Genomic DNA, 72,089 nt, shown 5'->3' with positions numbered 1-72,089 from the left:
AGACACTTAAATGACTGAGACACCCAGGCACCCCCAAGGTTTCCTATATTTTAAGCCTCTCTATCAATCCCAAGTGTTTATGTGATGTTTATGCATTGGGTGATACGACTGGCAACATAAGTTATGATGAGAAAGCTACGTATGTGCAGCTCTGTGCTGCCACTTTGCTTGTATTGATTCTGTATCCCTGTTAAAAACAAGCAAACCACAACAAAAGTAGAATCTTAACCTGTATCTGTTGTATCTTCCTCAAATTCTATAGCCCGCCTAAAAGCATTTTAGGAAGACAGATAAGTAAAGAGGCTGTCACAAAATACCATGATGGAGATGATAGAAATATTTACAAAGCTTTTTTGAAATAGGAGAAAAAGGAGTAACTATGTGGGTACTCAGGAAGGCTCTTTGGGAAAAGTGACACTTGAAACAGGTCTTCAACCGTAAACAAGTATTTTCCAGAAAAGAATAAAAAGGAAGGGATTCCAGATGAAGGGAATAGCATATGCAAAACCAAGGAGGTATGTGTTAGCATGTTTTGCTGGGGAGCCCCATGAGCAATTCTGGAAGGAGAGCTTAGTGGGCCTGAAGGGTGGGGGTTATGGCAGGAGACAGCACTGAAAACATAGCTGTGAACCAGACTTTGAAGAGTCTTTAGTGCCAAGCTAAAATGTTTGCTCCATTCTGTAGGAAGTGGACACCCATTCTATGATTTCAAGCATGAGCCTGCCATGGTTAGAATGATTTGAAAAGGTAAATCCAGTTCCATGTAGAGGAAAGCCAGGAATAGAAAGAGACAAGAAGGGAGTGAAAAATGATCAAGTTCTCCTCTTGAGAGCAAAGTGCCATATTTATTGGGTGAAATGTTGATTTATCTCTTTGATTTCTGTAGCTCTCAACACCCCTCATGTTAGTTTATGGGTGACTGCTGCTTTCAAAATGAAAGGCTTTTAGCTAGCTTGTTATGTGCCTTAATGAAATAAAACCTAATCTATAAGAACAAACAATCTTTAAAATACTTGAAAATGCAAGCACTTTGATGAGCCTGATGGATAAATTCATAAGTAATATACAGGAAACAAAAATTATTAATATCCATAGAGGGATTTTATAAACATGCTCTTTCATCCTTTAAGGAATGATGTGTGCAGGGCCCCAGTTTTACAGCAAGGCCATTACCTATGCAGTATGATGGGTCAGGCTATTCCTAAATTAGTGGCTAAAGACAGGACAAAGAGTATCAGGAACAGAGTTCATATTTCTAAATAAAAGGATCCATTATAAAATAGCTAACCTTGATTCTGAAAAAGAAGGAAACTTTAAGAAATCCACATGCTATGAGGACATATGAACATATTTTTGTTGTGGATCAGGAAGAAAAAAATGATGAATATTACCCCTCTCTAAGGCTGATTACCTGTCTGATCCACGATCTCCTGTCTCTTTCGGCTTTATGAGTATGCGGCTTTATTAGCTTTGCTTTCTTTTCCCTTCTAGTGTTGTTTGTCTCCTGCAGTAGAATTTGTGCTGGCCCCAACCAAAGTGTCAGTAAAATCATCCAATGGCATATTGATAATTTTCAACTCTTCATAATTTTTTTAATGCTTATTTTATTTTTGAGAGTGAGAGATAGAAAGAGAGAGAGAGAGAGAGAGAGAGAGAGAGCTGGGAAGGGGCAGAGAGAGGTAGACACAGAATCTGAAGCAGGCTCCAGGCTCTGAGGTGTCAGCTCAGAGCCCAAGGCGGGGCATGAACCCGTGAACCATGAGATCATTACCTGATCCAAAGTGGGACGCTTAACCAACCAAGCCACCCAGGCACCCCGATAACTTTTACATATCACATTTCATGTATGGCTCGACATATTCCAGTTCCTTGGTGTTGACCCCTTTGGCTGTCTATTCCATCGGCTCTCTCCATCTTAAGCTCTTGACATCTCTGGATCTCTGGCTTGGGCTTCTAGATTGCCTCTTAGGTTGATTCTCACCCTCTCCAATGGCTATGCCTTGTCCTGAAGAAAAGTGATCTCTTCAAAATGCAAAGGTAACTTTTGAAATTATTGGATATCTCATCATTATTCATAGAATAAAGATAAAACCTCTTATTTTAGGTAGGCTTCCTTATCCTTCATCTGTATCTCTCAGGTCTCATTTCAGATCACTTTATCCCTTCCCTGTGATTCCAGTTCTAGAGATCTTCCTTTTTTTTTTTTTTTTTAACATGCTAACCTTCTGTCACAGGGCCTTTGTGCATCTTATTTTGTGTCTTAAATATTCTTTTCTTTCTTATTTGCCTAGATACGTCTTGCTCATCCTTGAGATGTCAGATTGGATGTTATCTTTTTTTCATTAGAAGCCCTGTATAATCTCCTGCAGTTGTTCGAATGTCCCCTGTCCATGTGTGCATCTTAGATACGAGTTGTAATTTCTTGAAATGTTATTATTTACGAAATGTCTGCCTTCCCCAATGGACTGTAAGTTTCACAGAGGTGGCAAGAGGAGTACCTATTTCTGTTCTCATTATTTACCCACCCAAGAGCTAGCACAGTGTCTGGCATAAATTAAACACTCATTAAATCATTTTTGAGGGTTTTGTTTTAATGAATACAATAATGAGTGCTGGGCTACTGGAGGTGAAGTCTTGACTTCATTCTGGCTTTACACCTTATCCGTTGTGTGACTTTGACTAAGTAAGTGGGTTTCTCTGATTTTCACTAGCCCTAAATGTAAAATGGGAATGCAATACCCTCTGTAGTGCAAAAAGACTGCTAGAGAATCAGAGGAAACAAACTAACTGTAGGAGAAAAAAATAGCAACCTAGCACCTGCATCACAGCAGTTACTCAAGATCACAGCTTGGGCTCCCCAGAAGCAGATGATGAGATGCGGCTTGGGGCGCAGGATGTCTCTTAACACATCATTACATGTAAAAAGAAGGCAAAGGACACAGGGTTGGGCAGAGGGACAGGTTGAGTTGTAAAGCAAGCCCAGGAGAAACGTCCACCAACCCAGTGCTCTCCTGCAACAAATTTCAATGGTTTGAATTTCATACCCTGGTCCATTCAATCCTTGCCTTGGACAAAAGTCTGCCCATTTACACATCTACACTCACACTCAGTGCTTTTCTTCATGGGGGAAGTTAGTCCATCCTTCAGTCACCTTTTTTTTTCCAGTTTATTTATTTATTTATTTTGAGAAAGAGGGAGAGAGAGGAGGAGAGAGAATCCCAAGCAGGTTGTGTGCCACTGGAGCCCCCAACATGGGGCTCAATCTCACAAACTGTGAGGGCATGACCTGAGCCCAAATCGAGAGTTGGACACTTAACCAACTGAGCCACCCAGGCATCCCCATCAATCACCCTTTTATGAAATGCCCAAATGGGCTCCCACAGTCCCTGCCTTTCATAAGGGTTCAAAACGAGCAGTCAAGAATATTGGTATTAAACCTTTCCTGATCAATGACACAAGCACACAGGAGACACGGAAGGAGATGAGGGATGCTGAGAAGAGGGAATTAGAGAGAAAAGTGTCAATTAATCGCAGGCTGGTGATCACACAGCATAGTGTGAAGTGAATGGGTCTGTTTTTGAAGAGACTGGGAAGTAAACTTGACTTTACCACTTCAAGTGATTATTTACATTTACCAAGTACTTTTTACTTGCCTGTGTTTCAGAAATTTGAATAATGTGTAAATGAACTTGTTTAAAATGAAGGGAAAAAAACATAACCCATGCTGATATACATTAATTTTGCTCTAAGATTATTTATGCAATAAACGTAAAACTAGTTAGAAAATCCATGGGTTTATCACTAATAAATAGCCATAAAACCACAAATTTATAATTAAATACAAAAAATATGAACATTAATAAAAATCACATTAAACAAGCATGGATTTTTCTTGACAGGTGATATTGTTTTGCTGAGATTAAGTCCCTGATTGTCATGTGATTGCCATGATGCAGGTTGTTTTGCAATTGAAATGTCAATTCTGTCATACACAATGGGGGAGTCAAACCTGTGATCATTTTTCTCTATTCAAATCAGTGTAAAACTGTTGTTCCTATTGTGTGGTGTAATGTGACTTGACCTTCATTTGGCATGCGTTTATCATTCATGTAGTAGAATTGCCACAATTCTTTCATTACTTCCCAGCAATTAAAATGGTGCTATTTGTGACTGACATTTTTTAAAGTCCTTAGTTTATTCATCCTCTCTTGAAAAATCTGTACAATCACCACAGATAAAGTCACTGCAGGATCTTTACTCCTTCTGTTATCCAATCTCTAGCTGAATTTTTGCTAGCACTAGTAATGGCTTTTGCAGTTCCCTTGACTTTCTTCATTCTGTTCTTATGTTCCTTTCACTGTTTTGTTGAATCCCTTCCTTCTTTCTTAAAAAAATTTCAGTGTTTATTTATTTTTGAGAGAGAGATAGAGTGCAAGTGGGGGAGAGGCAGAGAGGGAGACACAGAATCTGAAGCAGACTCCAGGCTCTGAGCTGCCAGCGCAGAGCCCGATGTGGGGTTAGAACCCATAAACCGTGAGATCATGACCTAAGCCAAAGTTAGATGATTAATCAACTGAGCCACCCAGGGGCCCCTCTTGAATCTTTTTTTCCTCATACATGCCATGTCTTGCAAGTCTCTGTTTGGCTTCATTTTTCTTTACATAATCCAAGGAATCATAAATCAGGCCAAAGTCAATTGTCTTGCCACCACCAAAATGGTTCTGAACCCAAATACAAAGATGATATTTGGTGCCGTCTGCTACATTTTGGCTAGTTTTTTCCAAATATCTGCTTAGGTCCTCTTGCCTTTCCAGGGTGAAGAACATCAGTGACCATTTGTTGCCACTGAAGTATTTGGTTGGTCGTGAACTTCCTGGTTGGGATAGTTACTGTGTCATTCATGATGGTGGCTGAGCTTCAAGAAACCAGTGAGGAAAAGCTGTAACTAACAATTTTTTAAATGGGAATACAACTGTGAGCCCTGAAATTTTTTGGAAATATTTTTTGTACACAAAGTGGTTATCCAGATTATCCCTCATACAGAAACATTAATATTTTCTGTTATTTTTTAAAATGAAAAATTTGGATTATTTTTGGAGGATTTAGATTTTGTGGTATCTATTGCTGAGAGTTTCCAATATCCATTCTCCTTCTCATCTTTAGTTACATAATCATATTTTCCTACTGGGAACATTGCTGCCACATAATAGGGAATATTCCCCAATGTTTCTTGAAGCTAGATGAGGACACGTGCCACCAAGAAAAGACATCACTGGAAGTTTTATGAGGTGCAGCCATCAAAGATATTACAAAAGATGATGTTTCCTTCTTTGCCTTTTGCTCCACCCTGACACCTTAAGTATGGATCTACTGGCTGGAGTGCTCAAATTATGTTGGGTTGTAAGGACAAGAGGACTAAATTAGGGATGTTGGAGTAGAAAGCCAAGATTCTCATGATGTCTTTTGACCATGCAGCCACCATACAAGTCTTGGCTTTGATTTACATGAAAGACAAATGCAATCTTATTTCTGAAGTTCTGTAAGATTAGTTATTCTGATACAAAACTATGATATAGACTTATTCAACTTTGACAATATTATCCATAAAATTTCTCAAAATGTGCATTCTCTTCGCTTATTCACATGAGATATAGACAAGAACCTATGCTACAGAGTCAGGATCAAAAACCAGTCTCCTACATCTATTAGCTGTGTGACTTGAGGAAGCTACTTAATCTCTGTAACCTTCTGACCTGTGTGATAGGGATAGAAACATGGTGGAGCTGGGAAGATTAAATAGCATCATGCACCTAACAGGGTTACCAAGTCAGATGGCATAAATTAAGTAATTCATGACTTGACATTGATGATGATGGTGATGATATCTGCATAAACACGGACAGTAACCTCTCCTCACACTTCCTCCTAACCTAAGGATGGGCAAAATGTGAAAGGAACAAAGTTGATGATCTTTCTGAAGATATCTAAAGAGATGCCTGAAAAACTCTACATGCAGCTCAAGAATAAGCTGTGTATCTTAAACTACAATCCTTCCAATTGTGTGAGAGAGGATGCGGTTCCCTCTCTCAGACTATGATTTTTCACGTATATTCCCCCTTGAGCGCACATGTGCTATGAAGCCATCCAACACATATGTTGCTGATAGCCTGGCATGTCCTTAACAAGCACGTGAGCCCCTCTCACTGTGCCTTGTGGAATTTAGCATATGGTCATCAGCATCTCTGGATTGTCCAGAGTGCAATTCAACATGAATCTCTGTTAAAATGCCACTGATGAAATGGTACATGGCCTAATATTGCATCCTAATGGAATTAAATTTTTTTTTAATTTTATGGACTTGCATCTGTCCATAGTCACCAGATGAGGTTTTTCTCAAAACAAAACAAACAAATAAAAAACCTGGAAAAAAACAAACAATCAAAAAAAATCTGTCATTCATTCCTGATGATATGGCAGGTTTAGGAAGACAATCAGACTTGCGACAGACCTCATTAGGCTTTCGGTACGCATCTGAAAGGGAAAACACATTGTAAACATTATTGAATTTCAGCATTTTGCTGGTCTTTTAGCAAATGTGTATTATAGCATAAGCTTACTCAAGGTGTTTACAGGTTAACATATAGAGATGAGGTGACTCCGCTTATTACCACAAAATATGCTTGTGACAAACTCATCGTTTTTGTGGTTGTAAAATTTTTTTGATTGGAGGTAAAGAGAGCTACCAGTTTTTACATGTGTTAATGTGCCAGATGCAGTGCTAAGTGATTTACAAATAAAACGTTGCTCCTTTTACTATTTAAAATAATTATGAGAAAGGCACTATTTTGCCAGCTTTGGAAGAAAGTTTCTTCAAGGCTTATTGCTATTAATTGACCATGGTCTCACATGCAGTAGATGATGCAGGTAGAATTCTAATATGTGTTTATTTGAATTCAAAGATTTTATTTCATGTGTACCATGCTGTGAGTAGCAACTGAGAGATAACAAGAGATTACACTGAAGTTTTGTATTTGTTACATCGAATGCAAAACTGTTATTAAAGTAATAGAGAGGTAGATGGGTCTAAGGCATTTCCACAGGTGATTCCCAAAACAGTCCTCCAGTGACATTATTGGTGAAGAAACTGAGATGACATTGGGTGGTACCTAGCACGCCTATTAGCAGATATGTCAGCCTTCTAAAAATTGTGGGACTAAGTATTCCCCGTGCTAGGAAATTTATCTTTTTGGATATTGTCAGACAGCCCATTGCCATCTCTTGTCTTCTTATGCCTCTGCCATCATCATGAAGAGCCTATGCCCCAGGTAGCCCACCGTCCCAGAGACACAAAGCCCAAACTAAGACACAAAGCCAAAAGTCAAACTTCATCTTGGGACTGACTCAGGCAAACTTAGTGTAGATATGCGGGCCCTCAGCTGGTCAGCTGGCCTCAACTAGGTTAGATTACAACAGAAAAGTGAAAAGTAAGAAAGGATTGTAATGAGTATGCTTACAGTTGGGTGTGTGTATGTGTGTGTGTGTGTATGTGTGTGTTTACATTTCTGGCATTGGGCTAGAATTCCCCACTTCAAAGAAATTTTAGTAATTTAGTGTTTAAAAGTTTGGAAGAAGATACGGTATTTAATATTGCTTCTTTCTAGAGGACATGCCTTTCTGGAGATAGAGATGGATTTAGTCTTATGAGAGAGAACAAATTGCATCTTGAAACCAAGGCATTGAGTTGTCAAGAGGAGTCTTGAGAAATCTTTCATTGTTTCATTTACTAAGGAGAAAGCCAAAGGCTACAGAGTTCAGGCCACAATGATCAACTTATTGAAAGTAATGTAATCACTTTTTTCTTAGAAAATATATTCAATCCCTTTGTGAACCAAGTAAACTCAAAAATTGTTTTGTTGTTATGTTGCCAAATTACCTGTTCTTTTGCTGCTTGTGTTTTTAAAATACATACTTATACACATAGCTGAAATAATCAATAATAATAATAAAAAAAGCCTTATCCTCTGTAGTAGTCAAAAAGACTTGATGAAACACAGCAGTATTTTAAAAGTCTCCTGCCAGCTTTTGTTGTTAAAAAGCTTTAAGAAAATGGTATTTAATTTTTGCCCTCTCAGGAAAGCAGTTACATGCTGAGTGCCTCTTTGGTCGGGTCACTGTTTCTTGTGCTGGCAAAGGTGTAGAGACTATTAGACTTTGTTTTGTAGTTTTGTGTGTGAAGTTATCAACAGTAGTAATCCAAGTTTTGGATTCTAGTACTTCAAAGGACCAGTTGATGTAGTACATGGGGAAAAGGAAATTGGGCACATATGTGTGCTTGGATCAGTGGAAATGAGTGTCCAGTCATTCTGCATCCCAAGCACAGAGAATGAGACCTCTGTAAATTTCTGGAGATGTGTCAATTGGTTAACTGGTTGGTTTTTATATTTGTTAAGTCATTCTTTCTCAAGCATGGCTTATGTATTACTGGAAGATCTTATTAAAAATGCCAATTTTGGGGTACCTGGGAGGTTCAGGTGGTTAAATGCCTGACTCTTGATTTTGGCTTAGGTCATGATCCCAGGGTCGTGGAATCAAGCCCCAAGTCAGACTCAGCACTGAGTGTGGCATCTGCTTGGGATTCTCTCTCTCCCTCTGCTTCTCTCCCCCACTCATACTCCCTCTGTATTTCTAAAATAGGAAGGGAAAAAAATTTAATATGTGAAAAAAATGCCAATCAATGGGTGTTGGGGGAGGGGCTGAGGTTCTGCATTTCTGACACTTTTTGAGATGATATCACTGTGGCCTGCCCATGGTCCAAACTTTGACAACAGGGCATTAGGCAACCCCTGCCAGTGAGAATTCAATAGTTAGTTTACATCTTAGAGTTTCTGCCTCTTGCTCCTGTTATTTGCTATCTTGTTTATCCAACAAATATTTGTTGGGCTGCTAATATAAACCAAGAACAGTCCAGCTGTCCAGAAGGGCAGTCGGGAAACACAATCTGTGTCCTCCCAACACTGAGAAACTTTGGAGGCCAGGAAGAAAGAAAATAAACAAGTATCATAGACAGAATAATGCCCCCCCTCTTTTCAGTTATGCCAACATTCCAACCCTGGAGACTGTGAACACATCAAGTTATATGGCAAAGGGGAATTAAGGTTAAAAATGGAAGTAAGTTGGTTGATCAACTGACCTAAGATTGGGAGACCATCTTGGATTATCACAAGGGTCCTTTAATGTGGAATAAGGAGGCAGAACTTCCAGAGTCAGAACTGTGTGATGTGTGAACATCTCAAGCAGACATTACTGGCTTTGAAAATGATAGCAGGCCATGAGCCAAGGAATACAGGCAGCCTTGAGAAGCTGGAAAAAGTAAGGAAACAGATTTTCCCTTAAAGACTCCAGAAGAAAATTCTAGCCCTGCCAACATCTTGATTTCAGCATAAACCCCATGTCAGATTTCTGACCTACAGAATTGTCAGATAATAAATTTGTGTTTTGAAGCCACTAAGTGTGGTAATTTGTTACAGCAACTGTAGAAAATCAAGACATCAAGCAAACAACCAATTAAATCATATGTTCTTTGATGATAACTGTTATAAGGAAAAAAAAATTTAAGTATCATAGAGGAGAGAGAAGTTTGTGGGTTACAATTTTATATAGGGCTTTCTAGAGAGTCATTGTAAGATATGCTTTGATGGTAAATAGAATGAGGGAAAATAATTAATCAGAGTAAAACAGAACAAAAACCCAGATTTGTGTAGAGGATGGCTATAATTTTATACAGGATTTTTGAGATCCCATCTTTAAGAGGATGACATTTCAGCCAAGACCTCAAGGGTTGGAGAGAGCCATGCAGATATGTGGGAGAAGAGCTATCCAAGCAGAGAGAAAAGTGAATCTCAAGTCCTTGAGGTGGAATCTGGCTTTACATGTTTGAAAGACTAACTAGCAGATTGACCACAGGCAGGGTGGAATTACTTAAGGGGCAATGATAGAAGATGAGGTTGAAGAAGCAGGGAAGGGCCAGAACATGTGGCCTGAGGTCATTTTAAGGCTGTGGGCTGTGGGCTGTGCAATGTGGGGAAACATTAGAGAGGTTTTTTAAAGGAGCAATATATGCTAAACTAAGGTTAACTAGGATTACTTTGAATAGTTTGTTGAAAATAAATAGCAAAGGTGTAAATTTAGACAAATCAGTGAAGAGGTCATTACACTAATCTAGGTGAGAGACATAGTGGTGAACTAAGTGGTGGGAGAGGACTCAGATTTACAACCTAACTCAAAGTTGAAGAATGAGTACTTGGGGTGGAGAGAGAGAGAGAGAGAGAGAGAGAGAGAGAGAGGAGGGGAGGAGAGGGGAAGGCAGGAGAGGAGAGGACGAGAGGAGAGGAGAGGAGAGGAGAGGAGAGGAGAGGAGAGAAGAGAAGAGGTAGTTTCCTGGAACTTTCTAAGATTGGCTCTAAGTCAATGATAGTTGCCATTGACAGAGCTGAAACATGACAGAGGACCAGGTTTGGGGACCGGGCCAATCATTAGTCACATTTCCACAAGCTATGTTTAAAATGGCTACGAGGCAGCTAAGTGAAGATGTTCAAGAGACAGTCTGATGTATCCTTCTGGACTTCAGGGCAGATTCTGGTGCTAGAGAAGGAAACTTGTCCATCATTAATACAGTTTTCTTGTGTTTTGTTTTATTTATAAATACAAGATTGGCGGGACCAACAGCTAGTTACAGGGAATTGAATACAGCCAGAGAGGGGAAGAGGAGGGGAAAGGGAGGAGAGAGTAGAAGGAAGAAGAGAGAAGAAAGGAGAGACAAGAAAGGGAGAGGAGAAGGAAGAGAAAGTGTCTGAGGACACAGGTAGTATAATGAAAAAAATGCTATTTTTGCTCATACTGTAACAATTTCTTCCACTGCACTTAGGACCACTAAAGTTTTCCAGTCTCCCTTGTAGTTAATATGGACCACTTGACTAAATATGGCTAATGAAATGTGACTGGAAGTGTTTTAGGCTACTTACCCTCTGAGCCATAAAACTCCAGTGTGAACTTCCAGACTTCTGTCCTTCTGGGTTGATCACATTCAGGTTCATTGGACCATGACGTGCACTGCTTTTATTTCATGAAACTTTTATGTTTTGACACACGTGTACTTTTAATCTTCACCTATTCCACCCATCCCCCTGCCCCCTCCTCTCTGGTAATCATCAGTTTCTTTTCTATAGTTAAGAGTCTATTTTTGGATTTGTGTCTTTTTTTTTTTTCCTTTGTTTGTTCCTTAAATTCTACACATGAGTGAAATCATATCGTAGTTGCCTTTCTCTGACTGATTTATTTCACTTAGCATTATGCCCTCTAGGTTCACCCTAGAGGTGAACATTGCAACATTGTTGTTGCAAATGGCAAAATTTCATTCTTTTTTTTTTTTTTTGTGGATGAGTAGTATTCCATTATGTATATATATTTCATTATATATATATATTTCATTATATATATATTCCATTATATATAACCATTTTATATATATATATCCATTATATATATATATATCCATTTTATATATATATATACATAAACCATTATATGTATATATATATAATATATATATATTATATATATATCCATTATATATATATAAAACCTCTTCTTTATCCATTCATCTATTGCTGGACACTTGGGTTGCTTCTATAATTAGGCTATTGTAAATAACACTACAATAAACATTGGTGTGTATGTTTCAAATTTGTGTTTTTGTATTCTTGGGGTAATACCCCAATTACTGGGGTAATTACTGGGTCACATGGTAATTCTATTTTTATTTTTCTGAGAAACCTCTATACTCTTTCCACTGTGGCTCAACCAGTTTGTATTTCCAACAAAGAGAGCACAAGGGTTCCTTTTCCTGCACATAGCTGTTGAAATTTCTCATTGTACAGTTTATTTCCTTGCAAGGCTATTGTTGATTTTGAATAGTAGTTATGACTCATGTGAACTTCATCATGTCTGAAAAGGCAGAAATGATTATTAAAAATCTCTGTTAAAGCATAATTTTCCTCTGTCTCAGAAATCTACATTCCTATAAGTGAAGTGCCTTTATCAGCTTCATAAACCTTATTTTATTCCTCTGAGGTTTTAACCTTTAAGTTTTGCCTAAAAGGACAGAAAAACAGAGAATCAAAAGAAGATAAGTGAGGGACCTTATTTTTCAAGAGAAAAGGTTTTGTTTGGAAGTTTTTCTCCTTCAGAAAGTAGCGTAACATCAGAAATTAGGGTAACAAAGATTTCGGAAGATGGTCCAGTGTATTTCAAGATCAATATCCTATTTTGAAGACAGGGGTTAGTGTGCCTTTATTTTCAATCCTTAAATAAGGCTATACAGATCATTCATGACAAACCACCCTGTCTTATTTTACATTTCAACACTTTTGTATTGTCTTCCATGATTCTGTCTTCCGATTTTCTTTGAGTTAGGACAGGCTTCCCATGGAACCGTCTTCAAGGCCAAAGATGACAGCTTACTGCATTTCTGTTTCTCTACTGCAATACTGATTGGGCGTCCAGTTCCTCTTAATTAATACACCCCTCTTTCTTCATGGGGTCTTGAAGTCCTCAAGCTTAACCCCAGTTTGCATAGTCAACGGCACACCCTCTGTCACTGGTCATAGACTTAATTTTTTTCTGATTCCATTAATACTCTGTACTTTACTTCCCTAATTACCTTCCCCCACCCCAAGCTTACCATAATTCCTTTTCTTCCTAGGTATGTGTGGCTTTTCATTGATCTTGGTTGGGTTTTGTTCTTTGCACCTGATGCTCTGCCCATGATTTGTTTCTCCTTGTAGTTAGTAGGACTCAGCCCAGTTCCTCCTTCACACCTATCTCACCATAACATCGCTAGGATTGGCATTGCAACTCAACATGCTTTCATGCCGGATGTAACTCCCAGGTACTAGTTGCTGGCAATTAAAAATAAAATACTTATTCATTAATCAATGCATATACTTAGCACTACTTTTTGTCAAGCACCCATACTTTAATAGCAGCAGGTTCCCTACTCATCTTTAATTGCAAATTCTCTTCTCAACTCTCAAAAACCTCATGTCAACTTCAGATCAACTCTAAAGTCCTAAAAACATGCCTTTTCCCTTATGTATTTTAGACATTAATACCTAAGGTGTCAGTGTGCATGAATGCCCCGAGGGCATTAGTGTTTTTCCTATTGGTCTAAACTTGACACTAAAACTTAGCGATGTCTTGTTTATGATCGTGCCTGGTTTTGACACAAGACTTATTATATGTTCAATACAGTTATGGATGTACAAATTATGGGGGCTTATGAAAAATCAATTTACACAAATTGACTGTACACAGTAGAAAACCCTCTTTTTCACTACATGAGTTATTCTGTAATGCATATGCATGTACAAAGACATCTAAAGTTTTTTTTTCCAACCCCACTTTTCAAGGCACTCAACCATTACACTCTGAGACAGCTAAGCTCCTGGCTTCTTGGGTCTACACAGGTATCGTATTTGTAACCATTAATATGCAGACAGGAGATGATTAAATGCAGGCGTGATAAAATGTGACACCCCATAATAAATGAGAATGAAAAAATGAATTTGTAACCATAAATCATGTATTAAAATTTATGTCACAGGCTTACATTGATGAAGACAATGTAGAAATAAGAAAATATGAGATAGACCTATTTAAAAAATTATAATGAAAGACATTTGAATTTTATGATTTTTTTCAGCTCTTTATCTTACGTAGAAAATTTGACTTCTTGCCCCTGACCATAGAATGCTTGAACTTTGCAGTTTAGAATAAGACATTGGACAGTTACCAGTTTCATTATAATGCAAATTTTTAACTTTAGCATTTTAAACACGACTGCTCTTATGCATCCAAGACAATGAGCTACTACCATCTTTGCAGAAAAGAAGGAATAAAAAGTATATTTTAAAAGACACAAAATTATTGAAGTTTAGTCTTACCACATACGTTAAAAAGAATTTGACTATACTATTGTATCCTGTTGTGTAAAGTTTTACAATAGTCATAAAACTTTAATCATAAAACTTTAACTTTCAACTTGAAGAGCAGAACCTCAGAGGGTCACCCGGTTGGCTCAGTCGGTTAAGTGTCTGGCTCTTGGTTTCGGTTCAGGTCATGATCTCACGGTTCTGTAAGTTAAAGCCTTGCATGGGGCTCTGCACTGACAGTGGGGAGCCTGTTTGGGATTCTCTCTCTCCCTCTCTGTCTCTCCATCTCTCCCGTACTCACACACTCTCTCAAGAAATAAATAAACTTAAAAAACAAATCCTTAGAAAAAAGAGCAGAATCTCAGAAATTAAATGGTATAATCTTTGATTAGAAAAACTAAATGCAAAACTGAAAATTCCTAGGAATTTAAAATATAGTCAGAAATCTCATTTAGAAAGGTACTACATCCAGGGCATCATTATAAAATAACAGGACTTATATTTCAGTAAACCAGCCATAATCTGAATTTCGGATGGATGTTGTCTCTTCAAATGTATCCCATTTGGTAGAATGTAAAATGATTTCAGTGCTATTGAAACAGTTTTGGAAGTCAGTACATGCAATACTTGGGCTGTGTTACATTTCAGGAAAAATGATTGCCTTGCAATTTTGGGAAAGTAAAGAAATTACTCCTACCATCCATTAATACCTTGCTACATTGTCATTTTTTTCTCTATATTTCCCACATTCACAGGCTGTCTTGTACAATGGAATTAATTTGTGGTCCTTCCAAGGAGTTTTCTTAATACAGGATGTTTTTCTGAAGTTGTATTTATTATCTCCTGTTATGAGTAGAACTGTGTCCCCTCTTAATTATGTTGGAGTCCTACCACCCAGTAGTACTTCAGGATGTGACCTTATTTGGAGATAAGGTATTTACAGAAGTAACCAAATTAAAATGAGGTCATTAAAATAGGCATATTCCAAGATGACTGATGTCCTTTTTAAGGGGAATTTTGGACACAAAGATACACATAGAAGGAAGATGAGGTGAAAACACAGAGAGAAGAAAGCAATCTTTGCCTCATATACAAGATATCTACACACCAAGCATAGAGGCCTGGAGTAGATTCCTCCATCACAGCTCTCAGAAGGAACCAACACTGCGGACATCTTGATTTTGCACCTCTAGCCTCCACAACTGAGACGATACATTTCTGTTATTTAAGCCATATGTGGTACTTTGCTATGACAGTGCTAGCAAACTAATACTCCCATTATAATGAAATTATAAACTCCGTTGTCCTTATTTTGCTTAAATAGTCACAAGGTTAAATGGTATCTTTGCTTAGTTGAGATCTCTCTGTGTTATGAAAGCTCCTTGAAAGGTCCCCAGATTTGCCCAGTCAGTCTAATGTCACTGTGCTAGGGAAATAGTAGTATTCAAGAAACATCCGTTAAACTCAAATGTCAACTAAGTGCCATGCCTTTAGAAAGTGAAATTAATTCTATGGAACACAGAGTATAAACTGCAAGTCCTCTTACAAACCCCCAAAGATTTAGGGGTTAGGGAAAAGGAGAATGGAACCAATTCTAATTCTCCTTCTATTCCTGAGCTCCTGCTTCTGCTAAGTGGATGCGTAGTTTGCCTTGTTGTCTCCACAGTTAGATCTTATCGTGCTTGACATTGCCAACAACATAACCCCTTTCCCTAGAGTATTCCCCATGATATCATTAGATAAGGCAATCTTCAAGTTTGAGGCAAAAGAAAAGAATTATAACACCCACCATAAAAAGTCAGGAGTCTCAAACTCAGGCATCCCATCTTTAATAGACTTCTGTTCATTTCAGCCAAGGGAATTTTCTTAATTTGCCCCTCCCATTTTAAAAAATAGAGGGGCGCCTGGGTGGCTCAGTCATTTAAGTGTCCGACTTCGGCTCAGGTCATGATCTCGCAGTCCCTTAGTTCGAGCCCCATGTTAGGCTCTGTGCTGACAGCTCAGAGCCTGGAGCCTGTTTCAGATTCTGTGTTTCCTTCTCTCTCTGAACCCCCACTCCCGTTCATGCTCTGTCTTTTTCTGTCTCAAAAATAAATAAACATTAAAAAAAATTTTTAATGGATTTGTTTCCCACCATCTTGTTTCTCTCTCAATTTTCCCTATAATTCTATGATCCCTCTGTATTTTTCCCTTTGGTCCTTCTTGCTGTGGACTGAATTTTGTTCCCCTCACAAATCAATACATTGAAGCCCTAACCCCAATGTGATGGTGTTTGGAGATGGGGCTTTAGTGAGATAATCAGTTTTGGCTGAGTTAATGGAGGTGGGGCCCTCATGATGGGGTTGCTGACCTTAGAAGGAGAGACACCAGACAGTTTGTTCTCTCTCTTTCTTCCTCCTTGCATGCACTCATCTAAGAAAAGCCCCACCCAGAGAGAGATGCCAGCTGTCCACAGCCAGGGAGAGAGCTCTTACCTATACCTAACCATATTGCTGCTGTGATCTGGGATGTTCACCCTCAAGAACTGTGAGCAAAAAAATGCCTATTATTTACATCACCCCGTCTATTGTATTTTGTTAGGGCAGCTCAAGCTGAGACAACTCTCTTCTGGGTTTCCTGGAAATTCCATTCCTTTTACTGCATTTTGCTAAGAAACTTAGTTCTGGACTTGTCATTATACCTGCCTGTGCAAATTCAAAGGCCCAATAAGGAGCTATACTAAACAATGGTCATCTATATATATATTTCTCAGCCAAATAGGGGAAAAAAAAGACTTCCAACTTTCTGTATCCATTTATTTTGTTTTTAAGTTTATTTACTTATTTTTGAGGTGGGGGAAGGGCAGAAAAAGAGGGGGATGGGGGAGAGAGAGAGAGAGAGAGAGAGAGAGAGAAAGAGAGAGAGAATCCCAAGCAGACTCCTCACCGTCAGCACAGAGCCTGATGTGGGGCTCATACTCACAAATTGTGAGATCATGACTTGAGCCAAAACCAAGCACAGATGCTTAACTGACTGATCCAACCAGGTGCTCCTCATTTCTTCTAATTCTCTGCAGGGAACATAACTTGGGACCATCATTTTTTTAATGTAAATTATGCCACTCTGCTTAGAAGTCATGAGTGACTAGAGTTAATTTGGTTTTTAAATAAAAACACTTCATATGTCTGTTTTACAGATACACAGTGCACTACCTGAATAAATGAATTAGCAAATAAATATAAATAATGATAAAAAATGTAGATAACTGATGCAGACAGACCTGAATTCAAATTTGAAACATGCTATTTATCCATTATGTAACTTGTGAGTAACTTTCATTAACCATTATTCTCGTTTATAAAATTAAGTTAAAAATGTTCCTCTAAAAGTGTTGCTGGGAGTTAAATAAGATGTCATGCTTACTGCTATTGTCTGACTAGTTATAGATGCTCAAAAACAAACACAAAAGAATTGTTACTTGTCATGGAAAGTCTAATTCTTACCTTCCTCATTTAGTTTTACTTTTAGTGCTTATGATTTAAAATAGCATAAATGTGTATATATATACAAATATATAATATAATATACATGTATGTGTATATGTACATATACACTTATATATGCATACAAGTATACATATATATCTATATATACACACTATTGTCTGTCGCTGTTTTTATTTATGTTGGACAATATTAAGAGAGATGAAAATTTTTATTCTATTTATTTTTTAATGTTTTTATGTATTTTTGAGAGAGAGAGAGAGAGAGACAGAGACAGAGACAGAGCATGAGTGGGGGAAGGGCAGAGAAAGAGGGAGACACAGAATCCAAAGCAGGCTCCAGGTTCTGAGCTGTCAGCACAGAGCCCAGTGGGGGCTCGAACCCACAAACCGTGAGATCAGGACCTGAGCTAAAGTTGGACACTTAACCAACTGAGCCACCCAGGTGCCCTGAGATGAAGAAAAATTTTTAAATAATTCAGAACCATGGGCTCATGCGTCAGACTTGTGTGACGGTGTAGGTGTGCACACATGCGTGGGGTGGGGGTGTAAAATAAAAAAAAAGAAAAAAAGAAAGAGATGGCGTCCTTGGTCTACTGTGTTTACATTTATACTTTCAAAAACATGATGCTAAAGGTGATATTAGTTGAGCAGAACACTGTTATTTCAGCTACTCTGAAAGCTAGTTGACAATAACTAGTCCCTTGAGGCAAGATTCTTCCCAGCAGCATTGTTCACTACAATATTTGTTCAAAACTGAGGAGTGATTTGTAAGATCTGTCCCTTCAGGAAAAAAGTGATATTGATGCCATGTAGCTATCAGAGAATCAAACGCAAACAAACAAAAAAACCCAAACCCTCAAACCAGCAAACTGATGAACATATCACCACTCTCCGTTTTTCCTTTGAGTGAAAGATTTATGTGGCAACATGTGAAGCAATCCCCAGTTGAAATATATAGGAAAAAAAAAAAAGTAGATTTTCATAGAAAGAGGTCTAGAGTCTTCATGTGCTTTAATTACCATTTCAGCATTTTGAATGTCAGACAACGAAGGAGTCCTGTCCAACATTGCTTTCTGGGCATCCACTATAAGCCGTTTTCCCTGCTACCCACAAGTAGAGCATTCCCATGAAACCTTTTGTGAGATAAAATAGTGTCGCGTGAAGAAGCAATTACCATTAATTTATATGGAAGATTTTTTTAGCATTCCCAGACCCCCCAAAATAACCCATCTTTGGCTTTACTGATAATATCTTGGGATGCATCTTCCTAAGGGATGCGCTAAAGCAATCGAGATAAAGCTCAGATGCTTACAGACATAGTTCCCAGGTAAGATGCTGAGTGTGATTCCTGGAGGAGCTTGGAGGTGCCCCTCTGGCTCCCAGAGGTGGGTTCTGCCTCTGGAATAGCTCGCTGCGGTACCAACACTGAACACTAGTTTTGCTTTTGCTTTTTTTTTTATAAGGGTGAAAATCCCCTTTGGAATTCTTTTGGTTAGCAAAAAGAGGTCTTTTGTAAAAGTGGAGGGGTGAAACTCCAACTTTTGAAAAGCTGGGAATACCTCTACTATACCTCTCATTGTTATTGTTATTGTTGTCATTGTTCCTACGTTAAAGAGGAGAAACCAAGGGTCAGATAGATAATTGAAATGATGTCCCCATGGTAAAACCTCTCATTAGGTAAAGGCCTGCAGCTTCCTGAGTGACTCTGAAGATCCCAGGGAAATAATTCCACACATGTCCTACCTACCTTTTCTTAACCGTCTAGTAGCACTGATACTCTTTTTCTTTGTTTTTTTTTTTTTCTACTTAAAGGAGTCAACTATTTAATTGCATAACTTAGGAAACGAAATTGATAGTAATAACCAAGGGTCAAGCTGTATGATTTGATTATGAGCAGTTTCAAAGTGGCATTAAATTTTTTAAAGTGATTTAAACAAAAAGTGATTTGTGTGTGTGATTTAACAAGAAGTCTGTTGGTAGATAATTGGTGACAGCAGTTGAGTTGTTTATTGATGTACAGGCTGGCAATTCTTATACTCTTGGACTTCCTTTGTGTTTGTACTTCACAGAGTCATAATATGACTGTTAGAGTTGATGTTCGATGCTAAAAACACTGAGGAGATGTGTTAGTGAAAGAAGATGGCCTTCCAGAAACCCTCATGGGCTTCTCTTTACATCTCATTGGCCAGGACTGTGTCCTGTGGCCTCTCTCATTTCTATGAGGGAACCTGGAAACTTAATCTCTCTTCTGGGGCTTCATATATCATTTTTTGAACTAAAGAGATTTCTCTTTTCAAGAAAGAAGGCAGTAGTGGTAGGTGATTAGGCACCTGACTATGTCTATTATGATAGTAGAATTTTGTGTAAGAACTTACATTTGGCATAAGTTTACAGCTCAAGTGGTCAAATTTGAAATAACGACCAAAAACATGATAGAACTTTCAGAAGGAATTCATTTGTGATAACTGAATTGTACAGAAAAAGCTGTAGTTTAAGACTCTTAAAAACTGAGAACAAACTGAGGGTTGATGGGGGGTGGAAGGGAGGGAAAAGTGGGTGATGGGCATTGAGGAGGGCACCTGTTGGGATGAGTACCGGGTATTGTATGGAAACCAATTTGACAATAAATTTCATATTTAAAAAAAAGCTGTACTTTAAAAGTTAAACTTACATGAATCTATACAAGTAATAGAGTTGTATAGAAAATGTGTGTGCATGTACACACACACGCACATACACACACACCCCTTATGTGCCATTACTCATCAATGTTTTCATGTGTATTCTGAGGCTTTCCTTAGACTCAGAGAGAAAGAGTATTGTGATTCATTACTGATGGCAATCATTGGTGAGGGAGTGATGAGGGATAGATGTTGGTATTATATATATGTAACTAGGGGGTTTTACCTCTTGTTCAACTGTGACTCTATTGGCAATGCACTGACACAATACTTAGAGCAATTTGACCTCCAAGGACCGCTATGAAAAATATGAGGCAATGCAATATAACATAATACAATACAATTATTTTGCTCTGGATTCATCTTCTTGATTTTGAAAATACTGAAAATTTTATCTTCAGACACATATTCAAAGAAAACTGCTTTATTCCTGACTGTGGACATGACAGAAAAGGGACTAGCAGCATTAGCAACTAAAATTTGCTATGTGTAGCCTCATAAATGGTTTGGGAAGACACACCCTGGCATTCTAAGAAGAGGAGAGAAAGAAGAAATTAGTGTAGTAACTTGAGTAATTGCAGTTCTCAAATGCTTCTCCTCCGAATTCCACCATCAAATTTGGACAGATGCTAACTAACCAAGTGCTTCTCTCTTTGCTGCAGTGATGCTGCAGCCCCAAAGTCCTGTTGCATAATATTGTTCTTTACCAGATATGTTAGCTGTGGTTGTCACTAGGTCTGTCCATTGCAGTCACACAGGCTTCCTCCAAGGCAGGGACACTGCAGAAACAGCCACAAAACTTGGGTTATGCTGCTGCTATTTTCAGTTTGAGGAAATTTTTATTTAGCATCCAAGAGGTCTTAGTCCATTCAGGCTGCTCTAGCAGAATATCAGAGTCTAGATGCCTTAAAAGCAACAGACATTTATTCTTACAGTTCTGGGGGTTGAGATGTCCAAGATCAAGTCTGTAGCAGAAATGGTGTTACCTGAGGGCCCACCTCCTGATTCATAGATGGCCATCTTCTTTCTGTGTCCTCACAGAACAGAGGGGCGAGGTTGCTCTCTGAGATCTCTTTTATATGGGCACGAGAACCCCATTCATAAAGCTTTGTGCTTGTGACAATCATCTCCTGAAGGTCCCACCTCCTAATGTAATCACACTGGGGATTAGGTTTCAACATATGAATTTTAGGGGGATGCATTCAGTCCGTAGCACAAGGTACGCCAAGCTCTGTGCTGCACACTTCCGAAGGTTTCACAGGATGATATACTCAAGTAGCAATTTCAGTCTGGAATTCTCTGAATCCAAAGCATGTTCTCTTTCTATTTGACGTGAGATTTCAAAACTACACTTTACATCACACACACACACACACACACACACACACACACACACACATTACTTAACTATTTATATCTAAGTCTTATCTTCATCTCAATTGTAAACTTTTTGATGTCACACAAGAGTTTTGTTCATGTTTTTATGTCTCAAAATGCCTAACAACATGCTCAATAAACGAGCAGTCTCAATAAATAATTCAGTTCTAGTGTGTTCCAATGTGCAGTGTAAAAAATCCACATTCTATCTGGTTACATAAGTATGTTCAATTTGTAAAAATTCATGATACTATGCAACTCATGGGCTGTGTATATAGAGTATGTTTATTAAATGTTGATCAGTAATTTTAAAGGTATTCACTTTCTGAAGTAATTTGCATATTAACAATAAGTGTATAACACAAAAAGACCAAATTCAGGTTAAGAAACAAACTTCATATCTACAATGACATGTGTGGAGAAAATGACATTAACTGTGGAGTTCTTAAAATAACAAGCTATGAAGCATAACCAAATCTGTAAAGTTAGGGGAAATTTACATTCTATAAAAACTGTTGGAGTTGTTTTTGCCATAAATATCTATGAATATCTTCAGTAAGACTGATATAAATGTGTCAATTTGTCTATTTTGGATTTATATGCCATATACTGCCTTGGAGAACTTGAAACAGTTTACAGTATTAACAATGCATCTCTGAGAATCTTCATTGTACTTAGCTTGCGCATTAAATCAGCATATTTCAATTTTTTTTACTATGACCCACAGTAAGAAAATATTCTGTATTTGAACCCAACACACACACATGCATGCGCACACGCACGCACACACATACACACCACTCTCAACGGAAACAAATGTTTTACAAAAATCATAACTATTATTATCTCATCTCTTCTATTTGTTTCATGTCTTTTCTCATTTCTCTTTAATTCTTTTCTCCATTTTGTAAGAATGCTGGTCCAACCCCTCAAAATTAATTTCATGGCTCACAGAATCAACAGTTGGCAAACATTATTCTCTAAATGGCCAGTGAGTAAATATTATAGGTTTTGCAAGCCATACTAATTTTTGTCATAACTACTCAACTTTGCTGGAACTATTGAACTCTACTATTGTAATGTGGAAGCAGTCATAAGCAATATGTGAATAGTTGAACATATTTGTGTTCCAATAAAACTTTATTTACAAAAGCAGACTGTTGCTTAGATCTGGCCAGCAAACATTTTTCCCACTGTGGGATGAGAGTGATTAAGGGATCATGGGGCTCAGTTTGAAAAATATTGCTCAAAAAGAAGCTATTCTCAAACATTTGGTCTCAGGACCTCTTTGTGCTCTTAAAATTATTGAAGTGAACAGATTTTTCTGTGGGTTATATCCATTACTATTTATCATATTAGAAATTAAAACTGAGAAATGTAAAAATATATGAATTCATTTAAAAATAATTAAATTTAGTGTTCATGTAGTGACAGATTTGTGAATAAATAATTGTTTCACAAAACGAGAAAATTGCAGATAAGAGCATTATGCTTTTATGTTTCAACAAAGCTCTTTAATGTCTATATTAAAAGAATAGAGCTGAATTCTTATTGCTATCTTTGTATTCAATATGGTGAAGCACAGAATATTATTTTGGTTAAATTATGTGAAGAGTTGCAAACCTCACACTGATAGGTACTGAAAAAGGGCAGAATATTTTAATAGACTTATCAGACAATTATTGATATTCTTTTATGATATTATACCAAAACTTGGTAAGTGGTAGTTTCTTAAATGTTAGTTGTAAGATTCTGAAAACTGTATCAATGAACATTCATTAAATTCATTACTGATCTCTCCTGAAAAGTCTCTAAATATTGGGAAACTGTCAAACTCTCGGTAGTAGATCCATATTTTCAAAAGTCTAATGTTTCCTTGAAACTTGTAGTTTTCTTTGGTAACACATAGAGTCAGTTAGTTTCCTTGAAGTGACAGGATGGCTTTATTCATGCTTGAGAAAAGATCTGGCAAATAACCAAGCCAGAAATACCATAGTTTATTTATGTGTATGAGAAATTTTAGCGTTGCCCCAAAAGAGGTTTGACCTACGTCCTTAAGTTCTTGGAGGTAATATCCAATCCCTTGGAATGTCATGTCTATAGGAGTGCCTTTGCTTATCTTTGGGCCTTAAAGACTGCCACATATTAGCAATGTGCTTTAGAGTTGGGGCTTTGGACTACAAAAACAATGTGGTTTAGGGGGATTTGAGTCATACCATGTAAGATTGACCTTCAGAGGGCTGGAGGTTGAGTTTATCCATGTGAACAGTCAACCATGTTTGTGTGACCAAGGCCAAATAAAGACTGGATGTTAAGGCTAGGGTGAGTTTCCCTGGTTGGAAATATTCCATTCATGTCACCACAAATTGATTTCAGAAAGGATTGCTGTTCCTGACTTTGCAGAGAGAAGCTTTGTATATGGAATTTTCCTGAACTCTGCTATAAAGCCTCTTCTCTTGGATGATTTTAATCTGTACACCTTAGCTCTTACAAACTTTAACCATGAGCATAACAGCTTTCAGTGAGTTATTTGAGTTTGTCTATAGCAAATTATTGTACCTAAGAGTGGTCTTGGGGACCTTTGAACGTGAAACTTGTCTCAGAAGCTGTGTGGTCTTGGGAACATTGTTCTTTCTAACGTGGCAATTTATTAGTCATTCTTTCAAGTGAAAACAATGTTCCATGACAAAAACTACTGCTAGCACAAGTCACAGGCAATTGCCCAAGAGTTTTTCTTTGGGGCAATCATCATACTTCAGGATGCAGTAGAAGTGCTTTATGTATCACACAATATATTTTAAAAGACCTATGTCCGGTGCTATTCTTAGGTGAAACTAGCTTTTTAAACACTGGGTGACTGGCAATAAAGGATACATTGGCTGCTGGTAAAGCTTGATATCACCGCCTTTGTTTGTGCTAGCGTTCTAGTAGTGCTACCCATTATTGCTTTTGTACCATCAATGCAAGTGTCAAGACAGTAAAAATAGAGACTAATGTCTTAATTTTATTAGGAATAGAAGTGTCAATTTGCAGACCCCTTTTAGTAAGGTCAGCACCCCCCAAAATCTGTGTACCTTACTTTGAAAACTATTTCTATAAAAACAATGCTACATATATCACAAATATATCTTAAGAATTCTCTTCTTACTAGCCAGGACTCCACTTAATTATAAATAAGAGAGAAGCCTAATTGGAAGCACTTCCATTAATTTCGTGTTTCTGAACTTCTGTCAGTCTGGGTCTTTCATTTTCTGAAATTTTCTTAACCTGCCTCAACACTTTGCACCTCTGCCTGCGATGTTCTTCTCTTACCTCCTACAACACTGTATATTCACTCGTGCATGTATGACCTCATGTGTATACACACCCAGTCATTCCCCAACACACTTCACATGACTCCTTTCCATTCATTCTTCACATCTCTTCATCCTTCAAGTCACTTTTTAAATACCTCCTCCTGAAGGAGGACTTCTATGATTATTCTACTCTCTTTGTCTTTGTTTCTTGCTCTGTTCCCCAGTTCTGAGCATGGTGCCTGGTTATAGGCTGCATAACATGTAAGGAGCTGAGAAAAACTAGTGATTGATATGAAGAACACAGTAAATTTGGTTGTCACCTATCATTTTGCAGCCAAGTGAAGTATTCTAAAATCCAGCATACCACACTCTGCTTGAAGCTGTATGTCTTCAGTTATTTATGTGTAGATAGATAGATAGATAGGTAGATACAGACAGACATAGAGACATACATACATACATACATATACCTACTCGTGGGCACAAAGTGAACATTTATTACAAAATCGCTAAATGTATTCATAAAGAAATCATGGTCATATATTAAAGCATATTCAACTTTATGCCTCAACAGAGTCATCAAGTATACATCTAGAAGATTCTCAGGTGTTTCTTGATCTTCTGCCTTATAGAATTACACTATTCTTAATACATTTTTCCCTTTAAAATAATTAAACAATTAGCTCCCACCTTCTTGGATGGGCTGCAGACTTCTTTGAACTTGAGAATTAATTCCTAGTTAGTTAGTCAAATTCTTGCCTTCAGTCTTTCTTTCTTGGAATGGGTCTGAAGGGGAGGAGGTATGAGAAAGCATGGACTATTGGAGTTGAAGGCACAAGTGGATAGAGTGGTCAAACATCAGACATCATCAAGTCTGTGAAAATGAAAGGCAAAATCAAAAGGGGGGATCACAGAACATATAAAGGTGGGGATACCGTTACAGATGATCTAATCCAAGTCCATAATTTTATAGCTGAGGATATTGAGCCTGAAGAGAAAGTAAGTCCACCTAGGAAGAGCTAAAGCCAATTTTCTTTCTTTTTTTTAATTTTTTTCTGTATTTTATTTTATTATCATATGTATTTTTTAATTTAAATCCAAGTTAGTTAACATATAGTGTAACAATGATTCCAGGAATAGAATTCAGTGATTCATCACTTACGTATAATACCCAGTGCTTATCCCAACAAGTGTCCTCCTTAATGCCCCTCACACATTTAACCCATTCTCCCACCCAACATCCCTCTAGCAATCCTCAGTTTGTTCTCTATATTTAAAGTTTCTTATGGTTGGTCTCCCTCTCTCTTTTGATCTTATTTTTCCTTCCCTTCCCCTACATTCATTCGTTGTTTCTTAAATTCCACATATGAGTGAAATTGTATGATACTTGTTTTTCTCTGACTTATTTTGCTTTCCATAATACACTCTACCTCCATCCACACCATGGCAAATGTCAAGATTTCATTCTTTTTGATTGCTGAGTAATATTCCATTGTATAAATATACCACATCTTCTTTATCCATTCATCAGTTGTTGGAAATTTGGGCTCTTTCCATACTTTGGCTATTGTCGATAGTGCTGCTATAAATATTGGGGTGCATGTGCTCCTTCAATTCAGTAATTTTGTATCCTTTGGATAAATACCTAGTAGTGCAATTGCTGGGCCATAGGGTAGTTCTAGTTTTAGCATTCTGAGGAAATGTCATACTGTTTTCCAGAGTGGCTGCACCAGTTTGCATTCCCACCAACAGTGCAAAATAGATCCTCTTTCTCCGCATCCTTGCCAACATCTGTTGTTGCCTGAGTTGTTAATGTTAGTAAAACCAATTTTCTTTTTTTCTTCAATGTTTTTATTATTTTTGAGAGAGAAAGAGAGAGAGAGAGAGAGAGAGAGAGAGAGAGAGGGGGAGAGAACAAGTGGGGGAGGGGCAGAGAGAGAGAGGGAGACAGAATCTGAAGCGGGCTCCAGGCCCTGAGCTGTCAGCACAGAGCCAGATGCATGGCTCAAACTCGTGAACCACAAGATCATGACCTGAGCTGATGCTCAACTGACTGAGCCCCCCTGGTGCTGCAGTAAAGCCAATTTTCTTGATGTCTTGTCAGAGCTAGTATTTAGTACTAATGGTCTGTGCTGCATTTGTTATACTAACTGCATTTCTACATTAATTTTGTACCTTTGTGTGATTTTTTTTTTCTGATGCTCTGAGTCCTGGATACCTTAGAGGAAGTTACAGTGCAGGAGGTAAAGACATGTGCTATCCATCCTCTAAACTTCCCCTTCAGCTGACTGTAGTGGAGAGAACCATCTCTCAGCATGCCTAGCATGAGATATAAGGTTACCATTGGCCCTTTATTTTTCCATGTGAGGAAGATACCAGGGAGTCAGGTTGGGATGAGACACAAGACACCAAATAATTAAAATGTGAAGGCTAGGTACTTCTGACTCTCGATTTACCCTTGGGATGTCTTGCCATTAAAAGAAAATAGAGATCACCTGTTACAAAGTAGCAGGAAAGAGGGACACCTGGGTGGCTCAATCCATTGAGCCTCTGACTCTGGCTCAGGTCATGATCTCACTGTTCATGAGTTCAAGCCCCTCACTGGGCTTGCTACCCACAGCACAGAGCCTGCTTTGGATCCTCCTTCCCCCCCCCCCACCTCTGCCCCTCCCCACTCACATTTCTCAAAAATAAATTAAAAGAAAACATTAAAAAACCCAAAATGGCAGGAAAGAGGGAACGGTGGGAGGAATTTCCAAGAATCTTGTATACAGTTAGAAAGCTTTTTTGTTGTCCAGTTTTTTTTATCTGCTGGCAGATAAGTAACCTAAAGCCCAATATTATACAGCCAAACGAACACCCAGATTTTTTTTATTCCTAGAAGAGTGCTCTTTTCACATCTTTTCACACACCATTATCTGTCGGTATTTGGTCAAAGACTTGAACTTTCTTCTGCTGAAGAAGGGTATTCCTCAAGTTCTTTTCTTTGTAATCTCTCAATGCTTTTCTTAGCCAGAAAGGCAGAACCCTACATTTTGGATAAGAATATTTTAACTCTCAGTAAAGTTTTTGGGGGCACCTAGGTGGCTCAGTTACCTAAGTGTCCAACTCTTGATTTCAGCTCATGTCACGGTCTTATGGTCCTGAGATCGAGCCGTGTATCAGGCTGCATGCTGAGGAGGGAGCCTGCTTAAGGTTCTCTCCCTCTTCCTCTCCCTCTGCCTTTCCCCTACTTGTTCTCTCTCTCTCAAAAAACAAAGTAAAGTTTTTATTCCCATCTCAATTTAAAAATCAAAAAAGTCAAAATGTTTAAATTATAATCTACACACTTTTGCTTTGAAATTTTATTTATTTATTTATTTATTTTGCTTTGAATATTATTATCCTGATTAAATTTGTTATTGTATGTTATGGAACTTAGTTATGGACAAATAAGGAAAATACATGGACATGTTTGCAACATTTTTTTCATATTTTGTATCATGATTTCCTCATCATTTTACTCGTTTGTGGCACTTCCCTTTCAATATACTTTCCCAGTAGCACCTACATATCCTGAGTTTCACCCCTCAAAAACAAAAAACCTAGTACAACTTTAAATCCCACTTCTTGACTGTTCTATAAACTCAAAAGGAGTCTCAAAGTTTATTTGTCTCTTCTAAGAAAGAATAATGCAAATGATCCTCAGGTCTAGGGAAACCAGTGCTACAAGTAGATATTCTGCTTTGATATAGGAAGTCTCCCTCTCATTTTAGTTAGCTCTATTCTTGTAAAATGACCTCTTATGTAATTTCTTCTTGGGTGATAAGCACTCTTTCTATGAATTGTGAGAAGTGGGGTTTTTCAGCTTAAATATCTGCAAATACCTTTTTAAGACTAATGTCTGGAAAGATAGTTATTTTATTTATGCCCTCTATTATACAGCTCAGCCAGGTTATCAGACGTGAATGAATCAAATGGTCTTGCTAACATTTAACAGGATTTTATTTTTCCCTCTGTTGGCACATTTGTGAATTATCCTTATAAATTTGCTGTTACAACATATAACTTATTAAGGATTTAAAGAAGGTTGTGATTCCAGCCAAATATATCTATAATTCATTACTGTAAATATTCTTGTTTATATTACATGAATATTCATGTCTGGTGGTTATTGCCAAAATTGTGTGGTCAATAGGGGTTCTGTCCGTGGTGCTCTGGTTGAGATGTCCGAGGTCTCAAGACCTGAAGAGAATAATGTAGTGTGTGTGTATATGAGCGTGTGTGTATATCAGTGTGTATGTATGTATGGGTGTGTGTTTGCATGTGTCTGTATGATATATGTGTATATATCCCCAAGAAAGCCTGATGTAGCAGGAAAGCCTAGGTTATAGATAAAGAAGTATAAAGAATATTTGCAAGAAGCCATTCTAAACACCATGCTTCCTTTCAATCCAGTTGCAGGATTTACTGAGAAGCAGGAGAGCATGAGGTAGAAGAAATCATATAGGGACAGTGGTTCAGAACTAAATGGAGGGCTTGTGTTTCCCTTTTTATTTACTGCCTGAAAAGAGGCCCAGAGTATTATGTAGGACAACTGAAAACCACCCAATCTGCCTGGACAAGTATATCTGTGAAGCAGTGTTTGTGACAAATTGTCAAGAAAATTTTAAAAGGATCTCTGGTTTCTATGAACTTGCAGTTATCAATACAGAAAAGAATAAAAGTGTATCATCTTGGTACCTCTGTTCCTTGCTGAGTGGCTTCAGCTTTATTTATTTTATTTTTCCAACATTGAGCAGCAATTTCACGTGGGCTCCATTTGGCTTAAGATCATTTCCTTGGCTGTTGGCCCATGGATGGACTATGTCACCAGAACAGCTTCTAAACTCGTCATTTCTAAGTGCTGCCCCACTCTGGTGGGATATAATTCTCATCATTCCTGTTAGGGTACTTCAGGGCCTCCCCAAAGATGTCTACCAATGTGAGCTCTGTGTATCATGGTTTTAGATTGCTGGGAAAGGATAGCTCCTTCAGCAGGCAGACAATAATGTAATATACTGAAATGGAGCTTTGGGGTAGAGAAATTTCCATAACTGTTGAAGTGATCAGACAGGGAACAATAAACTGAGCTGTTTGAGCTGTATGGTGTGCTGTATTGGATGATCTATTCCCTGTTCTCACACCATGCCTGCCCCATTAGCTGCGGCCATGAAAGGGTAGGGAGCCCTCAGGAGTTTTATGGTTTTGCATTTATTGCAGCTTGTCTTTATGAATTGTATTTTGTTTGTTAAAAATGAAAAGAAACAAAATAGATCCTACATGTAAACAAGGCTTACAGTGATTGATTCTGGCCGGTAGTGTTATCATTATTTTTATATTTATATGTTATCTGCTTTCCAAGGTTTCTAAAATGAAAATGCATTACTCTTGTGCCCAAGAGTAAAATGAATAAAATTAAAAACAAAATTATACAGGACAAAACTTCAAAACAGAATTTTGGTGTTTGAGTAGTTGTCATTGTTGTCTTGTTCCCCACTCCCAAAATGAATATACCCATGCAGAACACTGGTCTGTTAAACTGATTTTCAGTCATTAACTGAAACAGTGTCTGAAACTTTTGTTGGGGGGGGGGGGTAAGTTTTGTTGTGTTGACGTTTATCTATTAGATAAATGCTTCCTTATTTTTGAGAGAGATGACTCCCCTTTTCAATGATGTTTAAAAGAATACTCTACAGCAGTCTAGGGTGCATTAAGATCAGGCTGGTTAGTGGATGGCAAGGGAATGTCTAAAGGGCTGTACATCAGCACACTATCCTTTGTCTTGAACTTCTCTTTCTAGACTCATCCCTTCATTTTACTTGTTAACCCTGTGATTTTTAGAAAGCTTCTTAATATCCATCTCAAATGTATTATTTAAAATGATAAAAAGTATTTGTAATATGTATAGCAAAGCATTAACACATTATCATATGCATGTATGTACATGTGTGTGCATGTGTGAATATATTTGGATACGTAATTATTTTTTTAAATATAACATTCATTACCAGACAAAAGTGCAAAAACTTTGCATAAGCAATTTATAGGAAAAAAAAGCAAAGATCAGTAAAATGAAAGGGTGTTGACTTTCCTGGTATCATAGATTTGCACATCGAAAGAGTCCCCTTTGCTTTGCTGAGATGTTGAGTAGATTGCAAATTTGTGGTAACATTTAGATGATTCATTTCTACGATAGGCGTAAAAGAATACCTAACACAAGAAAGTGTTTTGAGAAATTTCTGCCTTTCACAAGCATTTGGGAAGAGGAGATATATGGTCCAATCAGTATTTATGAGCCAAGAGCTGGGGTCTGACTCCTGCGAAGAAGAGAATTGGTTGTTGGCAAGGGAATGAGGGAGGGGGATGTGACATATTCTGGTTTTCAGTACAAGCCCGGTGGGGGCTACTAATACTCTTAAACCAAGACAGAAGGGTAGTTTATACAATGATTTATCAGAGTATAAGTTCACCTTCTAGTACATTGATAGTCATCTTTTTTTTTAATTTTTTTTTTTTTTTTTTTTTTTTTTTTTGAGAGAGAGGTAGGGGAGGGGCAGAGAGAGTGTGAGACAGAGGATCCGAAGTGGGTTCTGTGCTGACAGCGGCGAGCCTGGTGTGGGACTCGAACTCATGAACCTTGAGATCATGACCTGAGCCAAAGTCAGATGCTTAACTTACTGAGCTGCCCAGGCACCCCAATATTCATCTTTTTCCCCACCTCCTTTCTTTTCCTCCTTTCCTTCGTTCCTCCCTCCTCCCTTCCTCTCATTATCATCAATATATTTTCTTTATAATTACCTTTAATTGTGTACTTTATTCTTTGACTTGTACTGCATTAGATCCTAGTTAGTCTAGCTAGCTAGCTATATCAGCTATCTTGCAAGAAATATAATATCCTAATTTGGGGTGGATAATAACATTACAGTCCAGAGTGGTTAATCAGGCTTGTTGAAGTCACCCAGTAAAAACATAGTAAGGCCGTGATTAAAACCTTAATACTTCTGGTACCAAAACAGTTCATTTTAGGTTGGAGAAAAAATGTGGCTCACCCCAGGGGCCCCACATTGCTATGATATAACAGTGGGACTCATTGCAGAAACCAGCCATAGGTGAGAAGGGACATTTTGATTGCACAGCAAGCTTATTTCGGGAGTACGATACATCAAGGGCAGTCTCGGGGCCAGAGGCAAGGAGTGATGTGGCCTCTTCCATCACGCTAGAAATCTCAGTCCTCTGCCAGCTGCGGACTCTCTAGACTTCTGGGGGGAAGGTGCTATTTTATTATGTTCTTTCCAGGAATTTACCAAATCTTTGTATTCTTCCTTGGACATGTGTAAACCAGTTCTTCAAGCCTGTAAGCGAGCTGGGTAAATACTGACAGAGTAGCAAGCAGAAAGTAAAGAAAAGGGGAAAATGTCAATCCCTTACATATGAAAAATAAATTTTAAAAAAGCTTTTAAGACATTCTAAAATGTTGCCATATTAGCAGCTCTCAAAACTGGAGTTCTGTTAACCTATCTATGCACGCAGTACCAAAAACATATTTCCTGTGGTGCCTCCCTGCTGTTCAATGGCAAGAGGAAAGGGGAGAAAGCATCTCACTTACAAGTTTGCAGTGGGAATTATTTTTAACTTAAAAAAGTATGCTATTGATAAAATTCTAAATTTTCTTTCATTTTTATGCACGTCCCCCACGTACCCTCTGCTCGAGCCACAGACTATTTCTTACCATTCCCCAAACATGCCAGACTCTTTCATATTCCATGATTTTGCACATGTTGTTTTTTTTTTTCTAACAGAGATACCCTTAAAGTTCTGCCTACTCCAAATTTAAAAGGCAGATAAAATGTCACTTCCTCTGTCAGACCTTCCCAAATGGCCTCAGGACGTTGGGCATCCTCACTTTACTTTGTTTCCTACCTCTGTGACAGCACATATCTGTTCATCTTCATGCCAGACATAGTTCCATTAAATTGCATTCATTAGTCTGTGTTTCCCAAGCCTAAGGATTCTGTCTCCTACAGTATCTGTCTTCTGGGATTGACATTCGTGTAAACTCAGTATATGTATACACACATACACATACACACAGATATATCCTGACAAATGAATCTCATCTCCCCCCCCACCCACCCCGCCCGGACCTTCCTTGTTTTCTATTCAGGAAACAATCACATTTTATAAAGTTTTCATTGTGACATAAGCTTATTTATAGAAAGTGGGTGGACCTCAAAGTAAAGAAAGGAAAAAAAAAAAGTCCTTCCAGTATGTCTGGAATCCCAGAAAGAGGGGGCCATTTGACACGCATGAAATATGATGATTCCACGCTGATTCTATACATTATTTTTATTACTCATAGCTGTGAGTTCCAATCCTATCTCTGGTCTTAGAAGCTATAATAACATGGCTGATTTACCTCCATACTCTCACATCTAAGAGCTTCATCTATAAATTGGGAATGATTATGCTTATATTGTAGAGGTTTTGTGAGGAGAAATGAGTGCTTGATACACGGAAGTAGCTGAATACATTGCAGCCAACAGTTGCATATGCAACCTTGATTTCACCAGTACGTCCTGGAATTGGACATTTGCTGATGAATTCACTGATTAGTGCTCCTGGAGAAGAGCCGTACTACCAACCAAGTTGCACAGTGCTATAATCTAAGGAGCCCTGGATTAAAGGTAGGTGCCTCCTCTGACAACAAGTGGGAAAGGGTCTTACACGAAGCTTTGCTCATATGAACATTTAGATTCTGGACCAGCCTCTTCAGAAATTATACTGTGATCTTGTGCAAATGATCTCTTTTTAATGGGCCTATTTCCCCACTTGTTAAATGAGAATCATAATATGTAACTCCCAGCAATTTTTTTTGGTCATTAGATAATATTATAATAGTTCTGTTTACTGATTGTTTTCTGCATGTCAGGCGCTGGGTTAAGCACTGGGCGTGAATCATCCTATTTAATAGTATAAAAATTCTCTGAAGCAGATGCTACTATCTATTTACCATGAGGAAATTAGGCTTTCAAGGGATGTCAGTGACATGTTCAAGGAAACATGGCCAGGGTACCTGCATGCAAAGCTGATGCTTGAAGCTGCTAAGCTGTATTGTTTCCTCTTAAATTTCATTTACTCCAGGCTTACTCAGGGCAGGATTTGGAAGTTAACAGGACAAGCAAAGTCTCTGCTTTCATGAAAGTTGCATTCTAATGGAAAGAAACAGATAAGGGGTGCCTGGGTGGCTCAGTTGGTTGAGTGTCCAACTTTAGCTCAGGTCATGATCTCATGGTTCCTAAGTTCAAGCCCCACATCAGAGTCACAGCTGTCAGCACAGATCCTGTTTCAGATCCTCTGTCCGTCTCTCTCTGTCTCTGTCTCTGCCCCTTCCCTGCTTGTGCTCTCTAAAAAATAAACAAAACATTAAAAAAAGAGAGAAACAAATGAAATAACAGTTTCAATTAGTGATAATATATTTGGAAAAAAAAGAAAAACACAGCGGGAGGATATGATGGCCAGATAAGACAGGAGGAGCCCTTTAGATATCCTGGACAAGGAAGTCCTTTCTGGTTAGTAACATTTACTACTGGACCTAAATACTGAGAGGACTGTGTGTGCTAAAGAGACTCAGTAACATCTGGGGCACAGCTCAACAAATGTATGCTCAGTGTAAGCAGAAATCAATCAATGAATCAATACACTCGTCTGCCAATCAGCCGGCCTACACCTAGACTCAGCCACTCTGCTAATTGACGATGAGATCTAGCGGTGATTCATGACTCTCCCTGCATGAGAGAACTTGTAAAAGCAGTGATGTCCCAGGAGTTCTGATTCAGTTGGTCTGGGATGGGGCTTGGATATTTTGAGGTCCAAAAACTCCTCAGGGGATTCTAATCAACAGCCCTGGTTAAGAATCCCTCATCTAAGGAAACATGTTTCCTATATTTGGACCTCATTTTCCTCATCTGAAATATGAGAAGGAAAAAAAAAGAGAGCAGTCTCCAGTAGAGTGGAGTCCCTGGCTATTTCTAGAATAAGTAATGTCCACGTCATTTGTCAGAAATTCAGACTGTGGGACTCGCACCAGACTTTGTGAACCACAGTCTGGATTTTGACTTGAATCCCAAGTGATTTCTCAGCAAAGTGAGGTTTGAGATGTGCTGGACTAGATTATGCCATGAATTAAAGCTGTCAGATCACCAACGAAAGAGGGAAAGTCCACAAATCTCGGCCTTAAACTGAGGATAAGCATGGACCACCTCTTTATTATTAACATGGAGTTCCCCCGTAATAAAGCAAGGATGGTTTCTCCGAGTTGTTCTGAGACTAGAAAAGTCCTTTTTGGGTTTCAGAATTTATTCTAAAATGTCTCCAAGAAAAGCATGGTATAGATTTTATTTTCATGCTTCAAGATACCACTTTGAACTTTAACCAAAACTTTCCTAACTTAAAGAATAAATTATGAATAAGGTCATAAATCTCATTAAAATCTAATATTCAGCAAAGCTGCCTGGTGTGTATACTATGGAAAATTGGATTCTACTGTAACTGGAGCCCTATGTATAATATTGCAAGTTAATTACAGAGGTTAGTTTTTCACCGTGTAATGATAGCTTATACAGGCTCAGTCTCTGTGCTACCATCAGAATTTAAGTACTCTTAAGAGACCAAATTTAATAATTGTTCACCTATTCAGGTTCACAAGACTAAATATTTCCTGAGTAAATAGCAATTTACATCTTTTTGGTACAGATAAAATTAACAGATTAATAAAGTCTTTATACACACGCACACACAAAAGAAACCGTTCTTCTTACAACATATGTTGAGTTTCACTCTGTTTAAATTCTCTCACATTATGCTTAGCCATTTATCTAAAGGGTTGGAAAAATTGCTGCTATTTGTTACTCAGGTGGTCCCTTAGGGTGTTTGTACACCTTTGACTTGTAAATGGTTACTAAATCTGTATTATTTGAATTGATGGCATAATCACAATAATTTTATTGTTTATGTAGAGTACAATCAGAATGTAAAGAGCCATGTAGCAAGCATTAACTGAATGTGCTTCTTTAGTCTGTTTCTGAAGGGAACTGAATGGTGTTTTCCTCTTAAAAAAAAACAGCACCTGTAATGCCATGAACTTGCAGAGAAATGCCCTCACACATGTACGTATGCTCACTCACACACATACATGTTCCTCAACTCCTACATTCTTTCCTCAGTAGCAAAAGGTACCAAAACGACAGAGTGCTGTATCTATGTTTTGTTTCCTTAGCTAAATAAGTTTTTGGTTCCTGCTAAATCAATATAGTAAAGGATAATTTAATGAAAAGAAGACACAAATTACGTTTTCTTGTTTCTCTGAAATAAATTAATTCACAGGGTGCTTTATCTTGTTTAGAAGTTGTCTTAACCCAGGAGATATCGCTGAATAATCTTTAATGTAGAAAAATAAACTCGGCACAGTGCAGATATACATTTAAATAGCATTGATAAATCAAATTTAAACATCAATACTTGTTAGCATTTCTTTAAATGTGCTCTCCTTCCAGCTAATGAAAACCGAGGAGAGATTCAGCATGCCCCACCATTATTGATTACTGAGAGTTCTAATTTCCCTCCTGAGATTGCACTTGGGCCAAAACTTTCACATTCATATTTTCCAACTAAAGAAAGTAATAATTATAAATTAATGATATCAATTCTATTGAAATGCAATTACTCCAGTCTCACTGAGGGGAGGTTAAAAAAAAAAAAAAATCTCAGCGTTAGCAAAGTTTCAGTCAACATCTTGATTCCACAAAGCCATTTGTATGCATGGCAAAATGGACTGGGAGCTATCGGAAATGTGCACCTGGCTTTTCCAGTTCATCCCACTAGCTTCGCTTACCAGTGGTAGAAATAGTAATGGGTTCCTTCTGAAGTCATAATGAGAGATTAGGCAGTCGCTGGTTTAAATAATAAATAAAGAGGCTAATTTAATATCATGTCCTTAGGCAATTGTGCAAAAAGGCGCCATTAACGTGTGTGTGAGTGTGCGTGTTTTCTAAGATAAGAGGCAGCCGGTTTTGACATGAGTCCAGCATCACTTAGTTTTCTGTTGGAATCCTGGCTCTGCACATTCTGACTCTGTCCATGCAAGATGTCCTTTCACGGAAAACTGTATGCAGTTCTCCAGTGTTTCTAGATCTTTCACACGTGCATTCTAAACGGACATTCTGAAAAGTCAAAACTATTATTTTCAAATCCGAAAATTCATCTGCTGTGCTCTTCAGGTACAATCAAAGTTCCCTCAAGCATTTTCAATCTACAAAGACATTCAGCCTTATTTAGCCTCAAATCCAATTTTTAAGGATCCTCTAAAGTCAATATGAATATGTTAATTTAGTTTTATCATCATAACCACATAAGTGCTTATAAATATCTGCAGGATCCACGTGTAAGCATACATATTTTAACATTATCGAAAGCCTTCTGAAGTTGTTGAGTTTTTAGAATTGATTATAGTTTCCAAAGAACTCTGAATTATGCACAGAAAAAAACACAATCTATTAGAATCCAACATTCTCCAAACTATATTTATTATGCTATTAGTAGCAGCTTATGTATTTAATGTGAAACTAATAAGTCTATTAAGACAATGCCATAGATTATTATAGTATTGCAGATTGCAAATGTTTTATTTGGTAGCATTTTTTTTTTTCCTGAGCATCACCAATTCTGTGAGCCCATTTAAAAATAATTTAGATTTTTGGATGTATCCATCATTCCAAGTTTATCTTCTAACAACTTTCCTCATGGAAATAATCAATGCCTTTAAAAATTAAAAGATATGTTAAAAACCATCCCAGAATCCCTTTGCTTTTAAGCAACCCTAATGAAAATTGAACTAAGAAAGCCCAACTTTTGTATTCCACTTACACTTTAAAGCAGTATGACTTTTCATAACATATGTTTACACTTTAAGACTCCATAGCATATCAATTAGCAAACATGCTTATGAAAATGTGCATTTAAAGGAACATTCTTACAATGTACATAGTCTTGTAAAGCCCAAGATGCTGACAACATGATATGCCAGCTGCAGACAGAGAAACTGATGAAATGCAGTAATTCTGAATTTTAATATAATATAAACCATGTCAGCAACATTTTGAAAAGCAGCTGCCAAGATTTCAATCCAACTGAATGGATAATGTTATTTTTATATTCTGTTCTCTTCTGGCAAATTAGACCCCCCCCCCTTTTCCTTATGATAAGCTTCAACTTATCAACAACAACAAAACTTCCGACTGAATATCAGGCAAGGAATTATCACTGTGTTTAAGATGAAAGACTAGTTATAGGGATGAAAAAGAGAGAGACCACAACACTGCCAAGGAGAAAAACTGCAACAAAATATTATTTGTTATTTGGAATTTGATATATTCCATTGCAAGGATGAGTAACATTTACTAAAAAAAAATCTGTTTTCTGTTCAAATTCAAATTGCAATGCATGGCATCTTGCTTACTAACTCAGTTTCTTGTAAACCCAAGTGAAAAATAAATTTGACAGAATTTGTGTTGAGTCAGATTTCCCCAGTGTTAAGCCGATCTCCTGGGAATGTCTAAAACTGAAAAATAAATGGACTGTGGCACCACAGACCTGGCCCAAGTGATTTGCCCCAGCTATCAGGATATCAGGGGGTGCTGTGGCTCAGGGACTCCACCCACAAGCTGACCTGGACTTCAGCCATTCAGTACCCTTCCTCTACCTTCAAGGGGAGCCCACAAGCCCTGCTGGGTGGTGATCACAACGACTTTGTTCATCCTCACCCCTCCACTTTGGACCTCCACAGAGCTGCTGCCGTGATCTTCCCAAATCACAGGCAGGTACAACATACCTGTTTAAAGCCATTCAATAAACTTCATAGACTTTGTAAAAAAAAAAAAAAAAAAATCAAAATCCCTTAGTTCTTCGTAACCTGGCCTCTGCCTACCTTTCATCTCATTTCTGGTTGCTCTCCCCTGAATTAGCAACAGCTATACTCTTACCATAAGGAACACTTTTCAATTTCTAAAATTCACTTTTTTCTCCTGCATCTCTACATCCTTCTGCAAACCTCTTTTGTGAAAAAAAAAAAATCCTTCTATATCGTAAATTTTTAAAACTTTGTATTTTCCTGATGCAACATCCCCACAAACAAGCTGTGAGTATGAAGCCCAGGGGGCCAGGTGTACCAGTGTGATAAAGCTGGCCCTTACCACAAGTGTTTCTTGCCCTCCCGTGACTATGATGCAGTGACATTCAAAAACACCAGTTAAATCCCCACATGCCTTGGGCTTGTGTATTCTACCCTGATCTTCAATAAATGCACTTGCCTCGGGCTACCCATCTGCTTGGTTGATTGGGTTTCCTTGGTGCTCCTCCATTATGGTCCCCTGCATGGAGTGTCATGCCTCCCTTTTCTAGGACTCGTGCGTGTAAACACCCTGTAATTCCATATGCCTCTCTGAGTATAACTTCCAAGGTCACATTGGAGTGATTCTTAGAGACATCACAAGGGAAGTTACTCTCCCATTTATAACATACTTTCCCTTGACTTCCTAGAATCCGCTCCTCAAGTAAGCCTCTCTGGAATCCAAAGCTGGATCCATTCTGTGTACCAAAGAATCCAACTGTCTCCTCTGTTAAGGTACCTTTCACATTCCGCTGCTCATATTGATTACTATGTGGGAGTTCTGTGGTTAAGAGCATAGGGTAGAGCTCCAATGTCTTTGCCATTTACCAGCCTGGTAGCCTTGGAAAAACCATTTAAGCTCTCTAAACTACGGTTTTCATATCAGATATATATAAAAAAAGAGGTTAAAACTAATTTCCTATTTAATATAGTTATTGGAAACAAAGATTGAGACAGTCCCTATAAAGCCCATGCCAACTGGCATAATAAATTATTCCATAATTTGGGCTCAAGCTATTACCCATTTCAATAAACACTGAAATTCTTTTTTTTTTTTTTTTAATTTTTTTTTTTAACGTTTATTGATTTTTGAGACAGAGAGAGACAGAGCATGAACGGGGGAGGGTCACAGAGAGAAGGAGACACAGAATCTGAAACAGGCTCCAGGCTCTGAGCTGTCAGCCCAGAGCCCGACGCGGGGCTCGAACTCACAGACCGTGAGATCGTGACCCGAGCCGAAGTCGGCCACTTAACCAACTGAGCCACCCAGGCGCCCCAATAAACACTGAAATTCTATCTAACAAATGTATTCAGGGAACCCGGGTGGCTCAGTTGGTTGAGTGTCCGACTTCGGCTCGGGTCATGATCTCGCGGTCTGTGAGTTCAAGGCCTGTGTCAGGCTCTGTGCTGACAGCTCAGAGCCTGGAGCCTGCTTCAGATTCTGTGTCTCCCTGTCTCTCTGCTCCTCCCCTGCTCACATGTTCTCTCTCTCAAAAATAAATAAAAATTAAAAAAATTCTTTTAAATAAGTAAAAAATGTGTTCAGAGCGCCTGGGTGGCTCAGTCGGTTGAGCATCTGACTCTTGACTTTCACTCAGGTTGTGATCTCACACCTGTCAGATCGAGCTCTGCATTGGGCTCTGTGCTGGGCACAGAGCCTGCTTAAGATTCTTTCTCTCCCTCTCCCCCTACCCAATTCTGCTCACACTCTCTCTTTCTAAACAATAAAATAAAATTTAATAATTAAAAAAATAAAATAAAATAAAATGTGTTCATGCTTTTTAAAAAATCAGATTGTTCCAAGGGACTGCTTTTCCAGAAACTGGCATGAGTTGATAAAAGAAAGCATAGTTACATGTGGTGGACGTAGATGTATACATACTTACTCAAACACATGAACAAAAACAAAACTAACATGGAGTCCCAGTAATGACAAATAGAGAGTCATGTTGAGCAAATTACTTTATGGACTTTAATTTCCTACTCTATAAAGTAATGGTCAGTCTAAAGATAACTTGTCTATGGTTCAACTCTGTCATGAGACCAGAATCATGAATTCAGTATCAAAGTATAGGCCTTCCAATTACTAATCTGGAAAACTTTCAATTCCTTCCTATTTAGTTTATGATAATTTGCAGAGGGTAACAATCACTGCTCTTTTTTATTTTTGCCATGGGAAATTTTGATTTAACAAAAAATATAGCATTATTTTCATCCTTTAGAAGGGTATATTTTAGTAGAGTGGCAAAATCTGTTCAAGTTTCCTCATGTTGAGAATAGCAATGTGTTGGGTCTGGAGGTGGGCAGTTTTAAGAATCATAGAATCGTGTATCTCGACAGCTTTCATTCTGACTCTTTTGCCCTTCAGCCAGAAGGGCAGAAGAAAACTGGTTTCAAATGTAATTTAAGACAACTTAGAATAACAGATTGGCGGTTTTGAAGGACATTTATTGTGCTTGTAGCACTGAGCAAGAAAGCCAGTCACAAAGAGCCTGTATGATGCTCCGTTACTAAGTGCTCTTAAAGAGACGGAGCCTCCTCTCTGTGTCCCCACATTAAACCTAAGAAATGAATCATTCCAAATTGCATTTTAAAATGCAGAAGGGCTTCTGCTGATAGATGCTTTTCCTTTGGAGCCCACAGTCTCTAATTTCACTCTCAGATGTTCACTCATACATCAATCACTTACAACAAGCGACTTCCGCAAGACTGGCCTTGAGTCTCCTTCAACCTGTGGGGTTGCCTCTGTGTCTATTCCAAGTTCAGACGCAGCCTTTCAATTAGTGGGTTAGGTAGATATTCAAAGTTCTTGAGTTGAGATATTTTTATTTGATTAATAAAACGAAGGGACAGATTGTATGGCACTTCCCTCTCTTTGCAGAACTGGATGGTCGTTTCCCTGGTTTGGTTCAATTTGAATTGAGTGAACTCTGATTTGTTAGGATCAGCTAGTCTGGTATCAACTACAAATAATTGAGGAAATACACACCACCCACAAACAAAACAAAATATAAACACATTTTGATCACAATATCATATCTCTGTATATAGTTTATGTAATTAGTGCTACAAGAAGACATAGAGATGAGTTTTTGATGTAAACTGACAGTGTCACATATTCAGATCGGGATTAAAGCATGTGGAGTTTACTTTGGTAAAGATGTTACTACATGGTTCCTGACTACCTCCTTATCCCCCTCTTCACCTTCCCTTGCACTCTGTGCTATAGTCGCAGTGAACATTTAGAGTTCCCTGAAATTGCCATATTTTTAATGTCATTAAGTCTTTATATGTGTCCCTCTTTTACTGGATTACACATTCTTAGTCATCCGTTAGACACACTCCTACCCAAACTCTAAAATCCTGGTTTAAGTACTGTTTTTGTTTTTAAATGTTTATTTATTTTTGAGAGGGAGAGAGAGTGCAAGCAGGGGAGGGGCAGCGAGAGAGGGAGACATAAAATCTGAAGCAGGCTCCAGGCTCCTAGCTGTCAGCACAGAGCCCGAAGCAGGGCTCAAATCCATGAACTGTGGGCTCATGACCTGAGCTGAAGTCAGACACTCAACTGACTAAGCCACCCAGGTGCCCCAAATACTTTCTTAATTCACGTAGAGATCTGCTTCCCATTAAACATGAGAATGAGAGTCATATTATATTCATTAATATGAGTCTACCACCATGTTACTGCCTAGGAGAAAGTATGCATGCAATGATAACTTTTTTAAATGAATAAGTAGATGAATGGATGATTGAATAAATGAAGGGCGTTGATTGAAGGGAAGAAGGCAAGGACACTCAGGAGTGGGAGAGTGGGGGGAAATGATGTGAGGACCCTCTGACCTCTTGTACAGAAATGTATGGGGGCATAACTGACAGAATTAGCGTGCAAGGCTGACACACAGAGGGAGACAAGTTTGTATGGGTCTTGGAGGCAATGAAATTGCATTTAGGATTAATGTATTACATTCTAGATAGTCAAAGAAGATTCTTGAGCAGATAAAAGAAAATAAACGAAACATTATTTGGGGGGATCTCCTTTTTCTGCTTTAATAAAGACTTTGAAACTACAAAGAAAATCAGACTTGTTTAATAAAATCTGAAATGGGACAATAAGAAAATAGTAGGGTTGATATCACATGACACTCACCTCAGTCCTGTTGCATATAGATGGTGACTCCTGCTTTGAAGTGGTAATTTATAAAATGTTAACCTTAAGACCTGGATAAGTGAATGTCATTTGCACGGCATAGAGGCTGCACTCTGAAACTCTGTCTCATTATGGCAAATAACAGAGCAATGAAGGAAGTACAGAAATGTTCGACTACTGGAAGTCAGAGTTCATAAGCAAAGAGCCTTCATGAGTTTGTCACTGCACATTTGCATTTTATATATCATTTTATTTTCCACTGTGCTTTAATAATCATTTTAGTTATTTACCTTCACACATGCAAAATTCACAATTTGCATCTGCAAATATCTGCTCCTAGATACATCTGCCCACCTGCAGCATAATTAACTAACTGAAATTCTTTGACATTCTGAGATGTAAACAGTTTCCTAGCCCTGATGTTGGTGAGTCTGCAAATATTAAAAGTTGATGCTTGATCCTTTCCCTTCCTTTGTTACTTCTGTTTGGTCCATCCTTCCTTCCTTCTTCCTTCTTTCCTTCCTTCTTTCCTTCCTTCCTTCCTTCCTCCCCTCCCATAGTTCCTTTTCTCTTTCTCTCCTCCTTCTCCTTCTCTCCCTCTCTTAAAGCATTACCTCTGCCACTTGGACATTTAAGAACAAGTCTTCTGGTTGTGGTTGCAAATCTGAAAATATTTTGAAAGCGCAATAGGTATTCTAACTTACAGTCTAGACCTTTCCCCTATCGTTGAAGCTCTCATTCCACCAGCTGATGGCAATGTTGCTGACTGACAGCCTGTAGCTAAATCTCTTCAAAAAATCACTCCCAAGGGCACCTGGGTGGCTTAACAGGTTTAGTGTCCAACCTCAGCTCAAGTCATGATCTCAGGGTTTGATTCATGGGTTTGGGCCCCACATCAAGCTCGCTGCTGTCAGCACAGAACCCCCTTTGGATCCACTATCCCCCTCTCTGCCCCTCCCTGGCTTGTGATCTCTCTCTCTCTCTCTCTCTCTCTCTCTCTTTCTCTCAAAAATAAGCATTAAAAAATCGCTGCCAGATGACTTACCCAAGTTTATGGGATCTTCCCAAAGTCACACTTTTCCTCCAGGGTCACCCAGTATCTAATGACTGGGGATGCAGTATATTAAATGTTTGCTCCCTGTCTTAGCTCGTGTTGCTATAACAGAATACTATAGTGGATGGCTCAAACACAGACATTTGTTTCTCACAGCTTTCAAGACTGGGAAATCCAAGATGAAGGTGTAGGCAGATTGGGCATCTGGTGAAGGCCTGCTTCCTGGCTCACAGAACGCGTCTTCTCTGTGTGTCCTCACATGGCAGCAAGAGAGCTGGAGAGCTTTCTGGGGTCTCTTTCATAAGGGCACCAGTCCCATTCATGAGGGCTTTACCCTTATGACTCAATGACCTCCGAAGGGCCCCATCTCCTGTACTCTGATTACATTGGGAGTTAGGATTTCAACATATGGGTTTTATAGGGACACATTCAGTCCACTGTGCTCCTTTTACCCCCGTTCAGGAAAATTCTGCAGGAATACCCCAGCACCACAGCTTTTCACAGAACAAAGACCTTTTCTAAGTTGGTGTTGCCACCCAACTTCTTGTTCTGCCCCCTACTCCTGGTTACTTTACTTTCCACATTTGTGGGGAAGTGAGAAAACACTACCTTACATGTCTTGCATACTAATCTCCATGTCAGAGTCTGGCTCCAGGGGACCTTGACCTTCTATAGGAAATAAGTAAGGATATGTCAAATCAAACCTAAGGGCTTTGAATTTTTAGAAAGCCTGCATGCTAACTTAATACATTAAAAGTCTCACATAAAGGCTGTCCGTCCCTCCACAGGGGTAATCAAAGTAAGTCAAATTGTCATTGTTAGCGGCTTTAAAAGAACTCTGAGGAATGCCTTATGGCACAGCCTTAATGGTCATATTTTTTTGTCCCTATTCCCACTTGGGGCATTTATTTTAGGAGACACTGAACAGTGTGACAAGTTTTATCACCCCTGGGTTTTGCATCACAGTGCAATCAAAACTGTTAAAAATTACACAACTATCTTTTAAAAAAATTTTTAATGTATATATGTTTTTAAGAGAGAGAGAGAGAGAGAGAGAGAGAGAGAGAGAGAGACAAAGCAAGAGCGGGTGAAGGGCAGAGAGAGAGGGAGACACAGAATTTGAAGCAGGCTGCAGGCTCTGAGCTGTCAGCACAGAGCCCGACAGGCGGCCTGAGCCCATGAAACATGCGAGATCATGACCTGAGCCGAAGTCATGTTTAACTGACTGAGCCACCCAGGCGCTCACACAAGTATCTTTTTAAAGATTGATAGACATTTTGACAGGTTAGACAACTAACTAGATTATCTTTTTTCACATCCGTATGCCAGTTTATTTTTCAAAATACCTTCTTATGTGACATCCCACTTGATCCGTAACTGTGAGATGTAGGCAAAATGAATGTCCCTCTCCATTGTACTGATTCGCAGAAACATTCACAAAAATAAATGATTTCCCCCAGGTGACTGGGTGAGTAAATGCTAAGCTGTGGTAATTCAAACCTGTAGTGATATGAGTTGATATATAAATAGATCAGTTATAATTCAAGGAACATAACAAGTCTCAAATGAAAGACTTCTGTTTCCTGCCTCGGTGATATCATTTACCTATCTTCCCATATTTGAAATAATCCCTTTTTTTTTTAAGGTGGTGCTCTGCACACCAAAAACTGAGAGCCAGAAAAGGGCCATTTCTAATCCCACAGCCAGGGACTAAAGAGTACAGCAGAACCCAAGATGCCCTTCTTTGTGAATGCGAGTATCTCATTAAAATGCAGAAGGGAAGCTGACTAATTTCTTTTAAAATTTTTTTTAATGTTTCTTTTTGAGAGAGACAGACACAGAATGCAAGTGGATTAGGGGCAGAGAGAGGGAGACACAGAATCCGAAGCAGGCTCCAGGCTCCGAGCTGTCAGCACAGAGTCTGGCGTGGGGCTTGAACTCACAAGCTGTGAGATCATGACCTGAGCCGAAGTCGGACACTCAACCGACTGAGCCACCCAGGCACTCCAGAAACTGACTAATTTTAAAATGAGTTTTATAAAGACTGAGCATCGCCCTCATCTATAACTATTTTTGCCTCCAAGACCTCCAAACCTATTTAGCTAACTGGAAGGATAAACTGTTTCTGGATCAAATGTCTCAGTGGTTAGAATGGCTAGAATCTGATCTGGGTAAACCTCACTTCACTCACAGGCAGGGAGAAATCTATGTATTCTTTTTTCTCTAAATTTAGAGACATCACAGTTAGGCTAATTCCCTCCTGTAGTGATCATCAGCGTATCTAGTATTGCTTTTTTTTAAAAAGGCATTTCTTCACAGAGGTATCAGTATTCACATATCATACAAAGAAGAGTAGAGAAAGAAAGAAAAAGAAAGCAAGGAGAGAAAAAGGAAAGGAAAGGAAAGGAAAGGAAAGGAAAGGAAAGGAAGAGAAAAGAAAAGAAAATAAAGAAAAGGAAGCTGGTTAAGCGTGAGGTGGAGAACTTTATTCTGATTTAACTGCTCTTTCCCAAAGACCAAGAAGGCGTCCCACATCTTTGAAAACTATTCATCTCCAAATCAGGAAATATAATAGACTGACTCTGTCTTCCCACTTACTAGTTTTCCTTTTCCTGATTTGGTTAATGATCAAATTGTTTTTCTATAACGTGGGATAATAATAGTACATATTAGTTCAGTCAGGCAGGGTCAGTCAGGAAGAGACAAACCATTCTAAGTGTTTCAAATAGAGGAACTTAATCCCAAAACAAGAGTAACAAAAGAAAGCCCAGGACTGTGAGAAACCCACACTTGCGGAGCTTTGGATGACCCTCCTCACCCGCCGCACCCCCGCCTTTTTCCCCTTCTATATAGTGTGTTATTATGTATGTGTGAGTTCATAAAATATGTTTCCTTCCTTTTGGACTTGTTAGTTAAACCCTAAACAAGTGTTATTTAGGGTTTTTTTTTACATTGTAAATTACACTGTGAATTTTTGCTGCCATGGCAAACAATAACAACGTCTCAGTGGCGTACAACAATAACCACTTCCTTCTCACTCTAGTGTGTGGATTGGCCAGGTCTCTGACTCAGGCCAAAGATCCAGACTGAGTCCGTGCACCTGTCCCATTCTGAGGCTTACCTTGGAGAGGAAGCAGCTACATGGAGGCACATTACTCTCATGACAGGGGTGAGTGGCACCCAGCAGTGCAAATAAAAACACAGGATGCCTCTTAATATCTCAATGTGAACCCAGCATCCCATTGCTTCCACCTTCATTTTGCTGGCAAAACTCACCTGCTTAGTCCCAGCTAACCAGGAGAAGTACACTCTGCCCACAGGGGGAGTGAAAGTTTGTGGAAAAGTAATCTAGTCTACTACAAAAGACACAGAATGAACACAGATGTTTAAAAAAGGTTGCCCATAGAGAAAAGAGAAAAAAGAAATGAGATAAAAGTAATTATGGCACCTGGGTGGCTGACTCGGTTAAGCTTCGGACTCTTGATCTCCGCTCGGGTCATGCATGATCTGACAGTTCTTGAGATCGAGCCCTGCATTGGGTTCTGCACTGACAGTGTGGAGCCTGCTTGGGATTCTCTCTCTCCCTCTCTCTGTCCTCCCCCGCTTACGCTCTCTCTCTCAAAGTAAATAAACATTAAAAAAAGTAATCATAAAAAGTGGAACATATTTTAATGATAGAAATTTTGTTCAAGATGCACTGCAGCTAAAGTATTTGTAGGCACTCTTTGGCAGCTGGCGTTCAGACAACCGTGCTCTGCTGTCTGGCCGACACCACGAGAGAGCTCATTGTTGTCTGGCTTATGCAGTGTTGCCACTACACATTGCTTCTTATCCTCCTGGTCTCCATCCCATCATTCCTGTGCATCCGTGGCTTCTACCTGCTAATGACTTGTGCTGTCTCAGACTTTACTACCACATGGCTTCTATTCACTGCTTTCCCTCTGTAGGTCATTTTATTCATTCTCTTGATTGACTTCCTTGGATATATATATATATATATATATATATATATATATATATTTATATATATATATTTGTGGAAACTCCCTAGAAAGGAGAATACTATTGGTTCAGCTTATTGTCACTATCATCACTCTTGGGCAAAAATCAGAGACTGCTAACCAACTGAGAATAATCTGTCCTTACGTCATATGCTTTTTTCTGGTCCAGTCAGCTGTGCCCTGAAGGACATGATCTGAAGGACATTTACAATGCCTCACTCATCGTCATAGGTGACTCACGTTTTGTAGAAGTTTCAGATGTGACACTTTCTTTGAGAAGGGGGCTGTGGGCTTGTTGAGGAATTCTGAGACATCTCAGAAAGGAGTGCTTTAACCGACAAATCCTTGGCTTGGTCTTAATGGTGGAGACAGGGTACTGCTAGAAGGAAAGAGGAAAGGAAGGAATGGAGGGAGAGTGTAAGTCTTGAATGGGGGGCTGAAAATGTCTCCCACGGTTTACTTTCCTTACTTGTGTGTCACTTCACTCTTTCTCCTTCTCCCTCTTTCTCTCTCTTTCTCCCTGTTCCCCTTTCTCCTCTCCCTCTCTCTCCTTTTCTCTTGAACACTTATGAACATAAAGTACATTTATTTGGGGGGTCCTTCCTATATTTGAGCGACCTCAAGGAGAGAAAGGCTCGAACCTCAAAATATCCAATGTGTTTACACAAAACATCATCAATGGAACATCTGGAATCCTCAGTCTGGAACTTTCTCCAGACAATGGCTGCCTGTTAGCTCTCTGATGTTTCCAACAATTCCTTTTGGTTCTGAACTGACAACACACTTACTGTTTCTCTCAGTGACTGTTTGACTCTGTAATTTTGATTCCTGGTCCAACATTGGTCTCTCTTTTTATCTATATTTTCATAATACTGTAGCTGCTTTTCAGAACTACCCAGATGTCACAGAAGCAACTAGTAGTCTCCAGATGCTACCTTGTAGGACTTAAGATGAACACCGTAAATGAAAATAAACAAAACCAAAATTATTGCTATTGAACAATAAGCAAAACGTTTGTGAATTCCGTATCTCATTTATTTGAAAATTCTAAGAGAATTATCTGCAATAAAGAAATTGCCAAATTTCAAAGTGCTGAAATATAAGCTATTTAAACACATCTTGCTTGTAAAATAATAAGATTATGCTCAATTGCAATAATAAAGACAGTAAGGACTCTGCATTCTTGGGAGATTTATATGTGCCAGGAACTATGCTTACCTTCTGGTACCTGATCCTATGTAGTCCTCACAGGACAGGTAGTGGTAACCATAATTCTCATTGTAAAGATACTGTAACTGAAACAAAGTTAAGTTAAAAAGTATGTCCTGTCTTCTAGGTTTCAAAGCTAGGAACATATGGGTGTTTAATTATCACTTTTATTTAATAGATGATTGAATAAGTGAAATTCTTGAGTATGCCTGAAATAAACGGTTTGAAGGGGCAAGTGTTAGCGTGTATCCCTGAGAAAATTCTGGGGGTCCTGAATGCTACACGATTGAATCTTTTCTAATCGTCAGATGGTGTACTTACAAGGTTTTCAAGCAATAAAGTGACACTCTCAACAGTGTTTAATGGATAACCGGAGAGCATCATAGTGTATATCCTGAAACAAAGAGAAACTTAAGACAGGGGAGTCAACTGGGAAAGTTTTGCAAAAATCAACATGACAGTAAAAGGTCTGAACGGCACTGGCAGCAGCAAGACTAGAAAGGGTAAGATTAATGTGAGAATCTTGCACAGTGGTGTTCATTTCCAGAGCTGGATAACCCTTTAGACACATCAACTAAGGGAGACGAAGGGGTTAACAGCACTAAAGCTGCCTTTTGTGTAAAACGCATTTCAAGATATTCCTTTGCTTTAGGGCCACAGTTTTGAATATTAATTGTATTTGTTCTACTGTAAGGCATTTGCTTATCTGGCAAGAAAATACTCAAATGCCTGTAAACTCTTGATTTGGCTGGGGCCAACTTACTTTTTTACATTAACTTATAATTTAAAATATTATCTTTTGCAGAAATAAGTCTTTATAATTATAGTGCTACACAGATATTAGCTATTACTTTTGCCACAATATAGTCCTGGCCCGGTGAATATTCTGACAAAATTCACTCAATAAAGAACCGTTAAAATGAACAAGAGAGGGAATCTCATCAGGTATGCAAAAGTAACTCTCTGAGAAAGGCAGACGCTTGAGTTTTCTTTTATTCCTGGGAAGCAGTTTGAAAAAGTCGCTTCCATTTTCCTGCTCAGCATGTGACCCACCAGAAGTGCATTATGTTGTTTGGGTAATATGAAGGATATTTGCACCAACCCACTAATAGACGTTAACTATATTTGAAAATTGAGTCGGGTAAAATGGGGAAGGAAGGAAAAAAAAGAGGCAGTTCTTTAGTGGCTCAAGATTGCAAGGATTTGTCTTATGTAGGTGCAAAATCTGCTTTATCTCACTCTCTTTCGTTGGAATGAGAACAGTAGGAGATGCGTCCCCCTCCGCTCTGACATATCGTGGCAGATGTTCACCTGAGTGCACTCCAGGTGAGAAACTTAACCACCTGCAGCCTGGGTAAGTGGCAGAACACCCAGCTGAGAATTACAACTGCTTCTCTGTCTGAGGGGACCACTGCCTACATATCAATTCTGAAGCAGATTAGCAAAACAGAAGCCTGAGTCTAAACAGAAACCTGTGTCTAATAGGTAGCTATCCAAATTAAAGAATCTTTTTTTTTTTCCTGGAAATAATAAAATTCTGTAATCCACAGCCTGAACTCAGATTCTTTGTGTTTAAGTGCTGTGCTTTTTTTTTATTAAAAACAACAACAAAAAAATCTGTGTTTCTAGACCCATGGTGATGCTGTGGGGCAGGAAGAGGATGCAAGGCTTCTAGAGCTGATTGCTTCTGGAGCTGATTGTTTCTAGAGCAAATTGCTCCTTAGAGCTAATTGTTTTTGCCTTCCATCGACAGCTCTGTGCTTTTAGTTGTACCTTAATATTTGTGAGCTGTAAACTGAGGAAAGCAAAACAAGATTATTTATAGTCATTTTGTTTGCAAGATGCTCTGATTCTGACTTATGTATTAACTAATTATTTGCTGTTATCTTATTGAGGGCTTGGCACTTAATGCAAGATGGAAAAGGATGCTAGACACAGAAAAGGTGCTAATTATATAATTGTGGAATTACAACAATTGAATGAGTATTATACAAGGTTAGCAAGGGATTAAAAAGGTGTTACTTCCTGAAATATCCCATTTTCTCCCTGCCCCTACCCAGTAGTCACACACAGACACACACTCACTTGCCATGGCTCTATCTTGATCAGAAGAGGAATAAGTCTTAAGAGCAACAAGACCACTATAAAGCCATAAAATCATCTTATTCTAAGGTATGAACAATTAATTATTTATTGCACAGCCTGGAGGAATACCAACAGAATCCAGACACAATTACTACCATCAAGGTGCTTCCAGACCAGAAAGATAAAAATATGTGAATAGTGCCAGAGAGGATAAGTCATGCCATGAAATCATGTCTTTTAAAAAATCTATTTCATTATGTTACAGTATCAGAATAAATGAGTTCCATTGCCTTGTCAAATACAATTCTTCTTTTGTAGTTAGTTGGTATTCAGTGGATTCTAATTTACTTGCAAATGAGTCAACGTGGCCATATTTGCCAGAAGAAGGAATAGAAGAAATCAGAGAATTTTGGTTACTTGTGCAGTTTATAAGTGACTGAGCCCAACTTTAAACTCTATGCCTGTAACCCCTCCACACGTGGTCTCAGACCCAGCTGTACCAAGAGTTAGCATATATCACAGAGCATATCTGCCATTGCTACTTTCAAATACTTCCAATTACTACTCCACATATTCAAACATGAAAACAACATGGCATTTGCTGAAATCTTTTTTTTTAAATTTTTTTAATGTTTATTTATTTTTGAGACAGAGAGAGACAGAGCATGAATGGGGGAGAGTCAGAGAGAAGGAGACACAGAATCTGAAGCAGGCTCCAGGCTCTGAGCTGTCAGCACAGAGCCTGACGCGGGGCTTGAACTCACGGACCATGAGATCATGACCTGAGCCTAAGTCAGATGCTTAACCGACTGAGACACCCAGGCGCCCCAAAATCTTCTAATAGAATACCAGCAATACTTACTTAGATTGTTGTTCCTTTAGAAAATGTAGTGCAATTAAGGCCATTAAGCAGACAGACTAGTCCAAGTAGCCAACCACCCTGAGTGCTTCTCCTATTGAGTTTATAATAAAATCAGAATCACTTAACTAAACTCCAACATGCTTGGACATTTTTACATAAAGAAAATGTAATTAGGACAGACTTCCTAACAGCCTGTTAGATAAAAGATTTGAGAGTATAGACCTTCTATACAATCTTTAGTGCATATCAATTTTTTTTTCTTATTTACCATCTGGTGAACTGTAAAGAAGAGGAAAAAAAATGAAAATTTTAATGAACCCAACAAGCGCTGGACTTCTGTAATGTTGCATAGGTGGAATATATCGGTTGGTATTAAGCTGGGACACTTTCTGAAACATAATCCTTTGAATATGCATGAGTTTCACAAAGGAGGATAAAGGCTTTGTTAGAAACAATACACCTTGAAAATTTATCTAATTGTGATTTTAATAAACACAAAAGAGTTTAAGCAATTAATTTAGGTATAATAGTGAGTCTGCTGTAAGAAAATAACTGGTAGTTTAAAAGACTTTACCTAAGGTTACCCGGTTCTAAGCATTGCATAATGAATCAAACACCTTTAAAGGAAAACTGTGATTTCCAAACTAAAAACTAAGGCATCTTCAGCTTGGACTGAAACTATAATAAAGAAAATTTGGAATAAAATTTAACAGAAGATCGAGGGATAAAAGTATAGAATATTATAGGACAAACAAATATTCAGACTGCTAACTTCATTCATCAATATATATATATATATATATGTATATATATATATGTATATATATATACACATATACATATATACACATATATATACATATACATATATATACATACACATACACATACATATATATGATATAGGCAGCACAGCTATCTTCTCAGGAGTTCCAATGGACTGTTTTTCAAATACTGTAAAAATAACTGTACTGTAAAAATAACACTATTTTTGGCATTAATAATGCTAAATGCTACTTTCTGCACTTATTGAGCATTTACTATATGTCAGGCAATTGTGCTCAGAGATGTGAGCACATTAAATCTAAATGACACCATAGAGTGGATATTCTGATTTTATAGCTTTATAGGTTTCAGAGATTTAATTTCTCAAAGTATTAAACCAGTAGATGGTGACACCAGTAACTGAGATTGGTTCTGACCTACTCCAAATAACATGCTGTTATTCACAATACTGCCTATCACAGCCTTATTATTAGATTGTGTTTTGGGTTTCCCTGCTGGAAGGAATTATTTGGTGTTGGCCTCTACCATCAGGGGAAGCTCAACTTGTTTTTCTGACCTACTAAATCACCTTGTACATGGAGGAATGAGGGAGATAAAGATCCACCCAAATCCCCCAGTGTATCTTCAGGCCATTCTTGAACTCCCTGGGGCTCTGAGATAAAGACCTCCTTGTCCACTCTGCCCTTGTATCCGCTAGGCCAACACTTAGACTTTCTTTAATGGGGTAATGTAAAGAATGAGACTGAAAATACAAACCTTCTGTGTGGAATAGGCTCTGGTTTAAAATTCAGGTCACCGGAGTTCTAATCCCAGACTAATAAATATGTGATCTTGAATATGTCAGTGCTTTCTCAGTCTTCAGTGGTGTTCTGCAGAAGGCTTTCCGGAGCTCTTTTGTGTGGTTTGTGTCATCTGTTCCCAACTCTGCATCATTGATTCATGTGGGTGGCTCAGGATCTTCCATCTTGGGAGTGTTTGCATTGCAGAAATTGCCGAGTGATACAAATCAGAGTCTACCTTCCCCTGTTCAACCAGTTGATAAATGTTTGTAGGCAGGTCTCTTGTCCATGTCCTTGTTAGAAAGGGATTTGCATATTAGAGGTGGTAATCAATTTACAAGTCTAAGGTAAACTCCGTTTTCTTGGTATTGGCCACCAGATTCAAATAAGAAATGCAATTAAATTATAAAATCTGCTAAAAGAGGAGATGTGTCTTCTCCATCTCCCACGATTGAGGTTTGCTTTAGAGGCCTTCATTGCTCTTATAGCTGGGAGGTAGTTATCATAAAGCTAATGATACAACCACAGTTCTATGGTAAAAACATTTTCTGCATATTGTTCTGTTGCTGCTAAAATCATTGGCATGATTTTCTGCTGATGTGTAACCAAAATGACGTTCCTTCCCTTCTTCTTCTCAAGAGTATAAGAAGCTGACCCGAATTACCATTTAAACATCTATATGTATTCTGTACTTAAACAAATTTGTCAAATGGTAAAAGTGTCCATTATCTACCCCCTGTAGTCTGTAAACTGCTACCCAAACACAGTCCCATCACGGCAACATCAGAGAAACTTTAGTTCAGATTCTGACTCATACCACTTACTATTGGTTTGGTTTTGGAGAAGTTAATTAACATCTATAAACCTCAGTTTATTACTTATCCACAGCATAAAAATGGTGATATCGACTCCCCATGTATTTGGGGAATATTAAGTAAGTCATTTCTTAAATATACTTAGCAAAATCTGCTATGCTAAAACTGTTTATTATTATTACCATTGCTATTATTATTAATTTATTTGTTAGAAAATGCTTCTTTTTAACATTTCATCAAAATATATTTATAGTAAAGGAGGATTTATGGGGGTGGAAATGGCCAAGGGAGTTTACAACATACATGGTTAATATCCAATGTCAGATTTTTACCTGGTTTTATTTTCTCTTCTAATCTCAATATTACACCAAACCTTCAGTAAAAAAATTTAATCTACAACAATTTGTATTAATACTGCCTTGGAAAATAAGGGAAGATGTTTTTGTTTGTGTGGTTTTGTTCGTGTGTGTGTGTGTGTGTGTGTGTGTGTGTGTATGGTGTTGTGGGCAGAAAGTGGATAGCAGCCACTACAAGGTGAGCCAATGATCATGGTCATATAAGAAGATACTTTGAAAATACACTATCCGCATGGAGCGATCCTTAGAAACCTTCGTTACCAGGTAGACTTCTAACTGTAAACAGCATGGAATTTTGAGTCATTTTAATTGAACATTAAAGCAAATAATGATTCCAGAGAGCTGGAATACTTGGGGTTACCGATGCAAGGCCACATTGGTTAAAAATCTGTCCATACACAAATATGTTAGAATCTTACAGTCAATACAGCTGACACCCCACCTCATGTGAATAAGACAGCATAGATTCTTTTCAGATTATAGACTTCAAACTGGGGAAAGAAGGAAGGGAAGTTAGAGCAATCAAGGACTGACTTCATAATTTTGCTGAGTTCATTCACCCTGTTCTTTTTCTTAATATTGTTTGACCATTTGCTATTTTCTTTTTTCTCCCAGTCCTGAAGTGGGGCAACATTTCTTGATTATTTATTTCTCTGGCAAATGTCAAAGGGACATAATGACCTAGATGACCACAGTGGGCCTAGGTAGGAGGTTGGGTGCTTTTGGGTAAGGCAAAGATAATTATAGAAGCTTAATGATTTGTTCAGGTTGTAAATGTGGGGGATGCACTTCGTTGACCTTGCTATTTTATTTTGGATTTGAAAATAATGAATAATTTGTTTTAGGCCATTCAAAGGGTTTAAATGTCAGATCCAAGACTTTGACCCTGTCATTTTTAAGTGCCTGGTTAGATAGAATAATCATTGCTAAGGCCAATGGACACTTTTCTTAAATTAAAAGGTTTCAAAATATGTTCAAACTTGATAATATTTCCATAATTGTTGTGTGAAAAAAGTTTAAATAATTATTGCTTTAATAAATGTTAAAGATGAAATTGACATGTGTATTCTTATGCAAAATGAACACTATGGCAAATTTTGTCTTATGTCACTTTTAATGGAGTCCTCTGTTGAAAAAAATGTAATTGTGATTACATAAATACTCTGGTTGCAAAGGTATTGCATTTATCCATATTTGTTTCATGTCATTGGATTAAAATATTTCCTTACTGTTAATTTTTTTTATTATTCATTCAGTCCACTTAAAGAAAGGATTTGAAGTGACTCAAAATGTAAAAGGAAAAAAAAAAGTAAAATCAGGCCTTTGAAATAATGATAAAAGAGGTTAAAGAACACGATTGGAAAGCAGGGAAACTGAGGGCCATAATTATACCAGAAACTTTTTCTAAGGATGATTACAGCTAAGAAATTAACACAATATTTATGACAGCCAAAGCAAAAAGGGAAATGGGATGATTCTTGTATTTTATTCTTGTATTAAGCAAAACAAAACAAAGACCAGCTTTTCAAATAAGATTTCCATGTTCTGAGCTCTAAGACTTTATATTACACATATTCTTATATAAGGTATATGGCAGTTAATGTTAACATCCCATCAAGATCCCTTTTATCAAGCTGGCACACCCATCCCAGAGCTTCTGATACCTGCATTTGTCTGAGAGACTTCCTTTGGCTGATAAGAATCATGTAGCCCAGAAAGTCATGGGAGGTGTTATGGTAACTTCTTCTTGGAATCTTCCATAAAAAATAACAGGCTGATATAATATGTAATATTCCAGCCCCCTGCTTCTTAGTGGGGATTTTGTGGAAAAATTCATGACCCAGAATCCCCTGTGAGACCAGTCTGAGGCTCATCTTATGCTGAAACTCCATGTTTGCCCACCTTTTTCCCCTTGCCCAGTCCTATTTCCCTTACTTTCCCGACAGGTTCCTCTTGAGAATATTCCCTCAACAAGTCATTTGTTAAAGAACCCTCCTAAGACAAGGCAAAATAAATTAAAAAAAAAAAAATAGAGGTAAGTCATTTTCAATAAAATGTTGCTTACAAAATTGAGAGAAGGATTTTCTTTCAATTGTTATTTCTCAAGTCTTCCCTTAATAAAACCTGAGGAAATAATATTAATTCATAATTTATCAAAGTCCTGGTACCAAATATCCTTCATCTTGTTTCTAATGCTTTCTTAGATTTGCTTTACTTGCATTTATTTATTTATTTATTTATTTATTCATTCATTCATTCACTTATTTATTGTAGTCCTCACATGATATTTTCTGGCTTTGACCAAAGAGAAGATTGATTAGCATTTAATCAGAATGAAGATAGTCTGAATATAGAAATCCAATAAACCTGAAAAAAGAACCAGGGTAAGACAGTTTATTAGTCAGAGTTTGAAGCAGACAGGGGATTTTGAGGGAAAATAAGCACAAGGAGATCTCTAAACCTGTTTTTAATCTCAGGAATCCCCTCCAGATGGCACATGACTTTCAGCAAGGAAAATAATCTCGGTGTATTTCATTTTCTCCATCATTAAACCAGGTGATAATAACACTTGCCTGCTTGGATTGTAGGAAAGATTAAAATATAACATATTTAGGGTCTTTCCTAGTGGTAAAGTGGTAAATGGCTGATTAATAGATATCAGTTTAATTATTTCCTCAAATGCCACGTCTTCAACTAAAGACATGTAATATTCAAGAACATAGGGGCCATCACTAAAAGGGTTTCTGAGATAGAAAAAAATCTATATGTGTCTCAGAGAAAAGAAAAATAACACACGGGGAGGGGAGGGAGAGGGAGGGAGAGAGAAAGAGACATTAGGTAGAGAATGAGTTTGTAATGGTTCTTGATTATATTTAAGGATTCAGAAATAATAGAAGAACTAAACCAATAAGGTAACTATTATCTGGTAAACACGTTCCACACAAAGAGAAGCAACAGTAGGGATGAAGGGAGAAAATCATGTTTTCTACCAATAAAACATAGCACAGGGAACATAGAAACTTCACTCATGTGGCCCTGTAAAATGCATGCTTGTGGTCTTAACAATTAGCTGTTTCCTAAGTTAACAATTAAAACAATTCTCTGATGAGCTATTTTGAGTGAGAGAGTTGGTAAGGTATTTGTTTAACAAATGAAAATACTTATATCTAGTTCTGAGTAAAAAGGTTAGAATAAAGGAACCTGAGTAGTTTGATATTGAAGGGAAAGCCATTCATTGTCTGGCTTTGAATTTAAGCCATAGCAGTGGCCCAGACAGTGATGTGGGTAAAAAGAACTAGGGATTCAACACTTCCCAGAGTGTGTCTCTTGAGATGTTTTTTTTTTAAGAAAAGAGGACTCCCTGATGAAACCCTTGGAAATACACAACACTGTTGATTTGGAGGTTTGCAATACATGTTCAAATGCATGTTAGCATTTTTAAGGCTTTGAAAAAAAAACAAACCTGTATTAAAGATAAATTTTAATTGGAGTTTTTTGTGTGTTTTAGTTTGTAGTTTGGGGTGAAAATGCATATAACCATCAGTCTCAGAATGATAGTGATAACAGGTTACTTCTTTCTTCACTGCCTTCTTCATTATGTGCCCAAGATTTTTGAGAACTTAGAAAGAATTCAGCCTGGCTCATTTCACTGTTAGGATAGAATGTGTAGGTACATAGGTGCTGAACGGAGCCTTCATGGAAAGTAGAGCTTGAAGGAGGGAAATGGGTAAATCCCCATCTCCCACATCAGCCTGAGTGTTTGTTAGATGTTGGCAGCTACTGTTATAAAGGCTGGTAGTTCTCTTCACTAAAGTTCAAAAGCTTGGTAACTGACTAGTTAGGCTCTTTCAGTTTCCTCCCTCCACACTAAAGGTGTGTTTGCTGCCTTAGCATAATGATAGTGTCAGGTTTTATATCCGTTGTCCTCAAAATTATGCTAAGGGGATGCTTGTTGCCCCGGATCCATAATTATGAGTGCTGGAACTCTCACTGTAGGATCAGTCCGAGAACCACTGGCAGTGAGTTGAATGTCTCTGGTGGAACATAGAGGACTCCTCAGTCACATGGTGAGGGTTACACTCCCCAGTGGAAGTCATGGTCTATCTACCAAGCTCAGAAGAGCTGAGCATGCCAACAGGGTGACTCCTGAATGGTAGGCTGAAGGTGGTGGCAGAAGCTAAGAGCTTCTTTGCCCTGCCATATTGAAGACCTTTGAGTGACAGTTGAAGGGAAATGTTACCATTGCTCAGAAGGGCTTCATGCACAAAAGGCTAAACTCTAAATATTATAGCTCTTCTTCCTCAGCAATTGGGGTTTGCATATAAAGCTACTTTTTTTTAGATTAAAAAAATTTTTAATGTTTATTTTTGAGACAGAGACAGAGTGCAAGCAGGGCAGGGGCAGAGAGAGAGAGGGAGACACAGAATCCAAAGCAGGCTCCAGGCTCTGAGCTATCAGCACAGAGCCCAACGGGGGCTCGAACTCACGAACCGTGAGATCATGACCAGAGATGAAGTGAGACACTTAACCAACTGAGCCTCCCAGGTGCCCCTAACGCTACTTTTTTTTAAGTGCCACCTAGCCTGGAGAGCCCTACCTCAGTCCTCATTTGAAAATCAACTATCTCCCAGACCCCAAACACCCCCTTCCCAAACACCACACACATGTCCACACCCCTTTATTGCTCCCTGATGACCAGGTTCTGCAAGGTTAGAATCATCCTTTTGTTTTGTTCTTTGCTTATCACCTAAATATTTTTTTTGACACTGTTGTCTTAGGTGGGTGAAGACAACTAAACTTGTACTTAAATATCTAAGAAAAGCCAATTACCTTTTTATTTGCAAAAACAGGAAATCTATTTCAAGGTTATTTTCTGTCCGTGCCCATCTGTGAAGCCTCAACAACTCCTCTAGCTAAAAGAGAGAGAGAGAAAAAAAAACAATTTAATCTAGCATATCTTCTATTAGGACCCCCCCAGATTAGGGTTTGATTATATATAAACTACAGTTTTCCAAACTTATTTTGGACCTTTTAATATCCCCTCAAAATGGGGTTCTGCAGAGCATAATCTTTCAAGTGCTTGACTGCAATATGCATTATTTGGTATTTGCATCTTATAAAACTATGTAAAGTAGAAAAATGAGTAGCAGATAACTAAACTTTCCCATGCCTCATTTCCTCCATCTCCTAAATTGAATTAATAGAACCTGTCATTTTTCTTTCCGTCTGTGACCTTGGGGAGTTTCAAGTAGAAAAGGCCTTTAAAAAAGTTTTCATATTTTGTATATTTTGTTAGTCTTTCAGACAGGCAAGTAAGGTAAAAGAAACAATGTATTTTATGTATAAAGCTTTCTTTAATCCTTATTGAATCCTGAATGATTGTTCAGACAGCTTTCCATAAGCATGATTTTGTCAAGGAAACTGAGGCAGAGGGTATTTGTATGCTCAATCCAAACTCACAGTCATTAGAGAGTGAGTTGATACAAAAAAATGTGATAATTTCCTGCCTACTGTTGAATGCCAAGTGTCAGTGTAATTTGAAGTGTCTAAAAATAAAAACAAAAATGAAATAAAACACATTTGTTAAGGAAATGTTTTAAAAAATTGTGTTGCTTATCTAGTTTTACCCATTCAAATAGCAGGATTGTGACAACAAAACATTTCTTTCTCCACATACCTACAAATCTTAGTGAATCTGAATCTTAAAATCACTCTCTTATTACCTCAGGTATGAAGGCTTACATCGTGGATCTGTGTTGCCTCAGTACACAATCTGTCTCTCTGAGTTTCTGGAGGTTTGTAACTACACTCTCCCTAATTCCCTCTCCTTACAGATTCATCAAGTTCTACTCAGAACAGTTGTAACCCAGGCGTTAAAGGAAAGGCATGGGTAGACTGGGCTGAATAGATGACCCAGGCTATAGCACTGACTTATTAAGTTTTAGGAATATGCAAACAGTCTGATCCATTTCATTATCTTTTTTTAAATTTTTTTTTACATTTATTTATTTTTGATAGAGAGACAAAGCGCAAGTCAGGGAGGGGCACAGAGAGAAGGAGACACAGAATCTGAATCAAGCTCCAGGCTCCGAGCTGTCAGCACAGAGCCCAATGTGGGGCTCAAACTCACAAACTGCAAGATCATGACCAGAGCCGAAGTGAGATGCTTAATCGACTGAGCCACCCAGGCACCCCCCCCCCGCCTTTTTAAATGTGTTTACTTATTTTTGAGAGACAGAGTATGAGTAGGGTAAGGTCAGAGAGAGAGAGAGAGGGAGACACAGAATCCAAAGCAGGCTCCAGGCCCTGAGCTGTCAGAACAGAGCCTGACATGGGGCTGGAACACATGAGCCATGAAATCATGACCTGAGCTAATGTTGGATCGTTAACTGACTGAGCCACCCAGACGCCCCCATTTCGTTGTCTTTAATATGGTGATATTAGATTCCTTTCTCGCATGTCTCTATGTATGTGCTCTATTGATCTTGGGAGAACCATGGGAGATATAAGCAGGGCTCCTCTTCTTGCTTAAGTGTTCAGCAGTAACATGTTTGGGAGACTTTGATTTGGTCAAAAAAAAAAAAAAAAGACCATAGTTTTGTTAGCTATTAAATTAAACAATAATACGAGATCATAGTAAAGAGGTTGGGGTTCAAGTCAGTGCCTGGAGGAGAGAAGGACAAAATGGGTTTCCTGGATTGTGATGAATAAACCAAGGCAAATAAAACTACAGAAGGAGGAAGGTGATGGAGGGTAGGTAGCTGTTTATTTTGCAAACACTCTTTTCAACCAGGAATGTTTTATCTCATCATTAAGATAGGGATCCAACCTACTGATTGTCTGGTCTTGATAAAAAAAAATATTCAAGTGCTGGGTTGAGGTGAAGTTCGTGGTACCTATAATTATGTAGAATTTAAGCAGTTAGACATTTATTCTTATCGTTATTAGCAGTGAGTTTTGTACTTGCATTCATTGCAATATGTACAATTATCAAAATAGGGTTTGTGAATAAAAGAACTATTTCTTTTCATATTGGATTTTTGCTACTCGATTTTTTAATACTCTGTAAGGCTGTGTTGTTGATAAGGAATAAAGGGTAAGATATTCAAATGATTGATTAAACTGAAGTTTCATTATTGCAAAAGCTTTTTACTTTTTTTTTTTTTTTCATTGTCTTTCTTGGCTCTTTTGTATTGAGGAGCACAAGTTAGTCTGTGTAATCGAAATGAGGAGCTAGGGTGCTTGGCAGCTCAGTTGGTTAAGCGACTGACTTCAGCTCAGGTCATGATCTCATGGCTTGTGGGTTTGAGCCCCATGTCGGGCTGTGTGCTGACAGCTTGGAACCTGGAGCCTGCTTCAGATTCTGTGTCTCCCTCTGTCTCTGCCCCTCCCCTGCTTGTGCTCTGTCTCTCTCTGTCTCTCAGAAATAAATAGACGTTAAAATTTTTTAAGTAATAATAAAAAAACAATAAATGAGGAGCACAAGTAGTTTCCTGTGTCTATTCAAGATATAGTGACTACCTTATAGGTAGCTCATGCATTCCAGTTAATAAAGGTCCTAGGACAATACAAGTATCGTGTCTTTGGAATTATTAATTTTTAGTCTGTATTTTATTTTTTCTTGTGATGTAAGCTTAAGCACTTATAACTCTCTAGTATTCAAGGCACCCATGTTAAAGACCTTTGTTTTCCAACATCTCCAAAATGAAGTTCCTATTATCACCCACAGTTTACACTTTTCTATTAAAACACAGACATGAGGAGTGCCTGGGTGCTTTAGTCAGTTAAACATCCAACATGGTTTCAGCTCAGGTCATGACCTAGCAGTTCATGGGATAGAGCCCCTCATTGGGCTCTGTGTTGACAGTGCAGAGCCTGATTGGGATTCTCTCTCTCTCTCTCTCTCTCCCTCCCTCTGCCCTCCACTGCTCACAATCTCTCTCTAAAATAAGTAAGTGTTTTAAAAAATAATAAAGTTAAAAAAAACAACAGAGATATGAAAGCCTATACATCAGTATATCTTGCTCTGAAATAAGCCTTGCCATTGGGATGTAGGGCCAGGTGGAATAGGAGAAATCCTTAAACAGCTGTTTTCATTCCAATTATTACTTTCCTTTTTATTCCCAACATCATGTTGATTAAATCTAACATAACACCTCTTGGTTGAACTTGCTTTATTCTGGTCTATCCTCAGCTATTTTGAACCTGAATCTAAATTTGGACTCATTCCCACAAACTTGACATTAAAAGTGTCTGGAATGAACTCTACATGTCTCCTTTTACCATTCTTTAGTTGAGATTTTACAAATCTACCTAGATCTTATCCTTTACAAATGAGCCTTACTCTACAGGGCATGAGCAGGAGAAATAAGTAGGGACAAGACTCAGAACATCTTCATACATCTTCCTAATGGAGCACCTCATAAAAAAGTGGTCACAGGGTTTGGATGTCACAATAGACCAAACTGCTACTGTGATGAATAAGGGTTTCCCGCTGTGAAAACAGTTTCAGGAGACATCTGTGTTCCTGCACCCTCAGTGTTCCTCCTAAATGTAGCATGCTTGACGCGATATCCCCTTTCCCACCCACTTTTGAGAATCGAGAGGCTTAATCTTAGAATAATTATCTAGACTTATTTTTCAACAAGTGGAATCCTGGTTCCATGAATGGAATAGAGGGATGCTTACTCATCCTTTTTTTAAGTTGTTTTTTTCCTCTCATCAAAGAATCAAGGTCTGTGTCCGCTGAGTTTTCCAAGGACACTTCCAAACATGGTCCCAATCTACCACCTTTACCCCAAAACACACCTCTATTCACACTGTTTTGCAAGGCATATAAATGCGTGTTCCTTGGGCCTAGATCTCTAATGAAACGGAAGAATGTTTGAGAGGAAAGACCACAGGAGGCATATCTTTCTAATTTTCTGCAGCATTATATACATAGTAAACCCTCATCACATTATTATCCAAATGAATTTAAGAAAAAAAAAATCACTTTTACTTTAGGTTTCCAAATTAGATTTGCAATTGTCACCTAAACTATACTTCCTACTGGAAAACGTTACATTTTCTTTTCTTTTTCAGAAAACAATTAGTCATTAAGAATATCAAACTCCCAAGGGCAGGAAAAAATTATTTAAACCTCACCACATGTGGTTTGAAACAGGATTTTCTAACTGGGGAGACTAATCAAGCACATTGAATGCTCTAAATGTATTTTCTATTAAACAGGGACTGCTGTAAGGCCAACTGCTTCACACCCGTGTCTTTAGACTCATTAATTAACTAGCTGCTGTGAGAAATTCACTCTAAAGAAATAAGTTAACTCAACATAATCCAGAAATGAATCCTGTTAGGACCACAGTCGTGTATTCTCACCACATGTCCACATTGTGAAATGGCCATAGAAGTGTAAAACTAGTGTTTTGTGAAATTAAAAAAAAAAAAAAAAAAATATATATATATATATATATATGTAAGTATGAGTATCTTTTGTGATGCTTACTTCATCTAACATGGAGTTTACCTTTTTGATTTAATTCAATTCAGTTCTTGGTTCAATCAAATTTTGCAAGTTGTTTTCCTTACTTTAAGCAGATGATTAAGTCATTTAAAACATTGGAACCAACTAGGCAATATGAATTTCAGTGAGTGATGTGAAAGAAAAATACTGATTGTGCCTGAGATTGCCTGTATATTTCTTCTTGTGGAATATTTCAGTCCTTGCCTTGTTTCCCTACCTTATAGATCTTACAGATTCATAATTAGCATACGAAATGAACATACCTTCTCACATAACATACACGTGAAAACCAATTCTTGTGTCAAATAGGATCAGAATAGAATATTCAGCAATAGTCTCTGCCTTACCATCTAGAACTGGAAACTAAGTCGCTATGCTACGTGCTCGCAGACAGCACTGGGAGACATTGCCTCTGGGGTGGGTCTTCGTGCTTCTCTCTCAAGTCAAGAGCACCTTTTTTCTCTCTTTCCTCATCGTCCATATGATTATAATCTGTACTGTTCTTGACCCTGGCACCACTCTAACCCAGAGTTCTCTTACCTATAACTTTGGTAGCTGAGATTTTGGTAGCTTTTATTACAACAAGTTTAATCACACTACAGTGTGTGTGGGTGGGGTGGGGAGATGAGTATGGGTGGGTACACATGGAGGTGAGGAGATCAGAGATTTAAATGGACTCTTCTTTGTCTAGCCATTTCTGGATTCCCCCTGTAAGGGAATCGGAGACTATGTCCTAGAAGTTGTTTTAAATGTTTATTTATTTTTGACAGAGAGAGAGAGAGAGAGCATGAGCAGGGGAGGGGCAGAGAGAGAAGGAGACACAGAATCCGAAGCAGGCTCCAGGCTCTGAGCTGTCAGCACAGAGCCTGACGCGGGGCTTGAACTCACGAGCTGTGAGATCATGACCTGAGCCGAAGTCGGACGCTCAACCGACTGAGCCACCCAGGTGCCCCTGTCCTAGAAGTTTCTATTGGCGTATTCAGATGAGACCTCATGGCAATGTAGTATGCTCGATACTATATCCAGAAACTTGCACAGCTGCCAGTTGCATAGCTGCTTTTACTAGGTTTCCACCTTAGAATTTGCATAGGATATATCCATGAGAATAAATGTTGTAGCTAGTCTTGATATCCTGTTTCCTTTCCTTGGATCACTATTTCCAATACCGGGGCTTTTTAAAATCTTACTATTCAAGATGAAGAAAAATAGAGTCATAGCAGAACATATATATGCAATACCAGATGGGATGCACTTTCCAATATGGTAACTTTCTTTTCATTCTTTGTCCTCACACTGGCATTTAAGTCTCCTAGACACAGAGGTGTGAATCACCATCACCATGTGCTAACTGCCTGAGAAAAGTGTAAGCTGCTTCTACATACATTAACTCATTTACAGGAGACTGTACAAAGCATTATGTTAGGTGTTTTTGCATGGATTATCTCATTCATATGTAGACTACAAAGCACTTCTATAAGCAAGATGTCCCTAACTGTAGGAAATCTTGTTGTTCTGCCTCATCCATTCGTATTACATATGTCTGCATTACTCAGATGCCCCTCTTCTAAGATCAGGAAATGCTTCTTTGGAAGAATGGAGACTAAGGAATAGGAGTTGGAATGACAGAAGGACAGAAAGTATCTGGGACAGAGCAAAGAGTCAGAAAGCTTGAAAATAAATAGGGCCATAGAGGTGAGTGTTTTTGGCACTAGTATCTGATTTTATCTCAACGCTTTCCCAAATGTGATTAGCAAACTTGAGACTAATGCACTTATCAAAATAAAATGTCTCATTTATATGAGCAAGTCATGACAATTTATTCTTCATTATTGCTCATCTAAGAAGAGAGTATCACAGTCATATGATACATTCCACATGAATATCAGTATAACTCCTGATTTGATAGACATCTATACATACATGTGCATGCGTGTACACACACACACACACACACACACACACACATCTTCTTATTCAGGGATTTTTTTTAAGTTTATCAAAGAAATATTTTTTTAAGTTTATTTATTTTGAGACATAGAGAGAGCATGAGCAGGGGAGGGGGAGAGAGAGAGAGAGAGAGAGAGAGAGAGAGGGAGGATTCCAGGCAGGCTCTGTACTGTTGGTGTAGAGCTGATGTGGGGCTTGAACTTACAAACATGTGATTGTAACCTGAGCTGAAATCAAGAGCCAGTCACTTAACCAACTAAGCCACCCTGGCACCCCTTTTATGGAAATATTTTGATAGTAGGTTTTCTATAATTGAAGAGTGATAATGTTCCTTTTATTTGCCCCACATTCTTCAATGGTTCCCAATTGAAAATAGTATTCAAATTTCAAAATCAGGCCTACAGATCCTTCATGATCTCCTACTTTCATTCATCCAGCCTTTTCTCCTGATTCTACTCCTTTGTCCACATCTCATTTCAAACATGTGTATCAGGCAATGCTGAATACATTTCTATATAATTGAACATGTGAAGGTTTACTCCCTACCTCTACACTTTTTAATTATCTTCCCTGTACCTAAAATAATTTTTCCCTTCTCATCCAAGAAGAAAATTTCTACCTATCCTTCAAAATTCAATTCAAATGCTACATCTACTTTAAATCTAGTGGATACTTTCAAGAAGATCACATGCTCCCATTTTGCAATAGGTCTATTTTAACTAATTACCTAGTATATGCAGTGCTTTTAACATTTGCATATCTGCCTTCCCATTAAAACCTAATCCTGCATAATGGACACTGACTTTTAATCTTTGCATCTCTAGTGTCTGATACTATCTCTGTAATATCATAAGTGATTTATAATTTATTTGTTGTCTAAACAAATGAAGAATGATTGAAAGGATGAGTGGATAGATGGGTGGATGGATGGATGGATGGATAGATGGATGGGTAGATCATGGCTTTATACATATAAAACAGTGGGCTGGGGCACCTGGATGGCTCAGTAGGCTAAGCATCTGACTAGGCCTCAGGTCATGATATTATGGTTCATGAGTTCAAGCCCTGCTTCGGGCTCTGCACTGACAGTATGGAGCCTGCCTGGGATTCCCTCTCTCCCTCTCTCTCTGCCTCTCTCTCTCTTTCTCAAAATAAATTAATAAACTTTAAAACAGAACAATCAAACAAACAAACAAACAAACAAACAAACAAAAAAAACAAGTGGGCTTGTTTACCAGAAGAGTTTTGTAGATGGAATATGAGACTATTGCATTCATTACCAGGAATGGATAGACCTGTGGTATAGTTATAAATTTCTAAACTTGATCAGATTGTAAAAAATATAGATTTCAACATTATGGGAAAGAAGAAAAGACAGGGATAAGAAGTATGTTCTCTGTCACAGCAATCTCTTGCAACTAAATTTAATGCTAGACAATTCTATCATCCTAAAAAAGAAAGCTATTGGGCACTTATATTTTAACTTAAATTATATTAAACTATTATTGTTTTTTTCTATATTGGAACTGACAGCATATCTCTTCACTAAAAGTATTTTTTAAACAGCATGGTAAGAAGTGTGAAATAATATGTGTCTCTTTTCTTGGAATTGGTAATCTATCTGAAAATGTAATTAATACTGAAAATTATGGTAGGGATGTTCATGTTAAATAATGATAATGTACACTGCAATCAAGATTTTCTTCTTTTCTTTTTTTCTCTCAACAACAAAATTTTGTCTCATTGCCTCCTTGGGAAAAAAAAAAAACAGTGCACAGTGTTCATTTTCCTACAATTCTTAATTAATTTGCTTTGAAAAACCTTTTTAAAAAAAAACATTCTTGCTGTTTGCAATAATTATACACAAAAAATGCATGCGAAGGTCATTCTCCAACATCTGGAGATGGAAACAGAGATTCTTGTTAATTAGGATAACTTATATATGAAACAAAATGTACTTTGTAAGCAGGTATTTATTTGATGATAGTGTGGGAGCAGAGGAGGGGTAGAGAGGAGAAATGGGCAGGGTGTAAAAGCATGAGAGAAAAGGGGATGAAGAGGTCCTTAATCTGAATGGCTTACCAAAAAAGGCAATCTTCAATACCGTGGCTATGGACAGAGTGGGGGATGCTTTTTGAAAATGCTATCCTCCCAATGACTTTCCTCCAAGAGAGATGTGCTATGTCTGTGATAATAAGGCAGGTCCAGGAGATTTTTGGTCTGTTGTGGACTGTTGTGTTGACGTACAGAGCATCAGTCATTCCTTTTGCAGAAGATTCAAGGTATAACCTGAACCCACTAGTCCTCCTTCCTCAGTCAGTGAATTTGCTTGAAGGGCCTGAGGCAAGCCCAGATTCCCAGTCACTAACAGAAGTGTTTGTCACTCCGGGGGGTGCACTCTGCCTCCAGCCCAGCAGCTGTTGTTTAGTGATAGATCAGTGAAGCAAAACATTATGCAGTGATGAAAAATAGATCTTCAGCCACCGTTCTCATTTTTACCCCTTTGTTCTACATTAGCAGCCAACCTCTGGGATTCATTTAGCTGTAATCATTTGTTACTGAGGGGCAACTGTCTTTCAGACAATGATGGTGGAGTCACCTTTGAAACAAGTGCAAATGAGGAGAAATCATTTTCCGATATACCCTCTCAGGACTGCTTTTGATAAACCGGTGCTTGCTCAGAGAGGCTGCCCAGAATGTAGATTATATTCATCAATAACAAATGAGAAATTTTGACTTGTTTGCCTTTTTTTTTTTTTTAATTCTCTCTCCCCAGGAAGTTAATTGGTTTATCTTCTGGAATTTCTAATGAGATTTAATTCAGGAGATAAGGGATCTGGAATAAGACACAAGTGCCTGAAATTTCAAGGGGTTCTCTGTTAGGGAAGTACTAATATATTTTATGACATCTTATTTTATTTTGCTTTACTATATTTACTTCAGGGGGGAAATCTTGGTTAAAGCTTATGCAGTCTATTGAGAATACAAGCTTTGACTATAGTGTCTTAATTCCCTCAGGTGACTTGTTCGCAAATTTAATAGGAATATTTTCCCTTTGCTCATGCGACTCCCTAAAAAGTCCAAGATTTTGGTACCGTCTTTTAGATCTCAGTATGAGTAATTTCCAACTCAGCCTTGGAATGACGATCAATATTTTGCGATTTCTTTCACATAATTTAATCCATTAGATTTATTGGCAATGCCAATGCCAAACATCAACCCTTTAATAAAAATAAAGATTAATATTTAGGCAAGTAACCTCAAATCAACATATGTCTGAAGTACTTGTGTTGCCTGCATTGAACATTGATTTCTTTCTCCTGAAAAACTATCTTGCACAGTGGGGAACACTTACCCAAATCATAACTCCTTTTCCACATGAGTAGGAGGAAGTGCTTTGAAACAGGCATCAGGGAGCAGGGTCTCTTTGGATCTCAGCTCTGCCTCCACCTAACAATGCAAGCCTGGGTTATGAGGATCCTTTATATCTCACAAATGTGATCCATTTTTTACTCAAAACATCTCATGGAGTTAGTTAGAGCAGATGTTATTTTGTCCTAACTTGCTTTATTGTGTTTAAACATAAATATATATGGGTATATGTTTATTTATTAAATATCATTATATTTAATAATTTAATAAATATATTATATATTATATAACATTATTTATTATTAAATAATATATATACACATAGACAATTTTAAGTGTACAATTGGATGACCTTTAACAAATGTATACAGTGGTGTAACGACCACAGCAACCATGATATAGACATTATTTCCATCACCCCGAAACATCTCATCCTCCCCATTTGCATGATGTCTCATTCTTTCCCCCACCCTCCTGGGCCCTGACAAAGAGTGATCTTCTTTATGTCACTATAGTGTCACCCTCTTTAGAATTTCATGTAAGTGTAATCGTGCAGTATGTAGTATTTGTGTCTGGCTTCGTCCACTTAGTATAAATACCTTTGAGATTCATCCATCTCAGTAGTTTCTTTGTTTTATTGCTAATATACTTTTACGTGGATATTCCACTATGTTTTTGTCCATTCATCACTTGACTATACTTTGAGTGGTACCCAGGTTTTAGCAATTACAAGGAAAGCTGTTATGAATATAAGTATTCATAGGTTTTTGTGTCTTTGGGGTAACTACCTAGGCAACGGCACTGCTGGGTCATATGATAAGTAAATATTTCTAACTTTGCAATGAACAACCATACCATATTCTAAAGTTGCTGCACTGTTTTTGTTTTTATTCCTTCCAGTGATGTATGAGAGGCTCAGTTGTTCTGTGGTCTTGCCAAAACTTGATATTATAACTCTTTCATTTTAGACCTTCTAATGGCTATACATTACTGCTTCACCTTACCTTTTTTTTTTGCATTTCACACATGACTAATGATACTTTTCCTCTTTAATGGGTATATTTTCCCTTTAATATATTATGCTTTGATGAAACATTTTTTCAAACCATTTGCCCATTTTTTTAAAAAAATCAGGTGTTTTACTGTTATTGAGTTGTAAGAGTTTTTGTGTATTCTAAATACAAGTTCTTTATAGATATATGTTCTGTACTTTTTTCCTTCCTGTTTATGGTTTCAATTTTCATCTTTACTTTAGGTTTTTTTGAAGAACTACACTTTAAAGTTTTAATAAAATCAATTGAAGAATGAAGATGGTAGAGAAATAAGAGGACCCTAGGCTTTCTTTGTCCCCAGAACACAGCTGTATTGAGGTCAGGTCACTTGGAACACCCAGGGAATCAATCTGCAGAAGGATCTCTATGGTTGGAGGGAGACATTGTGACAGGTGCAAGGTATGTGGAAGTGAATTGTGGGAGAGAAAAATGGTGGTGCCATGGAGGGGAGGGAACTGGTTCCATGGAGAGACAAAAGGAAGAGAAAGAGAGAGGGGTTGAGAGAGTGTAGCATCAGGTTCACACAAGAGGAAAACCTCTCTGGACCATGGAGTGGGGAGTGAGAAGTACTGAGTGTCACAGGGTTTTCTGCAAACAGCCTGTGTAGGTCACACTCTGAGGTTTGTATGTGTGTGACTTTCTCCAGAGAAGAGCTGTGTCATGTGCTCCTGGTGAGGAGGGAGCTAGACCCAGAGTGCATAGTGTGGTGTAGGGATCTCAGGGGCACAATGGGAGAGAACATTTCCCTTCCTGTACTACTTTTGGAATACGGTATATTCCCTCCCCAAGGACAAAAGACCCTGTAGGCACCAGTAAAAGGCCTTTCATCAGTAGGGGACAAAGGTGCACCCAGAGGGCATATAACCATGTTACTGCTTTTAGTGGTGCTACTTAGCAAAATAGATTCCGTGCATCATGCTGGTGTCAGACTATTTTTCTGGGACAAGGGACATCGGATCCAGTGTGGAGAGGCTCTACTGTGGAGGAAGAGGGCAGGTCCACATGGTGCAGAGTTCTTTAAGGCTTCAAGTTTTGAATCCCAGCTGCACACCAAGGAAAAACACAGGAGAGCCGTGGTGCAAGCCGGGCTGCCTGTCCTTGCTATTCTGTGAGGGCTACATACACAGTGGGGATATGAGATCCCTTGTCCAGGGAGGAGAGATTGGGGTGGCACCATTTTCCCTCAATCACTGAAATGGTGGGACTTCAGAGACCAATACTGCAGCCCCCAGTGGAGGCAGGACCTGTTACACCAAACCCTGCCCCCCTGTGCCTGGCAACTGCTTATTTACTGAGCAAGACTGACTTTGAG

This window comes from Panthera uncia, assembly GCF_023721935.1.
Source record: "Panthera uncia isolate 11264 chromosome E2 unlocalized genomic scaffold, Puncia_PCG_1.0 HiC_scaffold_20, whole genome shotgun sequence".
NCBI classification, from domain to species: Eukaryota; Metazoa; Chordata; class Mammalia; order Carnivora; family Felidae; genus Panthera; species Panthera uncia.
This window is presented reverse-complemented; position numbering follows the sequence as displayed.